The sequence below is a fragment of the Crassostrea angulata genome, unplaced genomic scaffold (assembly GCF_025612915.1).
Source record: "Crassostrea angulata isolate pt1a10 unplaced genomic scaffold, ASM2561291v2 HiC_scaffold_235, whole genome shotgun sequence".
In the NCBI taxonomy this organism is placed as follows: domain Eukaryota; kingdom Metazoa; phylum Mollusca; class Bivalvia; order Ostreida; family Ostreidae; genus Magallana; species Magallana angulata.
In genome coordinates this window covers 22,146-94,234 of record NW_026441788.1, presented here as the reverse complement: position 1 = coordinate 94,234, position 72,089 = coordinate 22,146, and the positions used below count along the sequence as shown (strand labels likewise).

General features: G+C 32.8%; 3 protein-coding genes, 1 long non-coding RNA gene and 4 pseudogenes across 5 annotated transcripts; 4 read left to right on the top strand and 4 right to left on the bottom strand.

Annotated features, from left to right (window-relative positions):
- The first annotated feature begins 5,959 nt into the window (after window positions 1-5,959).
- LOC128169857 (uncharacterized) lies at window positions 5,960-11,424 on the top strand (annotated as a pseudogene).
- A 5,116-nt stretch (window positions 11,425-16,540) lies between these two features.
- On the bottom strand, window positions 16,541-19,086 carry LOC128169848 (uncharacterized; annotated as a pseudogene).
- A 3,660-nt stretch (window positions 19,087-22,746) lies between these two features.
- LOC128169860 (uncharacterized) lies at window positions 22,747-32,295 on the bottom strand (annotated as a pseudogene).
- On the bottom strand, window positions 28,471-30,105 carry LOC128169861 (uncharacterized). 2 transcript variants are annotated; one of them, XR_008241614.1, is made up of 4 exons: window positions 29,848-30,105; window positions 29,528-29,602; window positions 29,114-29,248; window positions 28,471-28,993 (listed from the first exon to the last, which is right to left on the bottom strand). It is a non-coding gene; the product is annotated as an uncharacterized LOC128169861 (long non-coding RNA). The 2 variants fall into 2 exon arrangements; XR_008241613.1 differs by having other exon boundaries at window positions 29,528-30,105.
- A 2,914-nt stretch (window positions 32,296-35,209) lies between the features above and the next one.
- LOC128169847 (putative nuclease HARBI1) lies at window positions 35,210-37,131 on the top strand. Its single transcript, XM_052835899.1, has 3 exons — window positions 35,210-35,660; window positions 36,763-36,998; window positions 37,108-37,131. The coding sequence occupies exons 1-3, from the start codon at window positions 35,210-35,212 to the stop codon at window positions 37,129-37,131; spliced, it is 711 nt and encodes a 236-aa protein (XP_052691859.1).
- A 1,535-nt stretch (window positions 37,132-38,666) lies between these two features.
- Window positions 38,667-39,934, bottom strand: LOC128169855 (uncharacterized; annotated as a pseudogene).
- A 3,805-nt stretch (window positions 39,935-43,739) lies between these two features.
- LOC128169854 (uncharacterized) lies at window positions 43,740-46,679 on the top strand. The gene is made up of 4 exons (XM_052835905.1): window positions 43,740-44,089; window positions 44,238-44,354; window positions 46,363-46,447; window positions 46,601-46,679. Exons 1-4 carry the CDS (start codon window positions 43,948-43,950, stop codon window positions 46,662-46,664), a joined length of 408 nt encoding a protein of 135 aa, XP_052691865.1. The 5' UTR covers window positions 43,740-43,947; the 3' UTR covers window positions 46,665-46,679.
- Window positions 46,680-65,446: 18,767 nt separating this feature from the next.
- Window positions 65,447-67,978, top strand: LOC128169859 (uncharacterized). Its single transcript, XM_052835906.1, has 3 exons — window positions 65,447-65,678; window positions 65,861-65,977; window positions 67,742-67,978. The coding sequence occupies exons 1-3, from the start codon at window positions 65,522-65,524 to the stop codon at window positions 67,837-67,839; spliced, it is 372 nt and encodes a 123-aa protein (XP_052691866.1). The 5' UTR covers window positions 65,447-65,521; the 3' UTR covers window positions 67,840-67,978.
- The last annotated feature ends 4,111 nt before the right edge of the window (window positions 67,979-72,089 follow it).

The following is a 72,089-nucleotide window of genomic DNA, read 5'->3' as shown; positions in this document are numbered from 1 at the left end:
GGAAGGAAAGAAGTGAACAAATCACGTTTTTAAAAAATAAATAAATATATTACTTGAAAATAAGATTTTTCATTTCATGCAATATAAAAGAGTTACCTTTTTTTGCCGCATTTCAAACATGTGATCCATCCATTTCGCAAACATTCAGAAAGAAGGATCAATATAAAAATCATAGTATGCATACTGGGAAATGAAGTCTTTACGACTTACGTCATATACTGTACTTTTCCGTTCAAAAATAGATGTTGTTCCTTAATAACAACAAGGAAGTGGTTTGATGATTGGAATTGGATTTTATGCATTCCTATTTTCAACTCTTTTAATTTGTTTTAGGATTAGCATGTTGATTAGAAAATATTTAATACAATATCTAGGTGAAAAAGAAAGTTCCCCTGTTGTGTACTTTTGATAATATGATCTACGACTTCTGCATTTAGATGTTTTTAACGAATAAGTAAATAGAAATACTAAACACGTTCCCAGCTGTGAATTTATCGTTAAGGTTTTTTTTATGCACAAACAGTTATTTTTATATCTATTCGAGTGTGTTTTGCTGTTTGAACGGGAAGTAAATGTTTTACAAGTAAGAGCAAATTTGATCATATACATATGTAGTTCATATTCCATAACTCAATATTTTAACAAGTTTAATTGGTCAACATTAGCATTTTTTCTTTAAATACAATGATTTTATACATTTCATTGAGCTATTCTATTTTTATTTGTTTGGTCAAATGAAAAAATATTTCATTTTTTACACAATTTCTGAATGTTTTGAACACGCTCTACTGGCACTGTACCAGTTATCGGCTATAATTTTACGTTTTCACTTTCGTGTTTCCTTATTTCTTGATATATTGGAATAAAACTTTTCATACTTTAAATTGTGAACTCTGTATTTATCCATTGGTTAGATTATATCATCATTTAGAACCAAAAACATATTTTTCTGTGCTTTTTAGCACGCCCCGAATTTGCCGAGGTTTTATGATTTACTGTACCAGTTATCGGCTTCGTGATAATAACATAGTAAAATCCTTGTACATGTTAATTTTATATTCTGCAAAGTGTAAATTGAATTATGTCCCTTGCGGGGTCAGCCTATAGGTCGTAGGGGTTATTATACATAAACAAAACTCAAAAAAGTATTCGTTTAACTTTATTATCATACGGTAACACACAAAAGTTTACGCTAATCAATTACATAATTATACAATCAGGCGTTCAACTGCGCCATGAATCTCTCGGAATTTAGTGAGTTCCTATTGTTTATAAATGTTATATGTATTGATATTATATGCCAAATCAAAGAAGAGATATAATTACGTATCACAAAGAGGTCATATTCTATTTTTAACTTATTACATCACTTCCCCCACAGCTGAAAGTGCAAAGATGTAAATCAGCGGTAAACAATGATCGTTTCAGCTCATGTATAAAACATATTGAAGAAAGTTTTCAGGCAAACATACTTTTCTTTATTCGAAACAGACGACTGAATGAAAAAAATATCGGATATTCGCGTGCTATAAACCCGAACCCTCAGTTTAGCCGATAACTGGTCTTAGCCGATAACTGGTACAGTACCAGTATACAACTTTGAAAAAGAAGGTTGGATATTGTCAATATCATATTGAAAAAAGGTATTTAGACGATTATCACCCCAATGACGACATAATGCAAGAATGACCTCATAAAGATTTTCGTATTTTGAATTTAACGAGGCCGGGTCTAATTTGTTTGGCCCTAGATTTTTGGATGAAACTTTTTTCATGAATTTCTACTGATATAATTATTATTTTAAGATTAAAAAATAAGACATTTACCACGCAGTTTGTTTAGGGGGTCATCTCAAAGTGTGTTAATCTTTAACATAGGACCCTATGGGATTTTGCTTGAAATGTATCAATTTTGCATATTTTTTACATTTTTTCAAAACTTCTGCCCTAGGGATTTCTTTTTCTGTTCTACATATTAAAGTTATTGCTAAAAGGCATCTAATGGTCAAATAAAAAAAACCTTTTACCTCCTGGTTTGTTCCAGGGGTCTTATCAAAGTTGATTTTTGTATGCCCAATTTCCAAGATTCGTCAGATAATGGCTATTTTTTTATTTGACAAAAGCGTAAAAAGTAATCCAAATAGTATTATTAAAACATTCAGACATATTTAAGTAATAAAAAATATATAACATCACATATTAAGGGTCATTGATATAAAATACATTGTTACTGTCTGAAATATATGAATTTAGCTATATTTAGGCGGGTGAAGAAAACGTGACAGAAGGCTAGGCTTGCTGAACCCTCTTCACGCTTTCGACCGGAGCCCAAATATAGCTTATACTTCGAGACATTTATGTTTATTCCACAATATAACATTATTTTTACGCATCAAACGAGATATTTTTAACAATTTTCGCTGAATATCTGCAGTTGAAACTATCACGCCATGGGGTCAACCAAGCAAAAAGATGACGTCACAATACAAATGAAACGCTGCGCGAAAGCGTGCGTACTCGTTCTGTACTCGGCCTCGTTAAGTTTTGAATCAAACCATTGGTGTTTTCCAGCTGTTTTTGAATGGAAAATATCAATCACTTGTTTTCTCAAGTATCATTTTAATTTGTATGTGTGTATAATTTTTTTTTCTCTCGAACTGAACTGTCACACGCTTATTGATATAAAATGGTCGACGCTTCGCCTGCTCATTTTGACATTTTGAATCTATTACTGCAACATAATCCGCGTCCCGTAAGTTTTTAAATTATTTTGAGTAGTTGCCCTTTTAAATTACTTTTAAATTAGTAATTGCCCTTTGAATTGACGTCACTTTGTTGGATCTGGAGTAGAATAAAATGGCAGCATCAAGATACGCTTCGACCTCTGCAAAGGAAAGGGAGAAAGCGTTATATTAGAAAGGAACAAAACATTTATAAGTAAACAAGGATGCAGCGACTACTTGAAAAGTGAGGATGAAAACTTTGAAAAGTTTGATTGTGTTCATATTGAAATAATAACGGGGGTAATAACATAAACTGCCTAAAATTGTGTTATATCGTATAACATAGAAAGAAATTAAATTCATTCCTTAAATATCAAATGATTTATTAAAGTCGTAGAAAACAAGATTATACCACCTACGAGTAATGTTCTCCTTCTATTACATAACAATGAGTTATGAGGTTTTAAATAATGTCATCCGTAACATATGATATAGATATATTTAAACGTAATTTAGTGACAAAAAACGTGCTACTGGGTCTATTTAAGGCATCTATGAACTTATGAATAAAAATGTATAGTAAAGATAACAAATTATATCTTACATTGTTACCCGTGTTTACAGTGGAATAGTTGTATTTAGTCAGGCACGCTTCTTGGAATGTGTTTCTTGTTTAGATTTTGAAGATATTGTATAACGATAATGTCCTTAAAAGAGCCAAAAGGAATGACTAAGTTCGTAACACATACTTTTGATCCCTGCACGTCTCACTATCTAATCATTAAACATTTAAAGACTATCCCGAGTTATTGCTTCCGTCACTTTTGATGACTTGCAAGTTTAAAAAATACATGTAATGTGTATAAAGTTCAATTGAAATTGATAAAATGTGAAAAAATAAGATTTCTTCATTGATAATCATCTGTTTATACCCGAAGAATTTCACTTGAACAAAAAATTCAAACGGTCATTCAAACTAGGCAATGCTTACATGTTTATTCCATTCGAAAGTACTCGGGACACCTTGCAATTTATTAACGTTATCATTTGGGGTTCTAAATGTTGTTTGCAATGCAAACTACCTGTGAATTTCTATTTTGGGTTGTGTTTTGAAACCAAAAGCTGTAGAAGGGACGTTAAACATGTAGAACAGGTAATCTGAACTTTTTTTCCCATTCTAGTGAATGGATGTAGTTTGGTAACAAAGTTATATATCGAGACAATGAGCAAAAAGTGGTGGAAGCAGAAACATTGGACCAAGTATAAAATAAACAGGTTCCATTGCTTTTTATCTATGAACTAATATATGTATGTAATTTTTGGTTTTTTTCTGAAAGCCATAACTAATGTTAAATGAAAAAAATTGAATGATTACGTAAAGAACGAATGTATTTACTGGTACAGGTATGCATGTACATATGAGTTATGATGAGACAACTGTTGAACCTATAAAATGAGCCAATTCGTTTCTTGAATACGTGATTATAGTTTTGATGGATAGAACGCTCCCAAATCACGACCTCTGGTGAGAAAATGTGATAGAAATTTTTAGAACGGGGAAACAGAGAACGTGGGGGTGACTCGTGGCAAAAGGTGAGGACGAGTTCGTCATGCATCGCGGGTAGATTCCTTACGCGCGGATCGGACATCTCTGATTAAGAAAAAAAATTAAGAATCAAAATGTAATAATTTAAAGCGATTTTAGTTTGATGGAATTAAACTTTTAAGAACAGTGTGCCCGGGAGCGCGGGTTGACTAATGAGCATTATGGCGGATAATGAAAGGTGAGTTACATGTAACCATCGAGTAGATACTTTGAATCTGATAACTTAGCTTTAAGATATGCAAATTAATGTACATCCAAATTAGGAAAGTTTATTTCAAAATCATTTAGATAAAAATTAATAAAAAATTGAGATAAAAATTCATTTTGATTGTGATGGACATTGTTACAAAAATAATCACATATGCTTTCATTCACGACAATACATCATTATATAAACAATTACATTTACCCTGGATGCCCACTTTAAATAAAAATTCTAATAGTTTGAAGTAAATGGTTTAGCCATATTACAAAAACCTTCATATCTTTAACTGTCTGGATTCGTACAATCGGCCATTTTTTAAACTGGTACAATAATGGAAAATGACAAACTTTCCGGAAAAAAACGTATCCAATATACAATTGAAAAGAGTGTACAACACAGACAGCAAGTGCTCTTGGAATTCAATAAAGTTCAATAGAATGTAAATTCAAAAATATTATAAAATTTATACATTTACGTTAAGATATGTGTTAAGGTAGAGATTGATAGGTAACACCAAAAAACTACCCATTGAAATTTCTAGATTTTATATTTGTTTAAGTTGAAACATTGTTTGAAATTATACAAGAGTATTAGACAATGTCATCAAGCTAGTTTTAGAGAATTGGGTAATTTCAGTATGACCTCCTCCAGCCCCTAAAATAACTGAAAAAGTAAGATAAAATAAGTGTACATGACCATATAAGAATGGCCATAAAACATTTACTCAGCTATGTTAAGGGCGTCCATAAAAAATAGCTATATTTATCACCTAAAATGTTAGCCTTAGAACAATCTTGGTATTCTACTCCAAAAAATTGTTAAACAAAGTGATATTTTATCGATTATACAAATTAAATAATTTGTTATCGCATGAGCAATTTTTGAGTCTCTTGGGAATACCCTGTCAGGTGATACTGCTAAAAATAGATGAACCAGGAATAATACGAAAAAATGCAAAGTGCAAGGGCATAACATGAACAAATATAGTTATTTCTGTTTCTAACTTGTAAAATGAACCTTTAAAATTTCGAAAAGTGCTGGGAGCTTAAAATATTCAAGTAAGAACAATTATTAAATTCAATGTAAATAGTGTATGAACAGCAATTTACTGGGATTTCCCGCAATTAACGCTTATTTATATGAAATGCGTAGCGATTTTATACAGCTCCCAGCACTTTTTGATATAATGGGGACACAATGGTAAGACATGGAAATTTTCAATATATTTGATCAAGTGTATGCCCTTGCACTACTGCATTTTATCTGACCCATTTCACTTTCAGCGTCATTTGCGTGAAATTCAAACGCAACACTGACTAAGATCATGATTTCAATTTTCATTTTTAAAATAATTAAACGCTGTGAATTTCACTAAAATAATGTAAAAATGTTGTTTCTGTTCACACCAATCATCCTCAGTGACCCCTAGCGGAGAGATTCTGTAATTTGATCATTGCCTTTAGAGATACTGAAGATACCAGACGTGTTCTCTCGATTGATAAGAAAACGTCCCAGAGAAAGAAGAACGCCAAGGAAGGTAAATATAATAGTATGGAGATTTTGAACATGATGTGTTCAACTAATTATAGTTTTGGACGATGGATTTGAGAAATCCAAATTTTCATGAGTTGAAAAGTGAGAAAATACCCCATGAGGTGGGATTGGGCCATTATTGGAAGCGCATATTTATTCCAAGAAAAATGTGTATGCTATCTGTAGAGTATGTACATGTCTGTAATTATGGTTTTCTCCCGTGATTAGCGATTAAAAAGAATTTAATGAATAAGAACAAGTATATAGGTATGAGGGGTTCTTTCTTTGTTTTGGAGGGTAAAACAAATTTAGCAATGTAAAGTTACATGTAAGTGTAATTTTGAGTAGAATTTGAACAAGTGATTTTGAATATTTTAGATGCCACCTGCGGTTACGACGCTGAAAAGAAAACATTCTTTGAAGGGGAAAAGTATTCTCACAGTCATAAAGAGAACTAGGCAGAATGAGTTAACGGGTTCTGCAGCCAGGATGGCCACGCAAGTGAGGACAGAAGATTTGGATAATGAGGAATTAATTAGTCAGTTTCGACAAATTACAGGAGAGAGTGCCGCTGATTGCTTAGAGATGGCGGGGAAGGCGATCAACAAAAGAAATCTTGTCTGCTTATTGCATAATACCATTATTTATGCTAATGAAGTAGGCCAGCCTGGAGAGCAACTGACCGAAACGATGGTAGGCAATTTTTCCTACTAGGGGGTCAATTTATGATAACTTAATGTACTGTTACAGGTATTGTGGGTAATTATGCTTTCCGGAAAATGGCAGGTTACGCATTGGGTGTTTTCTTTTCTATTATTCCGGAAGTTATACCGGGTTTTTTCTTTTATATTTAAAGTTTTGTTTCCTGTGGCTATTTTTAGCAATCTGGTAGTGCTGCAATCGTAAATGATAACCAGACAAGGGGAGCCTCTACATCTGCACACGAAAGGGAGACAGAAAAGAACAATAAGAAAGACAAGAACATTCACGAAGACGAGATTCTTTCCAGGATAGCAGACTTGGAAAAAGCGACGGAAAGTGTGGAAAGCTTAAAGGACAAGGTACGAGGACTTGCCCTACAAAAGTCACCGAATGAGGCAATGATTTTGTTATTGTTAGAGGAATTAGCAAATGTAGCCAGAAAAAGACAACATGATGACTCAAGTGTATTTGAAGAGCTATCAAGACAAGCTCTCAAGCATCAAGGGTCAATAAATTTGGCTTCGTTGGTGTTAAATGTAGTTGGGGGGTCTTCAGATGTTGTTATTAAGGCTCTTAACAAATGTGTGAAAGAGAAAAAAGTAGAATCAAAGTTAACAGCTCCAGAGAAAGCAGAAAATGAGAACACCCATCAATCACCTTTGGCAAATGTTTATAATCCAATAAATCCATTTTTGATGCCACAACAGTCATACCAATATGCACCATATCAGAATTATTCAATGTTTAACAGTAGGCCTAGAGGTAGATTCAATCAGTGGAAACCTAGAGGAAATTGTTATTTTTGTGATATGCCTGGACATAGTATCCGATAATGTCAAAAAATGAAACTGGCTAAATAACAAAGAAAGTAAATGAGTATCTCGGGATATCAGTTTTATTCATGTTGGACAAGTTATTTCACCTTGTATCCAGGGACACTGATTCCCTAGTGAATTTTTTCACGTGGGTCTTGGTGGAATGCTGTCCTTTCCCAAATCCTATTGGATGTTTTCTATAGAATATATGAAGATTGTGTCTTAAAATGTAGATTATTCATTCCTTATAGTTTATATTCTTTTGTAGGCATTGCATGCACCTGACAATTGTGGAAACCTATTTGTTCCAGAATGGGAATTTGACTGTAATTTTAATCCAGTGCATGCAGAAAATAATAAGAGAAAACATCCAATATGGACAACTTTGGGAGGGGACAACATTCCATCACATGTTGACCCATACATTTTTAATGAAGAGTGTGCAGTAAAATCTTAATGCAGTTTATATTTAAGAAATCCAGATTTTTTCATTGCTGGAGAACTACATAATCAATTTTGTCATTGGGAAAAAATTTTGTTGGATAATGACACATCTAGTCTTGTTAAACAGTGGTTAAAAGATGGAGTTGATGTTACAGAATTTTTTACACATTTTAAAGGTAATTTTAAAGGTTGTAGTTACAACTCTTTATTTCCTCCACAAAGATTTTTTCAAAATGCACCAATCTGTAAACAGTTCAAAGAATTTATTTGCTCAGAATTGTACGAAAGAATACTTAATGGATCCTTGTCTGTTGTTTGTAAAGTGGGAGAATGTGAGCTTCCACATATTATTATGCCTTTAACTGTAGAACCAACAAAACCAAGACTTTGTCATGATGACAGGTATATTAATCTTTGGACAAAAGATACACCTTTTCAATTGGAAAATTTAAAACATGTACCCAGGATGGTTGAAAAAGATATGAAAATGATAACATGTGATGAAAAATCAGGGTATGGTCATGTTATTTTATGCAAAAATTCTAGAAAATACTTTGGAATACAGTTTGGAGGTTGGGTTTTCACATACAACACATTACCATTTGGCTGGAAATCATCCCCTTACATTTATCAAACCATAGGAATGCAAGTAACAAATTATTTAAGAAGTAGAAGTATTTATAACATACAGTACATTGACGATAGACTAGTAATTGAATCTGCTAAGTCTAGAATAACAGATGTTTCCTATTTTTTACTTGAATTACTTACAAGGCTAGGATATACCCTTTCCTGGAAGAAAAGTCAGTTTGTACCATCTCAGGTGGTTAAATATCTGGGTTATTTTATTGATTCTTCCAAGATGGCATTTTCTTTACCAGATGAGAAAAAAATGTCTTTTTCAAAACTGAGAGAATCTATATTGTTGTCAAATTTTGTTGATATTAGAACTTTGCAAAGGTTTGCTGGAAAATGCATTTCATTTTGTTTAGTTGTTCCTGCCGCAAAATTGTACTGTAGAGAAGTCAATAAAGCAATTTCTTATGGCATGAAGAATTCACAAATGATAAAAGTAGAAAACTCTCTCAAACAGGAGATAGAATATTGGAGATTTATTGATACTTGGGAGGGCTGTATGACTTGGAGATTAGAAACTCATAAACAGATAATGTTGGCGACTGATGCATCAGGTTTTAAATATGGTGGAAAAATTTTGTCTGGTGAATTCAAAGGTTTGATTTTAAGCGATTTTTGGAGTAATGATGACAGTAGACCAATTCATTTGAAGGAGGCTGAAGCAGTATATAATGTATTATATAGTTGCAAAGATAAAATTAAGAATTCAAGGGTAGATGTATTGAGTGATAACATGGCTGTTATCAAAACATGGGAAAATCAAGGAGGAAAAGATAAACAGCTCAATGACATTATAAAGCAGTTATTTTGCTTTGTTTATGAATTTAACATTTCATTGAATTTACAATATGTTCAGTCAAAACTCAATGTAGCAGATGAACCTTCTAGGTCAATTTCTTTGTCAGATTGCATGTTGAGTGAGACATCGTTGGCTTATGTTGAGCAATTGTTTGGCCCACATACTGTTGATCTTATGAGTTTAGATTCTAATTGTATGAAAGATAGATATGGTAAGATGCTGCGACATTTTACTCCATATCCAACAGTTTTATCTGATGGTGTGAATGTTTTTGTTCAATATGTGAATGAAGAAGAAAATCCTTATGTTTTTCCACCATTTCAAATGATATTTCCATTGTTGAAATTGTTTAAGGAACAAAATGTAAAATGTTGTACAATGGTTTTACCAATTTTTCAAGAAAAACCAATTTGGTGGCCTTTTTTGGCTTCACACTGTATTTCACACACAATATTGGGAAGAAAGGGTGATGTAAGAGAATTGAAGTTACCAACATCTAAAGGTTTTATAAATGATGTGAAAGGATTGAAAAATGACTTGGGTGTTTTTAGATTACAGTTTTAGATTAGATGATATGTAGATTTTTGTTATGATTATGTATTGTCAGTTTTGTGTGAAGGGGATTGTTCATTTTGAGGGTTTATTTACTTTTGCAATTTTTTATGTATTTTTCAGAATGTTCATATGGAGTTGGAAGACATTGATGAAAGAATACAATATTTGGATAACATTAAGAACTCTTCTGCTTATGTAAAAAAGAGAAAAAATGTAAAGATGATGTTAGAACAATTTCTTCAAAAAATTCCTGGCTCCCCCACCTTCTTGTCCATCACACCTCATGACATTAAACGATTTTTAGTGTGGAGGGATAGATTTGGAAAAACAACAGTACATTCATATAAATGCAAACAATTAGGGATAACTGGGGATAGTACTTGTAAGTGTCCAAAAAGGTTGGCAGCAGCATCAGTCAGAAATATTATCCAACACCTTGTAGATATATTAGAATTAGAGGGTAGAGGAAGAGCATATGATGAATATTGTGGGGTTGGGAACCCAGCTGCATCTGTTCAAATTAAGGGTTATTTGAAATGTGTTCAAGAGGAACAAGCAAAAGCACACATTCTACCAAAGCAGGCAAAACCATTCTTTTTAACAAAACTTGAAACAATTTCAAAGTTTATCAGTAGAGAATTGGGAAGGTCTGATTTAACACTTAAGGAAAGGTTTGTTTTGATAAGAGATCAAGCATTGTTTAAATTACAATTTTTTGCTGGTGACAGGGCTAGCGATATTGCAATAACTTTGTTACAAGAAGTGAAATACTTGAGAAAAAAAGATGGGTTTGCATTTAATCATACATTTGGGAAAACTCTCAGGGGTAATGGAAAGACAAATACATTTGTAATAAAATGTTGCCCGAATGAAACAATTTGTCCAGTTCGAGGCTTAGAAAGATATTTTGCAGAGGCAAAACGATTAGGGATAGACATGTCTTCAGGATATCTTTTTAGAATGGTGACTGAGTCAGGAAGAGTTATTAATGAGCCTCCTCTATATATGAAAGACTTAAATGTTATTTGATTACTCTTGGAATTGATGAGGGTGAGACACCACATAGTTTAAGAGCAGGGTGTGCTGTTCATATGTGTTTCTCAAATGCTGCACATGATGTTCATGATCTTATGAACCACGTTGGATGGGCAACAGAAAGTTCTGCAAAATATTATAGTAGATATGACACTGTGTTAGATGCATCGAACACTGCTGTTAGATTAGCACAATCAAGTGAGAGGGCAAAAGAAATTGAAATCATGTTCCATGAAAAGGCAAATTTTGGGGAATTGCCATCTATTACTACTGAATGATGTTTAGTGCATTGTATTGTTGTACAGTTTTTTGTAACATGTTTTAAAAGAATGCATTGCGTAATGTTTACAAAATTAAAAATAATTCAATTTGTTTTTTAGTTTGTTTTTTGTTTTTCACATGTATTTCATACATGTGTTGAGTATTGGGAAGAGTGTAATTATACAAGACATGTCATGAAATGGTTCAGAGGCACATGTAAATATAATGCGTAACAGGAAGAATGATTATTCACTTACTAATTTGTACCCAATACTTAAATCTAAGTGATTACAGAATATTGAAGATAGATTCAATGGGGATGTGGTATCATCCTCAGTGACCCCTAGCGGAGAGATTCTGTAATTTGATCATTGCCTTTAGAGATACTGAAGTTGAATATGTTGTTTGAAAGAGAGATTACACTAGTTGCTTTGAGGGTATGGGAAATGAAAATTACCCTCCCGCCCAACCCTTATTATGTGATAACTTTATTACATTCTGTATTTCACTTACTAATTTGTACCCAATACTTAAATCTAAGTGATTACAGAATATTGAAGATAGATTCAATGGGGATGTGGTATCATCATTACAAAATTGTTGAAATTGGAAAAAAATAATTTCATCAGTTGTCTTTATGGGGGGTGGGGGGGGGGGGTGTAAGTGTTGGGTTTGTAATTTACACATTTATGTTTCATAATAATTTACAAGTATGTTACTATGCTGGTGAATAAATTCTTTTAATGTATAATCAGGTTTACTTGTAATCACAATTGATATTTTAGTACTAATTAAAGAAAGCAATAAGAAACAATATATCAATATTATCAAGAATTTATCTTAATAATCAACTTTACAAATACTATAGATTTTACTTTACTGTGACAAACTGTTCAACAAGACTAGTGTTTTTTAAATTTTAGTATTTTTCAGTCATAATGTGGAATTTATGGAATTGACAATTCTTCTTGCACACTACATGTTCTTCTCTTCTGTCTTTTTGATATTAGGAGGTAGTCCAGTTGATAAGAAAACCAATACCTAAAATGATGAATATATATCAATATCAAATTTCATTTCAATAGATATCAATGCAAATCATTATAATAGGTTACATTAGTATCATTATCAATATGATATTAAAAAACAACAAACTATACATGAAGTTGAAGTTAGTGAGTAAAAGAAATATTTATATAGTACCTACTTTTTATCAACATCCCAATAAGTGTTTTCAGTGGACCATCTACTGCCTAAGTAACCCTGAAAATGAATTAAGAAATGAAGATAATAATTTTTCTATTGATCGACGTATCAAAGAAAAAATTGACCGGAAAACTTCATCAATGGGCGTAGCGCATTGATGAAAAAGTTTTCCGGTCAAAAGTTTTCCGGTCAATTTTTTCTTTGATACGTCGATCAATAGAAAAATTATTATCTTCATTTCTTATCATTTAATAAAACATTTTCAAATAAAAAAATGTGATGCGTCATTGATCAAAAATGTAAATAATGTAAATGAAGCGGCGCGTATGAATACAAAACAACAACAGCAACAATATTCAAAATGGATGCGCCTCAGCTGATGCAGAGCTATTGAGCTGAATTAAAGGATTAAACACAAATAGTGAGTTAAAATCTGAACCGGCTGAATTGAAAACGAAGGGAAAATACATGCGATAGCTTGTGATATTATTCACTGTGCAGAAAAACTCGTAATAAAACTAGTTTTCATGCGAGATCGCTGGAATATGCAACTGGACATAACCATCCAAGGAAAGGCGATCGTGGATGAAAATAGCTGATATGTCGACAGAGAATAGTATGTATAAGCGACTTTTGTAAACGTTGTGGTAACTAGATAGCCAGTGATGTACTAAAATGGTATATCAGCCGCTTGGAATGCGCAGAAGGAGTTGATGCATCACTCATAGCTTTTCTTTACGACGCTTATTCTGATGACCGATCATGTACGTGTGTAAATTTTAAAATTATCGTTACCAAATTTGAACAGCAGTGTTACCGTGAAAGTGTATAGGCCTATATGTTCGTTATAATATTCCTGGAAAAGGAAAAGCCAGCCTCGCTGTAAATGTTGATTGATCTCAAGCAGACGAAATCGTGAGAAAACGCTTAATTTTCTATTTCGTGAATCAAATAATGTGTTTTGTTTATTTTTGAAGGTTAAACTTTCAATTTTTTATATTCACAAGGTTGCATTTTGTTTGCTGACAATAAAACAGACACAACTTTACATTTTCTTGACAGTGTTTATCTTGGAAATTCCCGTTCTATAAATAGTGTTAGATCAGAACAGTTGAGAAAAGTAGATCCGGCAAAAATTTTATTGATGCAGGTATCAAAGAAATTTTTCGACCAATCAGAAGCGCTGATATCTCATCAAATGAATAAATATTAAATGATTAATGTGTCATACATGTAGTTAGCAAGCTATTGTGTTAAAGATAACATGAAAATGAAACATTACTCTATTATTGGGCATATTAATGGCGGTTTCAATTTCAGTGATATTACAACAGGCATAATCAAATGTTTATTCTTTAATTTAAAAATGTGTGGAAATTTAGTTTGAACACACTTTAATTTTGTCTTAAATAAAATTAATTAGATCTTCATAGAAGAAGGCTGAATAAAATAACACATTTTGATTTACTTAAACAACAACACTACAATCTTGTCTATCATTCCAGATCCTCACAGTAATCTTTGTAGTGCTAGCACATACAGTGTTTGGCCATGGACTTTTTATTGTGCACTTTGAACATGTAGGAAATGCGATCTATAATATTATCGCGATATGAGACCAGTTAAAAGCTACAATGAGCCTCAATGCTCTTTATGATCAAAACTAGCGAAACACAGAACAATTACTTTGCCTGACTGAGTCACCAAACTGATGTCTGAACTCAATAATACATAAAAAACAAATGTAAACAAGTAAACAAAATCAAAGCCGAGGAAATTCACTTCGCTTCCGTTCCATCCAACATTATTAAACAATATAAAACAATATTAAGGGGAAGTACAGATAAATCCTACCTTGTTCAGTTGAATCCTATGCCGATTTCTGTCCACACTGGTTGTAAACGAGTTAATTTCCGAGATATATCACCGAAGTCCACATGTTTATTCTGATCACAGCTGCAAGCGCCGATGTGACGTAGTCAGCCTCGACACGTCATCAGACGACTTAGGAATTTCATGATTTCGCGAGATATAAAAAATAGTTTATGATTTTATTTCAGTACACCTTTCTTGAACCATTCAAACCCAATAATTAATCATATTCATTTTGGTAGATGTTTGTTAATTATCGAAATACCCATATCTCGTAAAATCTCATGAATAAGGGGCGGGGCTTATGCAAATTTTTCTCAATCACACGTGGTAGAATTCTTAGACCTTCCTTAACATAGCTGAGTATTGGAACACATAAGATCATTTGTCAAATATATTTTCAAAGTCATTCAACACAAATTAAAAGAACTTGAGTCAAAATGTACTAAAAATGGCCCAGTTTAAAAACGTTTAAATGTGTATCTTATTAATATCTTGAGACTTTATATTTTCTAAAAATATACCTTTCTTTTTTAAATACCTTCAAAAATGAGCGTGTTACATGAGTTTGAACTACACATATCCATTTCTTATTGTCACCTGAAAGTAACGTCATTTCTAGGAAAAACGCAACGTCTTGAAAGTTTTCCTCCAAAATAAAGATATAAACTTGATCAATAAACAGAGGATTTTTTTTGTTCATAGAGTTTTGTTTTTGGGGTTTTGTTTATAATGAACAATGTTAAAAAAATATTTTGATAAAACATCCGGGTTCGAGTTACCCATGGTGCGATGCTATTTGGCACCGTTCAATTAAATGGTGTCACCACGGATTATGTGGATGACAGAAGTCGTGAGAAGACTAAAAGTTAAGTGTTTAAAATTCATTCAAATTATTTAATACATGTCTTAGCATTTATGTTAACTAATTCATGTATTTTAGTTATTAATATAGCCATAGAAATTAAAGATCTGATGCACCACTCGTAACCTACTTTCACTTTTGTCTTCTGTTAACATTACACAATAAAAACAAACAACTCAAATCAATCAATTGTCATTTATATAATAAATAATCAAATTATTTGAAGAATATTTATAATCCAGAATTGTTGTAAAGTTGTAAACACACACATTCACCACTTCTCTCTCTCTCTCTCTCTCTCTCTCTCTCTCTCTCTCTCTCTCTCTCTCTCTCTCTCTCTCTGCATTTTTCTTATAATCTTCACATTCAGTCCATGAAATTTTGAATCAAACAAACAAAACAACCATCAACAACAACAAATCTAAGATTTGAACTATCTTAACAAAAACTGAAATTAAGCTTAGCTTATTATGAATTATACATCTGTACTTAAATTATGCCCAAGCAAAATGCAGTGTGTGTACAGACTGTATATATGTGTATATCAGATTTTTTCCCAAAATGATAAGATTTCTTCAGCTTTATATCTATCTCTCTCTCTCTCTCTCTCTCTCTCTCTCTCTCTCTCTCTCTCTCTCACTCACTCACTCACTCACTCAGTGGTAGCATATTGCTAAATTTAGTAAAGCATTTAAACTGCAATCAAGTTTATCTTAATTAAAATGTAATTCATTAACATTTACAACAATTAAAATTATTATTTTTATGAACACCGCTAAAACAATTCAGTGTTTAAACTCCTTTAAACCAGACAATAATATTCTTAATGCAAAAAAAATTGCAATGCTATGGAATTCACTCTATAAAGTAGCAAATTAAAATATAAAATTCTTGTTAGAATTAAAAATGAGAGAGCAATTAACATAACATTTTTTTTCTAATCACATCATCATAAAAAAATGATTGTTAAAAAATCAAAATATACAATATATTCATAAATAATGAAACATCTAACACTAACAGTCTAGTTTAGGTCATTGGGAATAACATTGGAACACAAGGAAATATGAATGCTGACATACAAAAGTACATGTAATTGTTAATATGATTAAATGCTTGGTCAATGGTCATGCAAATAGAAGAAAACTCTTGTGATAAAATCATTCTTTGTCTCTACAGAATACAAAATACCAATATAATAATGTTATTAATGTTTTCCATACATATCAATTGATCATTTTTGTAGAAAACTGAACTAGAGTTCTTAAATACCTAAAACTTAGACTGAATAAGAAAAGGAAATTATTCCTCTACAGGACTTTCATCACCTGAACTGTCGCTTTCTTCAGACTCGTCCACTGCTGTGGCATCCTCCAAGAACTCTCCCCAGTCACGCACTCCAATTCTGCCTGGGTTACATCTGTGCCGCGCATACCCAAGGTACCATACAATGGATGCTGTGTGAGCGCACATGCCAACAACCCGCGCACCAGCTCTACACTTGCAATACCATGCAACAATATCACTATCCTTGTACCTAATCCAGAGTTGGTAGGTCTTTGAAGAAATGTGCCTGCTCTGAATACGTATCCTCAATAGTCCCTCCTCCTCCTTGTGCATTTGGATAATACAGCCCCCTTCTATGTGCTCTTGAGCATAGCTGGCGGATAGACGGAGCTGGTAACTTCCACACGTCAGTTCACGCAGCCTCTCCTCATCCAACTGTGGGAAGTCAACCACCTCGCTCACTTCTCTCCAACATACAGTCTGGCGGTCTAGATGTTGTTCCTCCACTTGCTCCTTCAGCTGGTTGACCTGTTTGGACAGAAACAGCATCTTATCTCCAAGAGCCTGGTCCTCTTCAACACTCCCACTAGCAAGGGGTTTCAAATACCTGCAAAAATTGCATTTTATTTAAACATTAATCCATAATAAAAGTGTAATTAAAATATTATAAATGTATTAGAACTGTTTCAAGTCTTCAATGAAAAAAAATAGGTTAAAAGTTTTTAATTACCTGTTGCAAATGCTGCATACAATTCTGACGTAATCCCCTAAAAAGGGGATCTGGCTGGATGGCAAAATGTAACTGAGGTATTTCCATTGTTTTATTCTTGCATTTGCGCTCTCAACAACCCATCTTATCTGTAAAGTAAATTGAGGTATGCAGAGATATCTATAATAATAGAAATATCTATAATTATAATTTTTATACCTTAACATTTATACATATTAATACATTTATACATCTATTTATCATTTTTTAAATTTATTCTTAATTGATGTTTTTTGTTTGGAATTGTTATTTTACTGACTTTTCGAGTGTGAATACACTGTAAAGTGTTTCAAGTTTGTTTTTGCCAATTTCTATGATCTTTTTAAAATTTCTATGATCTTTTTAAAATTTAAACATGTATTTTAGTTTGGAATTTTGATAATACTGGTATTTAACATATCTATTTTGCAGAATTAACTTTTTAATTACATTTTTATATATTTAACAATTGTTTTTTTACCTTTGTTACTAAACGACTTGTATTGGCTGCATCTGTAGACAACTGTTTCTCCCCTTTTTACATAAATGAGGGCATTTTGACTTGAATTCCAAGTTCCTCCAAGTACGTCAGAGAATCTCTGATCCCTCTATCCACAATGAAGATTCATCCTCTTCAACCCAATTGCGGATATCTTCAAAGTTGCTTCTCATTATGTGGGTCAAGATGCTTGCATCATTATACCCCCCGCAAACAAAGTTTGGGGGAGTATATAGGAATCACCATGTCCGTCCGTCCGTCCGTCCGTCCGTCCGTCTGTCTGTCCGTCTGTCTGTGCAATCGTGTCCAGTCCATATCTTTGTTACGGAGAAACATTGGAAGTTCTTACTTCACACAAAGATTGCTTATGACCTAAGGGTGTGTCATGACCTTGACCCAAGGTCATTCGGGCAAGGTCAAGGTCACTGGCAGAAAAAGTGCAAAATTCGTGTCCGGTCCATATCTTTCTTATGGAGAAACATTAGAAGTTCTTACTTCACGAAAATATTGCTTATGACCTAAGGGTGTGTCATGACCTTGACCCAAGGTCATTCGGGCAAGGTCAAGGTCACTGGCAGAAAAAGTGCAAAATTCGTGTCCGGTCCATATCTTTCTTATGGAGAAACATTGGAAGTTCTCTCTTCACACAAAGATTGCTTATGACCTAAGGGTGTGTCATGACCTTGACCCAAGGTCATTCGGGCAAGGTCAAGGTAACTGGCAGAAAAAGTGCAAAATTTGTGTCCGGTCCATATCTTTCTTATGGGGAAACATTGGAAGTTCTTACTTCACACAAAGATTGCTTATGACCTAAGGGTGTGTCATGACCTTGACCCAAGGTCATTTGGGCAAGGTAAAGGTCACTGGCAGAAAAAGTGCAAAATTTGTGTCCGGTCCATATCTTTCTTATGGGGAAACATTGAAAGTTCTTACTTCACACAAAGATTGCTTATGATTAAAGGGTGTGTCATGACCTTGACCCAAGGTCAATTGAGAAAGTTCAAGGTCATTGTTTCAAAAAAGCTAAATTCTGTCTGTGTCATGTCTTGTATTAATGGAAATATACGAAGCTAAAAATTAACAGTTTTCAAAAATAAAGCAGTTGTTATTTATAGAAAATGGACAGTGAAATAGATTCATCCAATTATTTCTATAATAGCAAAAATACACGCGTTATGATTTTTTTCTTAGCGGGGGGTATCAATTGTGAGCTTGCTCACAGTACCTCTAGTTGTCTTTGGCAAAATAGGGCCCAAAAACTGAAAGAAAGTACCCTGAAGTGGAAACAATGACCATGGGTTTGACAAGTTGTTGCCCTTTATGAAAGCTGAAGGATTGTCTTTGACATTTAAAATTGCTGCTTTTGTTGATATAGATATATGTGCCATCCAAGACGAGTATAACTTGTGGCTGTGTGTTGTCTCCGAAGAGGGTCTGTGCAAGTGGACGAGTGTGTTGATGTATGATCTCTTCTCTGGTGATGTGCTGGAACCCAAGGTTTTCTTTAACAAAGTTTCCATCAATGAGAGCAGAGCGAATGACCTTAATGATTCTTCGTATCCCAGACTTTGAAATGTTGAATAGAGTAGAAAAAACCCTGTTGGAATCTCCTCCTCTCAGCTTCATGAGAAAAATGGCCAGACTTGTCCTGACAGTTCTTGATGGTGTACTTTTCACTCTGCCGTCCACATATTTCAGGAGATCATCATAAGCAGCTTTCGGAATTCCTAGAAGATCAACATAGTCGCTGTCAATGAGGTGACTTGAATTGTCGAAGCTCAGTCTGGTTTTCTCAGTTTTCAGTACTTCTGTTCTTAGAAATCTTATGAGCTGAGATATGTAGGATCTGTTCACTGTAGTAGTTTCTGCTGAAGGGCTGATTTTCTCTATGTTTCTCTGTAGATGATTGGGACAACAACGGGCTCCAGCTGGTATGACAATTTCATGGGAAATGAAAATCCTGTGTCGAACGTCAACGGGCACCACTACTAGCTTTGGACCAGGTCTCTTGCATAGGCAACATGAAGAATGACCTCTGGTGGTACAGGGAAATGGAAGGGTAACCGAAGGCGGACTGAATGGAGCCTGTTGTGAGGGGTGAAGAACCTTTTCCTCAGGTTGCTGCAGTGATGTGCTGCTCTTTTTCTTTGCATCCTTCCTTTGCAGAATGGAGTCAGACATGTGGCGACATCTGTTGCATAAAGAGTCTGTTTCACATGGTGTCCTACCAGGTTTGTACAGAAGAGACTTGTACTTCTTGTGGATAGGGTATCTGTCTTTCTGGCGAGTTCTCCTCTGGCAGTTAAAACAACCGTATGATTAAGGTCCACAGCTTTTTGAACGAGGCATCTAAAATTTTAAGTAAAACACAAAATTAGGCCTTACTTTTAATGCTATATTTGAAATTTCATTAATTATTGTTCATTTAAAAAAATTATTCTATTACCAGTGAAGCATCTATGTCAATACAGATGTATATATATTTTAATTTCTTAAACAGGTTAATTTTCATGATTTTCATTTTCCATGTTCTTCCAGTGTGTTAACTTTTTGTTTTCTAAATCTGATTTTAAAATGTTTGCTTGTCTAGAGTTACATGTTTTGTATTTGAGTTGTTTCCCTTGTTGGATTAAAAAAAAATTGTTATATTATTTCTCTTAAAATCATAAAATATTGAATATTGTTTTGGTTTTTTTTAGACAATATATTATTTCTTTGTATATACACTTCATGAGTAAGTGTAGTAAATGATTCTTGAAAACAAATCAACTAAATCTTTAGAAGTTGTGACGTGGTTCAATACGACCTTCGCCTCACATGTTAGATCTAGTTTATCTGGAACATAGCGTATGTGTGAAACATCGGCGAAATACTTTCAACCAAGGCTTAAATGTAAAGTGAAGGAAATTGATTTCGACAAAACCATTTTATACTATCTGTACGGATAATTATTGTGTGTGGCTGTAAAGTTTTGGATAACGACTCGAGATAGAGCTACAAGTTGAGGAATTTTGGAAAGCACTGGTAAGGGTTAACCTTCGTTATATTTACTATTTAATTTATAAATCGGGAATGTTTACGATTACTGTTTCATGCGTAATGAAACACATTTTTTGTTGATCTAAAAGACGTCCTTCGTAAAAATAATTTAGAGAAAAAACAACGCATATGTGAAAGGCATGGGCATCGCCGACATGAATGTTGATTTCTGCAATAAAAACTCCACAAAACCGTCATGCAAGGAAACAATGCGTGAAAATTTAATGTGTGTCTGTGTTTATATAAGTTAAAAGAAGAAAATAGTAAATGTCTCCAATTTGTTTTTGTTTTTCTCGATTGACACGATTGTAACGCGCGGGTGCTACTTCATCAGTTCGATGTGCGAACACCGATACGATTTCTCTGCTTATTGATACTGTTGTGACCTTTAACCTGCCAATTAATTATTAAATGATTTATTTTAATTTGGTATGTTTATAAGGCAATGTATTACAAATGCAAACATAATTTCGAAAATGGGGATTTCCAGATCTGTCTTTATCTGCAGTTATCAATGAAATACATCGTGTCAGAATATGTTGCAGAAAGAATTTTTTTCTTCATGTATAAAAGTTTAGTCTAACGTGAATTGTTTTTATCATATCAGTTCCGATAGATAGAAAATAATTTTTCTTACCTTGAATAATGAGAAATTGTTATAGCACAACTTTCAAATCGATAACTATGACACAAGCGGATGTCAACACTGTCATCCTGGAAAGTTGCAAACGCCAGCTGCTCAGACGATAATTACGTTTTATTTTTTTTCACATGGGGCGCATTCATCGCGGAGAAAAAATTTGGTACAGAATTGTTTATTTCATATTGATGTTTTTTATTGTATTTTTATTTTTTTTTTCCCGCGAGGAATGCGCCCCATGATAAAATAAGAAAAATGTTCGTAAATATGAAGAAAATTCCGGAAAGCTCACAACCAAGATAGGTTTCAACAGTAGTTAAAACCATATCAACATCCGGTGTGACACAAAATGACACACAGGTAAACAGGCCACGTGGAGTAGATGGAATAAAAACAATAAAACTTTTATATATTGTACACTGTATTTTCATAAATTTAATAGGCCATAGATAGCACTTTGCAGACTCAAGTTCTTTGTTATCATTTTTATATTTGGCAAGATATGTATGATAAATTGGAAACACCTTACCAAAGTCATATGGTCAAACTTGCACAAAATATCAGATCTGCAATACACATAAAGTCATGCTTTTAATTTCACCGAGAAAAAAATTATCCATTAAATTTCTCATTTTATTCCACAACATAGTTAGTCAATAGATATCTTAAATTTCATGAAAAAATAATACCCCCAAATGGGGTTCAATCTAATGCTGCCATTACTTTTATGAACCCTAACCCTGTTCAACATTAGATGCATTATTGAAGAATTACTGTTATCAATCATAAATACAAAGAATTGATAATTAAATTTGCAACAAAATTGTCTAAATTCTGTGTAATAAGTCATTTAAAATACAATATTTGCTGTTAGTAAAACAAATAATTCTCATCCAACCCAAAAATTGCAATATTGACCCTTTTGCAGTTAAAAACGTCAAGCTAATCTTTACATTTATTCAGATAAGTACACTGTTTGTCCCCTAAAAAATGAAGGAAATGTCAAAATAGATTAAAATTGACTAATCTTATAAAATAAGACTTTAACATGCAATTTAAATTAATCTTATAAGTTATAAATATATAATTGTAATATAAAATTGAATCATCAAAAAACTCATGTCAATAAAAGATCATCAACAATTTTCAAAATAAGTACTTCATGATTCATCAAATATTGGAAACATTTGTTTTGTACATTAGAATTAAAGACTGAGTGTGCAGATTAGATTATACACGTTTTCTATAATCTTATAATCAATATCAATTAAACAATCTTATTCTTCAAAATGTGTGTCCTCAAAGAAAGTTTGGAAACAAAGTACGGTCTTCTCTTTAAAACCACGCTCTTGAAGAATGCTTTTAACACCAGCATTTTGATCTCTCTTGAATGAAAGATGTAAATGGTTTAACCCAAGTCCAGAGTTTGCTAGCCGTCTTGCTACAGCCTTTGAAATTTTCTTTTCCAAAACAAGTGATGCATAGCTGGCTTCCAATTTGGCCAAATGAAAGGGAAATATGTCCACATTTCTGCAATGACTGTGCAGTTTTTCTTCAAACAACTGGTATAAACTCTTCACGTCTTCTAAGGCATTGTAGTCCTTCCAATAAATGCTTTAACCAGAGTGAACTGTTTGTAGTTTGGAATTTCACTTTTGGAGAAGACTTTCCTTGCCAGTTTTAAAGTGTCTATGCACCCACTGATTAACTGCAGACATGCAGCCAAAATTCCAAACTCTTCAAGTAATCTAGACACAATTGTGATCCAATATTGTGTCGTATAAGGACAGGGCAACTGATATAAGGAAATCTAAAAAATTAAGCAAGGCTTGAAGGATGTGAACACTGTCTATTTCTTTTCAAATCGATATTTGATTTTTTTTTTGGAAACAGTAGGACAGCCTTGTGATATCAGTTGCTTTTGGCTTATTGACTGACGCGGATCAATGTAAACATTAAAGGAATCCTTGCCATTATTTGCAGAGAGCTGTGTAATATCAGAGGACCTTGACAACCATGTTGCTTCAATGTCAAAAGCAATGAATGTTGTCTCCTTGGAGAGAGTTGCAATGAATGGAATCGATTCAATGTCAGAAAACGTTGTAGCACTTGTATTGGTCTGATACGTCTGTCCCTCCTTTACAGTCTTCACTGTCTCTTGTTGGAAATATCTGAAAAGTAGTAAATAAATTCTGTTAGAAGGTACATTACTTACATGTACATAATACTTAAAATAGAAATTTTATAAACCTCAATATACCAAAAAATAGATTTCCATGACAAAATTCTAGTTTTGGCATGTGCACACAGTAAACATCACAATAGGATATCAATGATCAATCGCAACTGACCTGGTGAGAGAGTATATAAACCATGTATTGACCTTATCAAAAGGCTATAATATACAGCATAATACAAAACTATATTGTATATTATATGATAAAATATACAATATCCTATTGTATATGATACATTTAATACAATCTTTGATTACCTATGTTTTGATTTAATTCATATCCAGATTTTCATGTATGTACCTTTAACAGCAGGCGTCTGCATTTTTGAGTTATTCTTGAGTCTGTCTTTTATGCTACAGCTTTCTTTTGTCCATTACCATTCCTTTTATCTTTGTTACTTTTCCTGGTGATAGCATTGCATCTTCATTGATCTGTAAATTGTACATATACAATATGAGGTGTAATTCCATGGTAATGTAAATGAACTTACTTGCTGACTGAGAGAGAGAGAGAGATAGAGAGAGAGAGAGAGAGATATGTCTATACATAATAGAATCACGCACCCATGATGATTTGAACAAGCAATAATCTACCTACAAAGCAAAATGCACAAAATGCTTATCAGCACCTGTATCTATGCATTTCAAACAACTACCTTAAAGAAAATTAATGATATAGATACCTTACTGACATATGTAAATCCAATATTCTTTTGTAAAACTGCAGCTGATACTCGATTGGTCAAAGAGCATGTGTTTCCATAAGACCTGTAAAATCAAGAGATGTTTGTGAAACACTTATGCCCCCTCCTTTGGAAACATCCACAAAGAAAATGAACGTAAACTGCAAATAACTGGAATTTTCCTTAATCCAAGGGGTATAGCTCTATCATACCCAAAATCAAACTTGACCTAGCTATTATTTAGATAAACCTGTATACCAAATTTCATTTCAATATGTGCACCCTCTGCGAAGAAAATGAGCGGAAACTGCAAATAACTGGAATTTTTCTACGTCCAAGGTCCATAACTCTGTCGAAAATTGCTTGATCGTACCTAATATCAAACTTGACCTAGATATTATCATGATAAACCTGTATACCCAATTTCATTTCGATATGTTCATCCTCTGCAAAGAAAATGAGCGGAAACTGCTAATAAATAGAATTTTTCTATGTCCAAGGGCCCTGACTCTTTAAAAAAATTGCTCGATCGTACCCAATATTGAACTTGACCTAGATATTATCATGATTAACCTGTATATCAAATTTCATTTCAATATGTTCATCCTCTGCGAAGAACATGAACGGAATCTGTTAGTGGACCGACCGACCGACAGATCGACCGACCGACCGACAGACAGACAGACAGACAGACGGACCAACAGACCGACAGACAGCAGCAAAGCAATATGCCATCCCTTCTTCGAAGGGGGGCATGAAAATATGAATTAAGAAATTAACAGCAGTTTAAAAAGTTTACTGGGATATGAACTTTTTTGGTCACATGATCAAATCCTGTGAAGCCCAAAGGGCTTCTCCGAAGATTTGATCATATACCAAACAAGTTCATATCTCGATGAACTTTTTAACATTGCTCTTTATTACTTATATTTACATTTGAGAATGGCAAATCAATAAGAATCAATACTGGCGTGCGACTGTGAGTTCTCGCCAAGTACCATATCTTACCAGTACATTGTAACGTCCTTTTATCAACACGTAAAATTATATACGAAAAATGAGGTCACAATGTACTGGCGAGAAATGTTAATTGGCGACAACTGCTCGCATGCTCGTAATGTAACAGTGTTTTTACGTTTACAATATTACAACCCTCAAGCGATAAGCGTGTGCGGTTATCATTGTGACGTCATGAAAGTTGTCACACAGAATTGAACATTTTTGCTATTCTATTTTCATTCATTAAGTTCATTTTGACATACAGTTTGTTTATTTCAATAAAGTTTGAAATTCTTAAAACAGAGTAAAAAAATCACCGTGACAATGCTTCTGAAATGACATTAAGACTTTCCTAGATTGTGACATACCTATTCTTAGGTGCTTTACTCGCAACAATATTATTGAAGTTTTCGTTGGCTTCAGTTAAGCCGATGCATTTCAACTCTCATGCCTTTTTTCTGCAACCTGTTAGTTGTCTCATTCAACTCATCTCTTAAAGCTTCCCCTTAGAGAAAAGAACTGGCTTTTTCCATTGAAATTCCATTGAACTTTCATTGATTTTCCAGTTTCCATTGAAATACCATTGATTGTGCATTTATTTTTCTTGTGTCTTCATCTGACCAGTTTTATACCTACCAGTTAAAAAGCTCAGAATACTGCAGTTTCAATGGCCTGCAACTCTCAGTGAAACACCAGTTTTCCAATTCACTTAAACTTCAATATTACTGTTTCCAAGTAAAATACCATTTATTTTCAGGAACCGTTAAATTGAATTCCAATACACATTTCTAGATTTACATTGTATTTCAAGCTGCGTTGCCAATCTGGGTCACTGGCCTCTGCCAGATAAACTCACCACTAAGAATTAAGATCACTGCATAACAGGAAGTTGAGTTGCAAATTATGAATGTTCATCTTGGAGCCTAAATGTGATGTTCATTGTCAGGAAATTGTGTTATTGTTGGGCATCAAGCTTTTTTGTGGCATATTTATACAGTGAATTTAAGGAACTTTTTCTGGGGATATATTCTTGGTCACTTGAGGTATATTTTTAATATTAAATTCCTTCAATTTTATGATAAGATACGGATAGTTAATATATATGTGTAAAATGATTACAGTGTTGCAAGCAGCTATAGTGTATGGATGTATAAAAGAAAAGTTATGCAATATAGCTTCATGTATACCATTTAGACTGTATTTGGAAGTCAATAATTGATGCATGTTCGTATGCATGTGAATGCATGAGAATATTTAGATAATATTTACCTATTAACAAGCACAATTAAGTTTTCCTTATTTATTGTTCTTATGAATTATGTACAGTTACACGTATAACAAACATTATGTATACATATTGTATGGAGCGAATTGATTTGTCTGGGACAGTATTCTGCAAAATGTACTTATGATGCAACATACTTGATCTTGACCTATTTATTTTCTATAAAGCAATCAAATAATAATCAATGGAAAATCAATGGATTTTCAATGGGTTTTCAATGTGTTTGTGTAAACTATCCTTTTCCCATTATTTTAGCATTGAAAGATGACATCATTTAACTGGTGCAAACTAATTTGCATAAGTATTTATTTTCAATGGTGTTTCAATGGACTTTCACTGAGTTTTCACTGTGTTTTAACTGAAAACTCAATGTTTTTTCTTGGTAGGCAATATATAATGCCATTTTATGTGACATCTTGGTAACTGAAAAAGCAATAGGGTTTGAATGGTCAGAAATAAACTGCAGAAATAATGGAAATTCAATGGCATTCTTTTCTGTAAAGGTCATTGTGAAGTGGTTTGCCTTGAGGTAGGTGCTTGTACCTTAAATAAGAAAGATGTACACATTGATTAAATATTAATTGGTATGACATACACCACTGTCTGTATGTGTTTCTTTAGAATAATTTTAAGATCCCATACCAAAAAAAGCACTAAAAAGTTATACCTATGAGCCCTTAAAAAAGTGACAAAAAAGTCATAACTAAGTTAGCACAATTTGGAACCATCTGATCAATTATGGTTCCAAATTAGCATCAAAAAGTTATACCTATATTGTAACTTTTTGCTTAAGTACAAAAAAGTCATAACTAGAGTGTAACTATTGACAATTTATTTTTTTCATAAAAATAAATAGGTATAAAAAAGTTATAATAAAGTTATCATTTAGGTACAAAAAAGTTACAAATTAAAGTTACAGAAAAGTTATCATTTAGGTACAAAAAAGTTATACATATAGGTATAGAAAAGTTATCATTTAGGTACAGAAAAGTTATAGATGTAGGTACAGAAAAGTTATACATATAGTTACAGAAAAGTTATCATTTAGGTACAGAAAAGTTATAGACGTAGGTACAGAAAAGTTATACATATAGTTACAGAAAAGTTATACATATAGTTACAGAAAAGTTATCATTTAGGTACAGAAAAGTTATAGATGTAGGTACAGAAAAGTTATACATATAGTTACAGAAAAGTTATCATTTAGGTACAGAAAAGTTATAGATGTAGGTACAGAAAAGTTATACATAAAGTTACAGAAAAGTTATTGTTTAGGTACAGAAAAGTTATAGATGTAGGTACAAAAAAGTTATCATTTAGGTACAGAAAAGTTACACAGAAAAATTACAGATGTAGGCAAAAAATATCTATCTGTATCATAAACTTCAGATAAAAAAAAAAACCCAGGTACATGTACAGGTGTTATACTGATGAAAAAAAAGTCCCTAATGTTGACATGAACTTTTCATCAAATTGTTTTTGCTCTTGAATAGGAATTTAAAATCATATCTGTTCATGTGAGTAGAAGAACACAAGTCAATGTTTTTGTTAATCAATATGTTTACTGAATTATATTTACATCTAATGAGTATGCTTTCCTCCATTTCTTATGGAAACTTATAGTTAACGCCTTGTTAAACGATTGTTCGAAACCTACAATGACCTTAGAAAAATCACTGAAATAATCAGGATATCAATGCAGACTCACATTCCCATTGAAGACAATTTGGCTGTTTCTTTTAGCTAACGTACTGATGCACATTAAAAATAATATAGTAAATTTAACTTACTCTTTACAAACAATTTATTAATTTGTTAAAAGAAAGATGTAAATATAAACAATATAATGCTTTCTTTGACGATTCATGCAGGTAATGAAGGGAGCAATGATTGCAGAAAAAATTTACATAACTCGCTAATGCGGGTAATGTATTTTTTCTGCAATGTCGCTACATTCATATCCCGCATATGTCACCAAAGAAAGCATTTTATTGTTTACATAATAATCTCAAATCATTACAGACCCTATATGCAAGTTTTTTAAATAAAGCAATAATCTAACATAAAAGCATTTGGGATTACATGTGTGTCTAATGTTCTTGCTAAATTTGAATAGAAAGTTTGAAAAACATTATTTTGTAAACCAAAATTTGACCAAAACCTTCATAAAGCATGTTTTAGGTTAAATTCCTAACATATACTAGCATGATTTTGTTTCAAACATACTAGTATGATTTTTAAAACAGTCCTGGTTCTAGATGATACCAATGACCTGCAGTAATTTATCAGCAAACAACTGGATCTGTTTCTTGAATCTGTTCCTAAAATGTATAAAAAAGAATGTTTCATTATGGCAATTTCTTACTACATGTACTTTCATTGTAACTGTTAAAATCCTTGACAACTACCTTATACTTAAAACAGAAAATTTTATAGCATACCAAGTTGAATATATATGTGACCAGCACCTGGCAGGTGAAAACTGGTTTCTGTTTACATGGCTGCATGTATTTCTATGGGAACGGTTGCTCTTGCATCTGATCTCTTTCATAGTATTATCCTTGTCCTCCATTAATCTAAAAGAAGGCAATAATATTTAAAGCATGATACTGTTTGACAATTTTCAATATATGTAGCATAAATTATTATTAAATATCAGTAAAACTTTTCAATTCTCTGTTGACCTGGTACCCCCCCCCCCCCCCTCCCCTCTAAAAAAAAAAAAGTCAACATTGATACAGCAGTTGCCATTATATTCTCAGATTTTTAATAATTCATTTACTAAAAGATATACATAATATATGGTTAAAAATTTAAAATCTGTATATCTTTACTTGATAAACACACACACTTACTTTTTTCATCTTGTATTAATGATGTATCTTCAATCTGGTGTACAGTCTACTAGCTGGACTTGGTTGGGATTTTTTCTGCAATACAATGATACTCTTTTTAAAAGAGTCGGCCATAATTTGATTACATATAGAATGTACATCACTAGATATACATGGCTGCATAGGCTTTGATATAGATGGTAAAATCATGCACTTCTTATTAGAATTCTAGAAATATTCCAAATGTAATTCATTTCTAAGTGCAAAGCAATAATATAGAAATTGAGATAAGCAAACACAAATGAATTATTCAAAATGACTTGTTTGTATATCAGACTTACCCTGAATGGAAATGGTCATCCACAACTAAAGCCATATCATCCAGGTCTTAAGCATGTCTATCTTTATGAAACCACTGCTTGCAGTTTCATAACTACATACAACACGCTGTGATTCTGCATATTTCTTGAAAAAATCAGGAAAATCTTCACAACAACTCCTGTCTTCTTTGCCCATTTCAAAATTTGATGGCGGAATGGCAATTGTCCAATCAGAATTCACGGAAGTCAAAGTTTGAAATTTTGGCCAATCACGATACAGCCAAGATTATTACTGGGATAAATCTTTAAAATTTATTTTGGTTAAAAAACAATATTATTTACTTAATATTATCTAAAGAATTCTGCATTTAATTGAAACAAATTTTAGTAATATTTTCTTTCCTTACAACCTGTTAGTTTATTAACCGATCATCAAAACTGGGCATTTCCGGTCTCAAGAGCCGCCATTTTGAATAATATGAGGGAATTTTAAAAACTAAATCAATTTAAATACCAATGCATTTTTACAATTGATGAATATGTAAAACCAAAAATTATAACACCTTTTTTAAATAAAACATGTTTCCCAAAGTTATAACACAGTCCTTATAGCTATGTGCTGTTATAAATTACGATGAGAGATAGGCTAGTACTGGGAAAACATACAGATGGAAATAGCAGTACTGATCTTTGTTAACAGCATGTCTATTAATCAAATATGTGAATAAATATGATGAACCCATCTCATAATAACAAACAATGCTACCACCCCTCCCCAGCCCCCCCCCCCTTTTCTTCGCATGCATTCGATGTCGTGGGAAAATTCTGAATCAATTTCTAGAAATCTACTCTATTCCTTTATTCATGGGGTAGGCCATGAAAAGTTGGAAAAATTTTCAGTGATAATATAAAGTTGATGCTACCCCTTAGTATTTAACAGTGTTTAAACGAAATCGTAATATGTCTAATGATGTTCAAGAGACAGATATCAAAATAATGCTTGCAGGAGCAAAATAAAAAATGTCTGCTGGTCAAAACACACACATCAACTTTTTTTCTTAAACAAACATCAGTGTCATCACAGCACGGACTAATCATGACCTCTTTAGACACCCTTTACTGTTAACCTGGGATGTGTGTGCGTTCAGGCGGAAAGTGATTTCCTGTTTCTGCCTTATAAAAACAATAAAATTTTGGACAGGTGTTTGTGTTGCAATTGATGGACTGGATTCCCGTTATAATGGTTATGTCATTGTTTTCAAACAAATCTTAGTGATTTTACTACCCAGTGTGTGATCAACCTACATCTACCCCCCCCCCCCCCCCCCCCCACTTATCGTGATTTTATAAAAAAAATCAAAAAACAAAGTTATAACGATAGTTTATATTAGTTTTTAGATTTATTGTGATAAAAGTCTACTTTAGACTTGAACCTCTTGGATAAGATACACTTAAATTTTTAGTGTAAAAATGACAAAGTCCAAACACATTCACAAACTGACTAAGTTCAATGTAGGTACATTTTAGTTATACTGAAAAGTTTCAAAGTTCAATGTAGGTACATTTCAGATATACTGAACATTTTCTAAGTTCAATGTAGGTACATTTCAGTTATACTGAAAAGTTTCTAAGTTCAATGTAGGTACATTTTAGTTATACTGAAAAGTTTCTAAGTTCAATGTAGGTACATTTTAGTTATACTGAAAAGTTTCTAAGTTCAATGTAGGTACATTTTAGTTATACTAAGAAATTTCTAAGTTCCATGTAGGTACATTTTAGTTATAGGGCAAAAAGTTTAAGTCCAATCTAGGTACAAAAAAGTTATAACTTTTATGTGCCTAAATCTTAGGTACATAAAAGTTACACTTTAGTTACAGAAAAGTTATGACTAAGTGTAACTTTTTTTTGTATGGGATATCTTTACAAGGGCATTTATCAACCTTTAAGCTAATTTTGTTTTCTTAAGTGTCTTAATATTTAGATTCTTGTATTTAGATAAAGATACATCTTAGTAATATTTAATGTATGAAGCATACATTTTTTAAAATTTTGTTCATAAAATATGAATAAATAATCTGACCTGTACGTTGATGTTGATTTGTGATATGTACACCATTTTGCTGAATGGCAGTGACTATGGTCTCCAAACAGATGGGGCACAATAACTTCCAACTTATTGGCAAGTTCCTCTGCTGTAGCACACTTACTGGAGATAGGGTACATATAGCAACGAATCAAATATGGAATAACTCCTGCTGTCTTCAGTTGTTTATGAGTCTGAGAAATTTTATAAAATTCCTTTGAGAGGTTTTTCTTAAAGTGATTCTTGTCATTTCTCTTCTTTAAATCCTTAAATTCTGGTTTTAATCTAGCCATGGTTGTCGAGTCACTGTCTCCATGAAGTGCGTTTACCTCATATCCATTGGTCCAAAGATTCCTCAACATGGCTGAGGTCATGTCTGGTTCCATGGCCGTGCTGGATAGTTATATTTTTTAATGAAATATGATAGAGATATGCTACATATCTTGTATTGTTCACCGTGTTTGACAAATGAAATATATCCATAATTCCTATAGTCACCCTTTAAATTGAGTTCAAAATGTCCATGCCCTCCTGTTAAATACGAAATAAAATTAAACATAGATATATAAGTACTTTTTTATATGATTTTCCATGGAACTATAAAAAATGTTTCATCTGTTGAATTTATCTTATTGTCATAAAGTAAGGGAAAGAGAAATATCCAATCAATTATGTCATCACTATGGATATAGCTCTAAAAAGACACAATGGAATAATTTACTAAAAAAAGATCTTCACATTAAAATTACTGACATAAACACACGTTAATGATGGATCAATAAGAAATTAGAAATAATAATTCCAAAATCAGAAATTATTTATGGTTCTTGAATATTTCATAGCAATATTTCAAAATTTGATTAGAGAATCTGAAAATTTAGATTTTGCTACAAACATTATTTCTTTAAAATATTTTTTTTTTTATTTTTTAGAGTTATCTTTAAAAATTAAAAGCCGATCTGTTATCGGTTGATATTTTTAACCTATGAAGCTATCTACTGATATCCCTTACATGCATCTGTTGCCCGATTGTTCAAAACATTGTTACTGATCACGCAATGTGCAGTGCAGAGAAACTATAATAATCAATAGAACTACTAAATTATAAATCATCCAGCAAATCGTCCTGTAAAAAACCCAAATACTCGAGTTTATAGTTTTCAGTCACAGGAAATCAGACAGACGGGTAGATTTTGGATTACTCCAAAGGTTTTTATAAAGTAAGTTATAGTAACTGACTTATTTTGATAATATAAGGTAACGCACCAAAAAAATGGCATTTGAAACATTCAAACAGTTTGAGTCATCAAATCCTTCATGTTTGACGGTAGCTGCATGTCTGTAGCTCCCGGTCTGAAAATGTTGGATGGATGACCAGGGAGATACAATGCCTCCCATAGTAATAATCTGCAATTTACGGTGCACAAAAATTGGCGCTTGTTTTGGACTGATTAACAGAAAGTTTCACGCAAATTCTATCGAAAAAATTTGTACAATTAAATTCTTCAGTCAATTTACTACTGATATCAGTAGTTGCCTCAAACTCTCTCCTTAACATGCTAACCGACCTTTGAAATCGAAGTATGTTAAATTTTATTCGAGATTTAGAGTCGCCATTTTTACATGTAAACAAACTGCACCTCTTCACTTTACGGCGCTGGTGATGGTGTTTACAAGAATATCGAAGGCACGTAAAGTGTTCAAAATAGTAAAATGTCCGAGAATTTTATTTGCATACAATGTGTTCGGAAAAAAGGTTAACCAGTCCAAAACTAGCACAGTTTTTTGTGCGCCGTGAATTTCAGATTTTTACTATGGGAGGCACTGTAGCTCCCAGGTCGTCCAACCAATTTTTTTCTGACCGAGAGCTACAGACCTTCATCTAGTTTGACGCTTGATTTTATTGTTTAGATGGTTGGTAATTTTAGTATTTTATTATCTTATTTTTTCATTTTTCCGTGTCCTTTTTTTGTCCGGATGCGTGTTTTCCGATGTGCGTGGAAGTTGAAATGTTGCTATTGTGTCAACCGCAAAAGTGTTTACGTTGCTTTTATTTTTCAAAAACTCGTGTAATACAAAATTTCACTATTGCAGACGTTAATACTTTAACTCGAGAAAAAATGTCTTTTCATCTCATTTGCAGATATGGTGAGGAACACTCGAAAGATATGAAACGCATCCAAGTTTTACTGAACCTAATAGTGTTTAACAATGAGGTAATCTCTTTCTCTCTAGTACATATACCTACAAAATATATTGTTTAACTATCTCTTCAGTATTGTTATACATTATTGAACCAAGTACATTAAAACCCATTAAAATGATCTGTCTGATTGGGCTGTCCAAAGTAATTTCTATGTTAACGTAACAAGCTTAAGGGAAAATGTGGGTTTTTAAGTTATTTTTGTTTGGGATTATCTAGTTTGATTTTACTTAAATGCTGTAATCTGTAGAAAATTGAAATATTTAGAGGACATTATGAATATATATCAGGAACTATATTAATAATATTGAATGAATATGTATAGAGTGAATATATTTACTGTAAGCCTATTTAGAGAATATATAAAAGTTAAGATTTGACAAATGTTGAATCAATAAAAAAAAGTCGATTCGTTTCATTAGTGGGCGATTTTACTTTTGATGCTCATTAGCTTGCGAAGCACGACTTCTGGTGCGAGAATGGGATAGCACTTTCCAGAATGGGGTAACCAAGAACGCGGATTGACTAATTAACGATGAATTAAAATTCATCATGCATTGCGAGCAGATGCCTTTGATCGGACTTCGATTAATACGAAGAAAATATCATGTAACATTTATTGCCATTTTAATATTAATGGAAAGAACTCTCAAGAAACGGGTTGACTAATTGACATCATGGCGGAAGAGTAGGGTGAGTTAACCATCGGGCAGATACTTTGAATCTGAATATTTTGGTTTAAAATGTGCATGCAAATGGATAATAATGCGTAAACTAGCTTTTTTAAATTTCATACCTTTTTTATACCACGACAGATTGGCTGAAACCTTAGACATTAATTTGTAAACATTAATGATTATGAACATATTATTGTTTTCTACGTCTAACTGAATAAATAATGTATGCATACAGTGGGGAAGTTTGCAGAGTGAGTTATAAATCCCTATAAATTACTCATTTTTTTAAATTTCAAGAGGCAAAACTCTTTAAAAAATCATCGGACCAGGGCTGGGATTCATAAAGATACTTAAACAGTACTTAAGTGTAAGAAAATACTTAAACTCACCGGGAAAATGCAGTTGTGCAATGGAGACGACATGGGTGTCTCGCAGCCCACCGTTTCTATGGCAATTACTGCCACTCTTAGATGTCTCTCTTCTCCACAAATTTGTGCACAGTTTATAAAATCCCCACTTAATATTCACGAAATTCGCAAAAATCAAGAAGAGTTCTTCAAAATCGCCGGGTTTCCTGGAATTGTTGGGGCCATCGATGGCACACATGTACAAATTATCGCTCCTTCTGAATACGAAAACAGACATCATTACCACAGCATTAACACACAGGTCGTCTTTGATCCATTCCACAAGATAATTGATATCGTAGCGAAATGGCCAGGGTCAACACATGACTCAAGGATCTTGAATGAGAGTGGACTCAAGTCATTGTTTGACAAGAACAGAATCCCTCTTCACACGCATTTGCTAGGAGACAGCGGGTATCCTTCAAAGAAATGGCTCCTAACTCCATTTTTGCCACCAAACCAAGGTTGTCAAACAAACTATAACAGGTACGTTTCCCATTTCACATAATTCTCTGTCAGGTACAAGCTAAGTTATGTCTTATATACATCCACCCTGTCCATACACGATACAACCAACACTGAAAAAAGGAGCGAATAAATGGCCATGACCGTTCTACTTTCATATTCATGATAAGCGCCCTCTAGAGGCAGCAGTGCTAAATATATACATAACATGGGGCGGATCAATGAATTTCATTCCACCAAAATTTTATTTCATTCAAAACTGTCGCTGTACAGAATATAACAGGATGATATGGCATTTTGGTGGTTGATCTAGATCACTGTTTCACCCCTCCTTCTCTCTCTCTCTCTCTCTCTCTCTCTCTCTCTCTCTCTCTCTCTCTCTCTCTCTCTCTCTGGTGGGAGTGGGGGGGGGGGGGGGTAATATTGTTTGGTTAATTTGGTTTTTAAATCATAAAAAAATTATTTTTCTTGTGTAATTTCAATATAAATATATAAAAATATGTTTATGCTATCATCAAATATTCTGTCTTTATTAGTAGTCATATATAGCCTACTTATAAATTGAAAAGTGCATGTACATAATTGCAACATGCATATAAAAGTTATAATATCTTTATTGGGGAACGTATCTAAATTTGAAAAAAAAATTCAGAGGAGAATCCTTGAATCCATGTGAGACCATTCATTTAATGCGGCATGGGTTTATATGAATTTTTTTTATATTTTTGAATCTCCAAAACCTTTATAGGCTGAGACAAATTAGAAATATAGTACATCATCATGTTCTGAATTTCAAATGCATGCACCCTGCTGCTGATACTATATAGTTTAATTAATGGGCATGCTCAGTAGTATTTAATGCAAGTATGACAGTACCGGTACATGTAATTAGAAGGCCGGTGGCTTACAGTAATTCTAGGCATTTAGCATCTGTTGGGTAGTATAATTAAGCTGCTTAATTGGTATAATTTCTGTTAGTGTTCTTACATGTACATGTATGTATATTGAACTTGATAATTTTTATAAGTCAAAAATTTCCATTACTTCTTCATCTTTTAAATTTCTTTGTGATGTAAAATAACTGATTACTGATTTTTTAAGGGTATTTTATAGGGCTCATAAGAAAACAAGAAGCAATCGTGGAGAGAGGCATAGGTCAGCTGAAGAGACGGTTCCATGTTCTGCATGGAGAGATTAGACTGTCTCCAGACAAGGCATGTCAAGTTATTGTTGCTTGCTGCATCTTGCATAACATTTGCAAGGACAGGCAGATCCCATGCCCCCTGGATGATGGTGACCTGGATGACAATCAGCAGGATGATGGTGATGGGCTGAATGTACAGTTAGGCCAGGGCTGCGTTTTACAAAAAAACTTACGACTTACGACCAAATTAATGAATGCTAATTAATCACAAACTAATCAATGTTTTATTCTCATGTCTGTAGAATATATTATGGACATCAGAGTAGTTGTATAAATAAAGTTATCTCTAAGTTTTTTTTTTATATATCATTCCACGAGACTGAAAATATTTATGACTTTGTCGTAAGTTCTTTTGTAAAACGCAGCCCAGAATGTCAATGACGGAATTCGGTACAGACAATTGTTTGCTGAAACTCACTTTTGACAGGTAAGCATACAATAATTACTGGTAATTGAAAACAAATATACATGTTTGAAATATATTTCATTTGTTCAACAACAACAACAACAAAAACAATAAAAGCAATATGAATGAACGTTCATAGAATATCACATGAAATAACTTGATGTAGATTATCTCTTCAAGAATATTTAAAATTCTTATTACTAAATTCATTGATTCAAGAATTTCATTATGTCTGTTATATAAATTTTAAACATTTTAGATCTGTACATACATGTACTATACCAACTTCAAAGAATTAATATCTAACATATTATTAAAGGTTTACTAAGAAGTTCATAAACATACTGGCTAAACCCTGAACATATTCAGTTTGGTTACATATATTGACAAAGAATTGGTACAAAAATGTATTCTAACTTTCAAAACTGTCATAACAAAGTAATTTTTAAGCCCAGTCTGATAGATATACAACCATACAATACCAGACAGGTGACAAAAAGAAACATACTCATGTATTTTCTTTTACCGACATATTCACTTATTTATCCCAAATAATAATAATATTAAAACCAAATTGAAATAAATCTTCTATGAATTTATATAATACTAGCTCAAAATACATTAATTTAGTATAAACATGTAGGGTGATTTCACCATGCATCGGACACCTTTGGATTTTTCCCTTTGTTCACGCATCAAATATCGTCCAAATATAAATAAAACTTGTTTTAAAAAATACAGGTTTTCCCCTTGCTTAATTATTGGAGAAAAAATTGTGAAATTGTTAAAAATGTAGAAAATAAAGTAAATTATTGAAGTGTTGAACTATTTCACCATTGATCGGACAATATTTACCAAGCATCGGACAGCTATAGCAGTACAGTAGAGATTAAAAATAACATCATTTTCTGGTTTTAATGCAAAAAAACAAAGGTTCAGAAAAATTAATTTATTCAAATGCTAATCAGATTTCTTTTAATGTAAATCCTAAAATCTACATATAGGAATTTAGACTAGTGCTTCTGTTTAAAGGAATATTTATCATTAGGGGTTCTTTATCGTGCCAGCTCCTACAGGAATTTTGGACTAAAAAGGCTGTGTCCGTAAAACTCGATTTTTAAGTGGTCCTATCCATTATTTTGTAAATTTTTATTTTACTTCACATTTAAAGTATATCACAAGGAATGGGCACATAATCTCCGTATTATTAGAAGAAATCATGCAGTGAAAACTCTCCGATGCATGGTTAATTGTTGTCCGATCCATAATGAAATGAATATATGGTGCAAAAATGATCTTGACATTAATTGTTCAAATTTCTTGGACTTATTTTAATCAAATTTTGTTTCAAAATGTACTTCTTTCTAATTTATTTTACGCAGAAAGTGCATTTTCACTAATTCACAACATTCAAATAATGCTTTAGTGTAAAATCTTCGTAACTAAATTTTCAATAATGGCGTATTTGACGTCATTTTACGATGCCTATATTGCTATTTCTTTGACAATGTGACTGTCAAATTGATAAAGTTCATTTGTTCTATTTCAGGAATATACGAAACAACAAATGAGCGCATGCACATTTATTTGTATATTTATAAACAAAGCTGTCCGATCCAAGGTATGTGTCCGATGCATGGTTCATTCACCCTACAGTGTATACGCATCTTTCTGTCTTATGTACATGCATTCTCATAATGTTATTAAATAAATGACACATAATATATCTATATTACATAATTCACTTCAACTTAATATACAGAACTATTATCCTTAGATTTGTACTGGTAATATTTCTGAACATCTTGTATAATTTGATATGATAGTTTCATTTAAGATGTAGGTTACATACATTATTTATCTGAAATATGTGTTTATAATGGCAATTATAATTTTATTCGTAAAGGATTACTATGTTACCAGGTATACTTGTCAAATAATATCATTCCTATTAAATTGAATGAACAATTTTATTTATGGATGACAGATGGACAGTGAATGATTCAATTTATTCCTCTCCCTTTAACGTTCTTATTTTCAATTGCAAGTAATCAACTTCAAGTTCAAGTTTTTTTTACAGTTAGTTCTTCAATTCTTCTTTTCAGACTAGTGCTACTGCTGTATTCAGCATGAGTGGCTGGCGTTTGCTGGGACGCTGCTGTTCTAGCAGGGGACGGGGAAGTCATTGTGGCTGCAGTGTCTTGTTTCGTGCCTGTGGAAATGATGTGTGGCTCTATGTCTGGTGGTCCTTCAATGACATGTATTCCCCTGGAAATAGAATATTTAATTTAAATTATGACTGTTAACAAAAATATTAATTGTACATGTAATTTTCACTGGAAAATAAAACTTTGTTGATGTTACATTGAAAAAAAAATAATCCATTCACTTGATATGCAGCTTGGCTGATATTGTGGTTCTGCTTCAGTTTGAGAACAAAATTTAAGATACTTATACTAAGTGTTTCAGTGCAACAATTACATAAGCTACTTACAGTCCAAATTGTTCACTATCGCCCAGAATCTGTAGCATGGAAGAGTGTATATCGCCATCAATGCCACTTAAACAGGCATTATGTTGACCTCTACAACATTCGATACCGTTTCTGCAATGGCACTCAAAGGCCTTGGAGGGGGGCCGTCACCTGTAAATTTGTTGTTCATAAATTAGGCAAAATATTTCATATCTGGAAGTTTTTTTTAGAACTCAACTACACTGTACATGTACATGTAGTATAACAGAAAAACCTTGATCTTAAAAGTTTAATGAGATACAACTGACATTCAGATCTATAAGAATGTTTGCTCTGTTTGTCATTAAGATATAAGGTATTAATTTTGGATGTACATCAGGATATAAATACGGGTTGGTTACGTGATCAAATCTCATAGCGCCATTTACACCTGTTTCTAATTATGACAATAATATTGCTCCATACTTTCTTTTTTGTGATGACCTAGAAAGCCGCTTTGATTAACATGACGTAACAAAAAATAGTTCAACAATGTTGCAAGTGTTTGATTATCATAATAGTAAATAAGACACTATTTTTGATAAGACAACGATTATTTTATTATAATAAAACGAAACAGTATAGAAAATTCACTTGTAGAATGAGAGAAAATGATTGAAGCTTGGCGGAAATATACCGCTTCTGTTAAAGTCGCATAGCGGTCAGAAATTTGAAAACAAAGCGATAGAAGGTCGCGTTAGAGTCTACTTAGGCATTTTCAGAGGATATTCTATCGCAGAATCAGATCCAAGAGCATAGAGTCTAATGATTTCCCTCCGACATTATAGATCTAGGGGCAAGCTATTTTTGTTTCGGAACAAACCCGACAGAGAAGCAGGAGTTAATTTTACTGTGAATGGACTAAACACGAAAGGTCTGATAAGTTGTTTTTTTAATTCGTGCCTAAATTATGTTTTCATTACGATATTAGGTGTGTTTTTGCTAAGTCGGATAGTGTGAGTACATGGATTTAGTAGTGCCCTAGATTATTAATGTTATGCAGAAATAACAGATACTTACACAAACCGTGTTATATATGGGAAAATATTTGCAAATGTAACTATCGAAATTAAACATTTTGGAATACATTTGTGATTATTTATCATTCTTACAAATATAGAGCTTAGTGGATAAAAGAAGAAGTTTGGAACGTATGTTAAATCTACTGTAAGCTTTATGTAACCGATCAAATTTATAGCACTGTGTAGAATAATGACTGACTGGCCTGTGCCAGAAACTGTCCTCCTATAACTCGAAATCTCGCTCTTGGAGTTTGAAAAAATGTTGTGCCATTTTTTCTCAACTTCAGCGGGTGTCCTGCTGGGGCCAACTCCCATCGCGCACAACTTCTGCGATACCTCGCCCCATGCTCTTGTCTTCATGTCAGAAGTTAAGGAAGGACTAAGCTTTCCCCGTAGAATATGCTTGTAGTCATCGACAAGTGATGCTAATGCTAACGATTCGTCAGAGGTCCAGTTTGGCTTCCTTTTCTGTTTCCCTTCCATTTTGTCTCTAACAGACGACTTTGTTTACATTCGTCTGCAGTGTTACGTAACACAACAAAATTAACCTCCTTTCCAAGAGAGCGCTCTTTGTTACTAAGTACGAAGATTTTCTTAGATCTGTACTTAGTTAAGAACGATGCTTAGTATTTTTATGAATTTGTTCTTAAGTTTTTTTCTTAAATAAGAATTTATTTAGCACTTAAGTGCATTTTTTAAGAAAAATCTTAGAATCTTTATGAATCCCGGCCCAGAACTATATTCAAACTTGATTTTTTTTTAAAGCGTACTTATGAAAAATCAGATATATATATAGATTCAGTCAAGAAAATAGAGAGCAAAAACTGAGATTTTCTAATTTTTTTTTTCAAATTTTAAGAGGCACAACTCAAAAATCATTGGACTGGAACCAGTTTCAAACTGAACCTGTATATTTGTAAGATAAGTTCATATATTAAATTTAAGTTAAATGTGTGCAACAGTCGTTGCGATAATGATCGGAAAGTCATAAAGATCAAGAGGAATAACTCTGTCAAACATCATCCAACCAGAACCAACACTTCGAACTAAGCCTGTATAATTTGAGTTGAATGGGTGCAACGGTTGTTGAGATAATGATCGGAAAGTGAATGATGATGGAATGACAGAAGGGCCGAATGACTGAAAGGGGTAACACTATCCGCTCCAGCAATTTCATGACGGGGACCTAAAACAGTATCATGAAATTCAACCATCATGTAAAGTGTACATAATATGCAATGTGTTTTCCGAGCTAGGGCAATATCGTTCCCTATATTAGACCAAGATGAAAATATATTTTGGCAGTTTATTTATCCAGCTAATTACATGTAACAAGCAGGATCCGGTTGCACGAACGTTAGTTAAATTTAACTAGCCGTTAACTTGACGTTAACGTGACGTTAAAATTAACGGCGAGTTAAATGAGTTGCACGTACGTTAACTGATAGTTAAAGCTTAGTTTATTATCTAATTTAACTTGCATATTTAACTGAGGTTACCCAGGTACATTAAATATTTAATTGAACATTAAAATCAAAATGGCGGATCTATTGTTATTTGGGAACGTGTTTGTGGAGAAGAAAAAAAGAAACTACAGAGAGAGAATAGAAATGACAGTCTTGAGTGACACGCAAATCCGATCCCGATTTCGATTTCGACGAGATTCGATTACGTTTATTTCGGACATGGTGCGTAATGATCTGCAAAGAGCAACAAAACGAAGCCAGTCCATATCGGTGGAAATGCAGGTACTTGTTATCAGAATACACATTCATAAAATTAAAACAACATTATCACATAATAATCATTACACTGTCATATATATATATATATATATATATATATATATATATATATATATATATATATATATATATATATATATATATATATATATATATATATATAAAAACACATAGCGTATGTGATTTGATTTGTAAGTGATGAATCATTGCATTGCAAGTGATAAAACAGTATGTAAGGACGGAGAAAATCACATCATTGGATCTGGAACAGCCTGAATCTCTGTTGAGTGTTTATAATATGACGTCATCAACCAGTTCGCATTGTCAGCCGACAATGTAAACAATCAAACAAGCGTTGATTAATGGGAAATTTTTTTAATTACTACACTATAAGAATTTGAGTACACATATAATTTTATTAGTTCAAGTTGATTCTAAACTAAGAACAAGTTTCCTGTCCATTTAATATTTCAAAATTAAATACACTGTACCTGATGTGGTTGGCATTGATGACTCGAACCCCCCCCCCCCCCCCCCCCCCCCCCCCCAGCGATTCCGCTGAAATTAGGTCTATCCTTCATAAGGTCAATAATCTTCTCCTCAGCGGCAGTTGGGGGTTTTAGCGGAGGACCTCCGCCCGTTTTTCTCGCATGTTTGCGGGCCTCAGTGAAGGTCTTTTTCGCCCCCTGCTGCAGGTTCCCCCACTTGAACTTAAGCTGCTCTACTGATCTGCGTCGAACGCCCACCGCATTCACTAAATCAGTAACCTCTGCCCATTTGCTGTTCTTTTTTGCATTGGTAATTAAATTACTTTGCTTCGCCTTGAGTATTTCCTCACTTTTTTCAACGAAATCGGTTAGAATTGTGATTTCGGCCAAGGACCAGTTACTGCTTCGTTCTCGTTTGATTGCGACAGCCATTTTCATTACCGTAGATAAAGTAACACGCGCGTGCAGACGATTTTAACACAGAGGTAACTAATAATCATCAATTAAATCTGAGTTAGCTAATTTATTTTTAATTTATTTTCGAACAACAAAAATTTAACTGACAGTTAGCTAACTAGCCGTTAAGTATTTAACGGCAAGTTACGGAACTAACTAGCCGTTAATTTAACTAACGTTCGTGCAACCGGATCCAGGTTATTAAGTGTTTTTTTGTTTTTTTTTTGGTAACTTTGTTATTAATTTCAGGGACAAAGAAAACAGCTGCTAAAACTAGGAATATTTGTTTACAAATATACCAAAAAAAAATACCCCTTTAAAAATCTTAATTTCTGAATTATAATCAATGTGCAGGTTTTAGCGTTTACGGAGTGTCAAAAATCAATCCTTACTGTAAGGTATGGAAATCCTTGTCCCAAAGATGCTGCGTCCTGGCATGCGGCGGCAAGCAGAATGAATTGTGGATCCATACAACAGGAGTGTTCAAAGGCTTTGGGCTTAGATCCTAAGAGATACCTTTTCCAGTACCACTGTCTAATGAATTCCTGGATGAATGCCACAGTAGAAGTGTGTGCACTGAATCGTTCTATTTTAGGTAAAATAGACACTATTTGATTTTAATTATTTCTTATGAACAACAATATCAAGTCAAACAAAATGTGTAACAATAATATCAGATAAATTTATATGCACATTTAATTCATTGATTGAAAAATCTAATCATTGCTTTCATATTTGCTCAGGTTACTGTGCTGAGTTTAACACCGATGGGGCATTAATACAGGAAAACTATAATGCAGACTGTAGAAAATATGATCCGCCATGTCCAAAAATCTATAATTCAGCAGAGGCTTACAAATGTGATTTATTTTCTGAACCTTTTCCTATATCTAAGATATAAATCTTTACCACCTTCTCTCCATTTCTTTTGTAAATAATAATGGTTAATTTCTGAATTACAGATACATTAAATATATGGTTTCAAATCTATTTTTAACATCACACATTTTTTCACAACCATTTTGCTGACGCCATTAAAGAATTGAGCTTGTTTATTTAGAGCAGCGCTAACTTACATGCACATTTATAACGTTTATGCATGTACCAACAATTCTATCTTATCATATTCATTTTGAAGCGTTTTTACATTTCTACTTCTTATTGATTTCTTAAAAGAATCAATAGTTATAAACTTTGACGAATACCACTAACGATTAGTTAATATGCGTTTTCTACCAAAAAATAATCTTATTGTGTTGCTAAAGGCCCTGTCACACCAAGTTGCGTCCCCACGGCGTGTTCACGGCGTTGTAAAATTCATGGAATCGCCGTAGGATCGCAAGGAAAATTAAGGAAAAATGTACCGTTTTATTTGAAAATTTTACAAGTGGAGTCGTCACGGCGTCCTTATACGGCGACCGAGGCGTTCTTACGGAGCTCCCACGGCGTGTAACTGCGTTTCCACGGAGTTCTACTTGGCGATTAACTGCGCTCTCGCTGAGTCACCGCCGCGCGCTCATGGCGTGCTAGGTGATTCTACCGCGCGTCCACGGCGTGCTCTGCGCGCTGACTGCGTGCACAAGACGTTCTCTTCTTCTTGGTAGGTTAATATTAATTTGTACAATTGTATGGGAAACAAACAAGAATTTACAACTAGTAAACAAATGATTAAAAATTTGTTTTGATTTTATGAAAAGGTACATTGTAATATTGAAACATAGTTACTTCTTAACAATTTGTGAAGGACTAGGAGTCAGGTCTACAAAAAAATCCGTTATTAGTTGTTACAAAACATAGAAAAGATTTGAAAACATCAGAACCAAATGGCATGAATTCCATCTACGTCCATTGATAGGTCTTGGAATATTAGCAAATTCTACTTTTTACATAGTCATCTTCATCCAGTTTGATAATTATTACATCGCTTGCTATTGTACAACAGCCATTTTTCGAGTTTTCGTGGTCTTGATGACAACGCAGTAGAAACGCCGTGGGAGCGCGATATAAATGCAGAAGAAACGTCACGAGAGCGCGATGAACGCAGCAACAGCTCTTTGGGGTCGCTGTGTGAACGCAGCCAAATGGAAAGCAACTTGTTCAAACGCTGTGGATGCGCAGTGAGAGCGCAGTGAGAGCGCGATAGAGACGCAGTGGGATCCCAAAGGACTCCGTGAGGTCTTCGTGCAAGCGCAATTGACTTATCACTGCGTCTACACTGCGATTAGCTGCGTTCCTTGAGCGCGCCGACGGAGCTCTCGTGGCGCTGTTGGAGATCTTACGGCGCTGCCACGGCGACCTCACTACGCTTCTACGGCGTGTTTATCAGAACGCCGAGCCACGGCGCGTACTTTGTGCATGTTCAAAGTGCGCGCCGTCGCATGGCGTTCTTCAATGTTCAAGGCGATCCCACCGCGATGGACGAAGATGCCGTTGCGTTCTTACGGCGCTCTAGGAGACTCTACTGCGTTTACCTTGGCGTTTTACATTATTTAAGGACGCAGCGGGATCGCTGTGAGGACGCAGCTCCGGTGTGACAGGGGTTTTAAGTACACGTCATATGCAATCAACATATATGGATAATAAGTGTTTGTATTCGAGAAAATGTATCATGAAATGCTTTTATATGATTTAAATAACTAAAATACATGTATATCATATGAAATGATATCTATTTATAATATTTAAAAATAAATATAGTTGTTTGAAATATCTCTGAAAAAGATTGGTTTAGCGAAAAAAAAACCACATTATTATTTGATCAATGAGCTAGGAAGCCTACTTTCTCACTAGTTTTAAAACCAAAATGGTGATTATAATCATTTAATATAAAGTATATGCATGACAGTTATTGAATGTTTTTTTTTTTAGATCAATCCTGCTACGAATCGGTGCACAATCATCAACAGAAACCATTTTTTTTTGCCCCGGAAAATTACATTTCCTCTCATCCACGGTAATTGTAACGTTTGAGTCGACAAACACATTTAAAACATTAACATTCTATAATCATACATAACTATGCTGTAGGTTCATGCAATTATGATATAACAATTTAGGCTGAGCATTAAACTAAGCCAATAACTGTATTTATTTCTTTATTTTTCAGTTATTCGAGCATTTGTCTACCTATTTTCCTTCTATTACATCTAATACATCATTTTGATGAATAAATCTTTACATATTAATCATAGTCTTAGTGTCATTAACAGATGGGAATTGAGCCAAGAGGTCTACATTAATGATACCTCTCAATAGCTGTCAAAAAAAACCAAAACAGTTTTTTTTAACCGAAAAACTGGTTGGTTGAATTTGATTTGTGTGTATACGAGTTAAACATCGGTAATAAATATATATGAATCTTTTTCATATACTTTAAAATGATTTATATATAGCCAACGCAGTAGAAAATAAGAAACAAGTGAAAGTGACAAATTAAAAGTAGATTTAGAATCAACACAAATTAACGGAAACATTATCATCAACGAAAATTTACCATTTAAGTGTTTAATTTATTAAGTGCAGTGAAGCTTTAGAAAGTATATTTTTATCTTTTAAACATTTTTTGCTAAATCTGTCAAAAAAATACAAATTGTATCAAAGGTAAATACATCTATTATTTAGTATCATAAACTGGATTTAAAAAATACACCTTTGATATGTATAAAATTTAATGGAACTTATCATCCAAAACTTCGAATGTTTTTTTTTTGTTTTTTTTTTTATTTCGTTTCCATGTCGAAAATTGGAAAAAATATTCTATTTACGATTCATCATTTCATAGAATAAAAGGACGTTTTACATACACCGGTGATTGTTTTTTAACATGCAATATTTAGATATTTAAAGAGTCATGAAGCAGCATATCCATAGCATTTAAAATGGAAATTCACAAAGCCAAAAACAATTGATTCGCAATGAAAACAAAATATCAAAACCGAAATCTGCAATAATAAGTATACTAAAAAGATTCAACCTTTTTTACTCTTACTCAGAGGAAGACCATTTACTTAGTGAGTTATCATTTTGTTATTTGTTACATTTCAGACCACTCGATTACGGTGTTAATATCAGCGTTTCTGATCAAAACATGTCCGTTATTTATTATCTACATTTTGCTGACTTTGTCTTTAAATTGTTCCTAAAATATTATTTAAAACGACTCAGCAAGTTCAATTAAATTTACATGTACCACAAATAATTTAATAGAATATCAACGAAATAGAATGCAGGTAAAGCAGCTTGAAAAATATTGTTTACGGGTACATGGAACCAATGTTAACATAAACAGAACACGAGCCTTGTTTACAAGACAAGGAATTCTGAGCTCTGTATGTTGCTTATTACTCTACTGACTGACACTCAATTTTTGGTTGATCATTAGAAATGCTTTTCATAAGCTTTGTAAACAATAAGATGGAACACGATATATGTGAGTCGATTCTCACTAGTGATACCCCCGCTCTGATGTGAATATGCAAAAAAAAAAAGCAAAATCAACATTCAACAGGAAGTATATAGGCATCCGATTGGTACAAAAATATATTCCATGATATGGCATGCTTAAGCAAATGGTGTGTTAAAATTTCAAGTATCTACATTTTATTGTTGCTGCAGGTCTGTAGCTCCCGGTCTGAAAAAATTCGGATGGACGACCTGGGAGCTACAGTGCCTCCCATAGTAAAAAACTGCAATTTACGGCGCACAAAAAATTGCGCTAGTTTTGGACTGATTAACCTTATTTTCACACAAATTCTGTGAAAACAATTAGTACCATTAAATTCTTCAGTCAATTTACTACTGATATTGTTACTTTATTTGCGTCAGACTTTCTTTGAAACATGCTAACCGACCTCGGAAATAAAGTATATTAATTCACGTCGAGATCGAGAGTCGCCATTTTTTACATGTAAACAAACTGCACCACTTCGCTTTACAGGGCTGGTGATCGTGTCTAAAAGAATATCAGGGGCAAGTAAAGTGACGATATCTGTAGTAAATTGTCCGACGAATTTTTTGGAATCAAATATTTGTACAGAATATGTTCGGAAATGATATTAATCAGTCCAAAACTAGCGCAATTTTTTGTGCGCCGTAAATTGCAGTTTTTTACTATGGGAGGCACTGTAGCTCCCAGGTCGTCCATCCGAATTTTTTCAGACCGGGAGCTACAGACCTGCAGCTACATTTTATTGTAGCTGAGAAATCTTGAAAATTTGAACATTTAGGCTAAAAATCAACAAAGTCATCATTTAACAGGAAGTTGACGTCCGATTAATAAAAAAATATATCCCACAATATGTCTTGTCTTAAAAATAGTGTGTTAAAATTTCAATCATCTGCAATGAATAGTTGCTATAAAAATGCGACATAACTTTTTGTTACAGATGGGCAGACACAAATAAGGGTAAAACAGTGTACCCCCTTCTCCTTCGGAGCTAGAGTACAAAAATTAAATTTGACCAAAATCGTAGCGCTCCTCTAAGCAACTTTTTTATATATTAGATATATGTAATATATTCAAACCATTACGAGGATTAGCAACAGGTTAAATGGTTATTACAGAATTAAAATGACATTGCATGGATCAGAGGGCGATGAGCGATATTGGAAGGAGGTCTCTCTTTCATTGTATATAACACTAACTCAATACATTTAGCAACAAAACAAATCCTGCGGGGAAGGAAAAGGTCAACACTTAAAGTTAACTTGAACAAGGTGCAGCCCTGTGGGAGACGGTTCATGGTTTATTTATTCATGTCATTACCGGTGTTCCTGTGTAATTACTAGTAAGTGGGAGAGGGGGTAGGAAATATATTTTCAATCAATTTTTTACAAGTATATCTGAAATATGTATCAAAACAAGATATTTCACGTTTAACTCGGAATTACAGACCCGTATATAATGTTATACACTTAATGTATCATGCTATAAAAACGTCTTTTGTTTATTGTATTTACTTAGCTTTTTATCTGAAATTTCCACCCACAAACACACATGCTCATCGACCACTATTATCGAATAATTCACTTAACAAAATATCACCAAAAAGTTTCAATTCAAATCTGTGATTACAGTAAGTATGTTGATTTTCATTTTTAGACGGAGGCTCTATATGAGCCTCCTCTATTGCTACCGGTCAGCTTGCATGTGACGTCGATAATGAACGTAGTGGATTCGGCGGACACTACCTAGCGGCAAAATTTGCAATATTCGTTTAGGATTCATATTTCAAAATTATTTTTGAAATAAATATCTTATTTGCAATCATTAATATACAATAAATAGAACTATACATTTGGCAATTAATAAACATAATTTCTCTCGTAAATGTTGGTCCATACGTAAAATACCCAGTAAGTATGAATATGCATGAGTTTGGGAATGTTTGGGGCTCACAAGCAATAGTGTGTAATCGTATAGTGGCTATTTATACATTTTGTACAGCCTCCTTTCCTTGACGTCAAATAATGAGGATTCCTCAAGAACCATCTAGTGTTGACCTAAATATTGAATAATTATGAAATTCATTGGATATACGTGGCCTGGTTTTTTTCTGTAATGTATATTACTTGCGGATTATCAATCAATCTCCTGCGGAGACGTATCTTTCTATGTATACATGTAGCTACCCCCCCCCCCCCCCCGGCATCGATCCAATTAACATGAATATTCAACACGTTGAACCACTGCTATGTGAAGCTTGAATATTCCCAAATTAATTACTGTAAATCGTGATCGTTATGTGGTATATTTTTGCTTAGTTTTATTTTACTTAATTTTCACGATAACTTTCGTTAATTTTGACTATAATCAGCAAAGCGTTTGGCTCGCATACTAACCCTACTTTATTAAGGATAATGATACAATTAAATTTAAAATCCAGATTTCACCCTTAAACGCAAGACCCCCCCCTCCCCCCGTCAATGGGTGCATACATGTAGGTAGAATACCCGGGCCATTTGCAGTGAGGCTTAATTAATCATGCATGTCTGGCCGGTTTATTACCACTTAGTCAACATTCTTAAATTCTCAATACCCACCTGGCCAACATTTTGATTTTCACACCTGAGTGATCAGGAAGCTATAGTCTGTTTTCACATGTTATGTATTTGTAATCAACAAATTAAAAAAAAAATAGCATTAATTTTTGCCTATTAGATGATAATCAGAATTAATAAATAAAAATAACTATTTTTTTTTTTTGAAATATAGATCAGCAATTCTCTGCAAGATCATTGCCCTAAACATTTTAGATGTTGAGACCAATACGTGCACTTGCATGTTTAAAACGTTTATGTAATTTTAAACTGTTTAAATTGGATGTATATAATATATATACATAAATAAGATTGATCAGCAGTTTTTTAAGAATATACTTGAAACACGTAATACTATGTTGTGATATAATATCAAATTAAATAAGACTCTTGACATTACGATTTAACGCAAATAACACAATTTTGTATCTCTGGTTCATATGTATTATAATGGTTTGATGGAATAAACAAATTGAAATTGAGAAGCATTATTATGGCTATCAATTTACAGAAATTATGAATTCTTAATTGTTTATGGAGTGTTAGTTGAAAGACATAAAATAATTAAAATGCCATTTCTTCGGGTGCAGGTCAGCTTTATAGAAAATGACAAAGGAAGATTTTATCTTCGAACTTCGAACTTCGCACTTTACTCTAGCGTTTTTTGTGTTTTGTTAATTTCATATTCTGTCGATTGGAATTAATCAAAATGATCATAGAATCATTTAATATTTAATCGTTTGATGAGATATCGGCGCTTCTGATTGGTCGAAAAATTTCTTTGATACCTGCATCAATAAAATTTTTGCCGGATCTACTTTTCTCAAATGTTCTCATCTAACACTATTTATAGAACGGGAATTTCCAAGATAAACACTGTCAACAAAATGTTAAGTTGTGTCTGTTTTATTGTCAGCAAACAAAATACAACTTTATAAACATAAAAACTTGAAAGTTTAACCTTCAAAAATAAACAAAACACATTATTTGATTCACGAAATAGAAAATTAAGCGTCTTCTCACGATTTCGTCTGCTTGAGATCAATCAACATTTACAGCAAGGCTGGCTGTTTCTTTTCCAGGAATATTATAACGAACATATAGGCCTATAAACTTTCACGGTAACACTGCTGTTCAAATTTGGTAACAATAATTTTTAAATTTACACACGTGCATGATCGGTCATCAGAATAAGCGTCGTAAAGAAAAGCTATGAGTAATGCATCAACTCCTTTGGCGCATTCAAGGCGGCTGATATATACCATTTAAGTACATCACTGGCTATCTTATTACTACAACGTTTACAAAAGTCGCTTATACATACTATTCTCTAGGTAACACAATTACGCAATGAACTCAGTGATCTTTATTTACGAATTGACCAAATGGAACAATATTCTAGAAGAAACTGTCTCAAAATAACAGGCATACCTGAAGAGAAAAACGAAAACACTGACACCCTTGCACTTAATGTATTCAACAATCTTGTTCTTAAAGAAAATACAGAGAAAATCTCAGTTAAGGATATCTCCAGGTCCCACAGGGTAGGGAAATATGACCCTCGCAGGAAAACACGCGACATCATAGTCAAATTCACCAGCTACAGAGATAGGGCCAAAGTGTACGGCAATAAAAAAAACCTGAAATCATACAACAACAACCCTTCAAAGCAAACTGGCCGCATATTCATTAATGAAGCCCTCACTACCAGGCGTTCCGAACTCTATGGGAAAACTCGAGACCTTGTAAAGAAGAAAAAGATCGACAGTACCCGGACTTACGATGGCCGCATTTACGTTAAACTCAGCGGTCCAAGAGGTAAGAAGGTCATCATTAACTCCTTGGAGGATCTGGAGTGCTTCCATGAGGATAACGCGGACAGCAACCACGAAGAGGGATAGATCTTAGCGTCAACACCCATGTCGTAAACTTACAAAACTCTTCGTTGTGTTTATAAACACTCACACGTGCCCGAGTTTTACAGACGCTTGAATCGTGGTCGTGTCAACGTTTCCTTACTTTCTTTTTCGTTTAAAAACATCAGTGCAGTGTTTCTACCAACTTTATTGTCACTTTAAGGATGCCCCGTGTTCACGCAAAGTATGTTCACGTTTAGTTTTATCTTCACATTACTGTTATTGTCACACCGTCTTCACGATCTACATATTATAGTTGGATGTTATTTTGTTCTTTCATGCATTGCATGCACTTTATACATCCAGATATGTGTATGTAAATATTACAACAGTTCTAGATACAGCGGTAGTTTACAACCCGCTTTCCATACTATTTCTACAATTTATCTCCCAGTTCCACCATGTAAATTGTGGGAGTTAATGCACTTTTCTTTATATTTTTTATGCACTTTGTCTAGTGCATTAACTTATGTTTATTTGTTTTTTTGCTACTTTGAATTGACACACTTTGTATATTGCCAAATACTTGTAAAATCTTCATACCCTCTACGCTGACGGTACAGATGTAAATTAAGCTATGGACTCTACTTAATTTACATATTAGACAATGGGTAACTCTCTTGAACAATACCGTGCCGCTGTGGGGTTTTTTTATACTCAATGTCATAATATACTCTCGAAGTCTGTGCTCAGATTTTCCAAATCTGTCAACATGTTAGACTTTCTGCTGTTTATATGTAATATCTTTAAACAACAATGCAAAATATTGTCTTCTTGGTCTCTTAGAATTATTTTTTTTGCACAGCTGTTCATGTTTTTTATTCTTCTACTATCTGGTGACATTGAGACAAACCCAGGTCCTTCTGTTGAAAAATCCCTTGATATATTACATCTTAATATTCGAAGCATTAGGAACAAGATTGACTCTCTAATGTATTTAGTGCATGATTTTGATATTTTATGTTTTACAGAAACTCATTTAGACTCAAATGTTTTAAATGAAAATCTGTTCATTGAGGGTTTTAATAATATGTTTAGAAAAGATCGCAACTGCTATGGTGGTGGAATAATGATTTTTGCTTCAAACTTTTTGAAGGCGAACCGTAGAGAAGATTTAGAACCTTCTGATACTGAAATTATTTGGATAGAAATACCACAAGTGAAAGGGATTCTTCTAGTATGCTGTATTTATCGTCCACCACACTCTAGTAGTGCTTTTTGGCAAAAATTGTCTTGGTCTTTTGAAAAGGCTACTGATATTTCTAATAATATTGTAATACTTGGTGATCTAAATACTGATTTTTTAAAGGTAAACAACTCACATGAGATACATACAATAATGAACAACTATAGACTGACAAATATTATACATGAACCCACAAGAAGTACACACAACACAAATACCCTCATAGATCCCATTATAATTAGTGAAAATATATGTGTACATGATTCTGGTACTTTAAGTGTATGTAATGCTCTCAGTGATCATCGGGCAACTTATATCTATATTCATCAGAAAACAAATACAAACATTGCATATAAACGCAAAATTTGGGATTACAAGCATGCAGATATGGAACTTTTAAACAAACTCATACTTGAATGTGATTGGTGTAAAATCATTGATGACACAGATAACATAGATAAGGCCACAACAAATTTTTACTAACAAACTCCTTTCTTTTATTCATCACTGCATACCTGAAAAAACTGTAACTATAAGGCCGAATGATAAACCATGGATGGATTCTCTTCTTAGAAAAACCTTGCGAGTTCGTAATAGGTTAAGAAAAAAGGCACAAAAAACAAGAAGAGAATCTGATTGGGTTATTTTTCGGAGAATAAGGAACAAGGTTAATAACATGAAGAAACATGCAATTGCAAACTATTATGACAATATAGACTCTCATCTTAAGGATGCTAGCTTAAACAATCAAAAATTATACTGGAAATTATTGAAAGATTGTTTCCACACTAAACTAACACACGACATCCCACCTATAAGGTATACCATGGACAATGGCAAGGAGGGTTATGCATTTTCAGACACTGATAAGATTGAATTACTTAACAATTACTTTACATCTATTACTTTCTTAGATGACAGCAATCATGACCTTCCAACTATAGGGGGGTGTAGATTTAATAACTCTTTTTCAGAAATAAGAGTACAAGAGCAAGAGATTACAGATATCATATCTATCATTCCAGTTAACAAGGCAATTGGTCCTGATTGTATCAGTCACAAAATGTTAAAATCATGTAAAGATACCATCTCAAAACCACTTTGCATATTATTTAACAAATCATTATCTCTCAAAATTTTTCCAGAATGTTGGAAATTAGCACATGTTCTTCCATTATTTAAGAAGGATGACCCTTCTATCACTTCAAACTATAGGCCAGTTTCTCTTTTGTCTTGTATAAGCAAAATTTTTGAAAGAATTATTTTCAAACATGTATACAATCATTTACATTCGCAGAATCTCTTTTACAAATATCAAGCAGGTTTTTTACCAGGTCATTCTACAATGTATCAACTATTAGAAATATACCACTCGATTGTTAAAAGTATTGATGAAGGCAAATTTTGTTGTATGGTGTTTTGTGATCTTTCAAAAGCGTTTGATCGAGTATGGCACAAAGGTCTAATTTACAAATTAAATATGTATGGAATTAGTGGAAACATGCTGGATTGGTTTGAGAGTTATTTAAGCAACAGAACACAAAAAGTTATGTATAGAAATATTTTTTCTTCCGTAGGCCATGTTAAAGCTGGTGTTCCTCAGGGCTCAGTACTTGGGCCATTATTATTTTTATTGTATGTAAATGATGTAGCTGAAAATATGATATCTGTATGTAGATTATATGCTGATGACAACTCTTTACAACAATGTTCAGATAATATTAATGTTATTGAACAAAATCTTAATCATGACCTCAGAACATTAGATGAATGGTCAAAAAAATGGTTGTTGAAATTCAATCCACAGAAAACCAAAGCTGTATTTTTCCATTTGAAAAATGTACATCATTTTCCTAATTTATTTTTTGAAAATTGTCAATTGGAATATGTTACTGAACACAAACATCTTGGTATACAGTTATCTTCAAACTTAAGTTGGTCAGAACATATTGATAACATTGTTAAAAAAGCTTACAAAAAACTGGGGTTACTTAAAAAGCTAAAATTTTCTGTTTCAAGGGATATTCTATCACAAATGTATGTATCTTTTATTAGACCACAATTGGAATATGCTGCCGAAGTTTGGGCTGGTTGCACACAGATGGACATAGAAAAATTGGAAAAGGTTCAATTAAATGCCGCAAGAATAGTAACTGGGCTTACAAGTTTTGCTTCAAGAAACTCAATTTATTTTGAAACAGGTTGGGAACCTTTGGAACACAGAAGAAATAGAGCTAAATTAATAACTATGTACAAAATGCACAATAACTTAGTACCTACTTACATACAAAACATTGTACCATATACAAGAGGCAGTGTTTCAAGGTACACAACTAGAAACTCTCTTGATTATTCTGTTCCAAAATTTAGATTAGAACTATTTAATAAATCATTTATTCCTGATACTGTCAGAAGATGGAATGCCCTAAGTCTTAATACAAAGGAGGCAACCTCTATTAATATATTCAAAAAATGTTTATACAATGATACGGTAAAGCCACAGAAACATCTTTCATTTGGAAAAAGATTTTTAAACATAACACATACACGTTTGAGACACAACTGTATTTTAAATTCTGACTTATTCCGCTGTAACTTAATAGCCAGTCCAAACTGTTCGTGTGGTTTATCAGAAGATGCATACCATTTGTTTTTTGTCTGTAAAAAGTATACAAGAGCTCGGAATTCTCTAATGAATAAGCTATTGACATTAAGTTACGTACACATTATAGATGCACATTTATTATTATGGGGGGATGATTCGTTGACAAATATACAAAACACTGAAATTTTCAAGACAGTACAAATTTTTTTGAGTGAATGTGGTCGTTTTTCAAAAAATGTTTGAATTTATAAGGTGATATTATATATGCAGTAGATTGTTTATTCATGTATATTATGTTTATCCATGTATATTTATGTGTATTCAATATTTCAATATATTTAATGTATGGCAATATTTATAAAATTTCATTACTAGGAGAGGACTATCTAAGTTTTAGAACTTGTGTCTTATCCTTTTGATTTATTCAATAAAATATGTTCAATTCAATTCATACTATTCTCTGTCGGCATATCAGCTATTTTCGTCCAAGATCGCTTTTCCTTGGATGGTTATGTCCAGTTGCATATTCCAGCGATCTCACATGAAAACTAGTTTTAATACGAGTTTTTCTGCACAGTGAATGATATCACAAGCTATCGCATGTATTTTCCTTTCGTTTTCAATTCAGCTGGTTCAGATTTTAACTCACTATTTGTGTTTAATCCATTAAATTCAGCCCAGTAGCTCTGCATCAGCTGAAGGCGAATCCATTTTGAATATTGTTGCTGTTGTTGTTTTGTATTCATACGCGCCGCTTCATTTACATTATTTACATTTTTGATCAATGACACTTCACATTTTTTTATTTGAAAATGTTTTATTAAATGATAAGAAATGAAGATAATATTTTTTCTATTGATCGACGTATCAAAGAAAAAATTGATCGGAAAACTTTTTCATCAATGCGCTACGCGCATTGATGAAGTTTTCCGGTCAATTTTTTCTTTGATACGTCGATCAATAGAAAAATTATTATCTTCATTTCTTAAAACCAAGGAAAATTGAAAAAATTAAAATATGACCCATATCATGTGTAATTAAAATTTCAAACGTGATTCTTATAATTAAAAAAATTTTTACAATGCAAAGTTTAAGTTAATTCAACTTATATAATTATATCATATTATGATGAAAATAGACAAACCATGATATTTGTACCGTAACTAAGGGCATGAACTATAAGGAAATATGTAACAATTCATTTTTAAAAACTAACATTTTCATCTGAATTTACTAAATAAAATAAAGTACTGGGAAAGAAGCTCAATTCATATGTATTCGTCTGTAGGCTAAAAAATATATATTATTTCTCCTACTTTCATCTGAAAACAGACTATAGCTTACCTGTAATTTATTTCTTTTGTTCTCCACCTGCACCCCATTCCCACTTAGCCAACACAAATATACCTGTATTTTACCTGTATTTATTCAAAATGTTGGCTAAGTGCGAAAACACCGATAAGAGTATTGCACGTGAAAAAGTGCAAAAGCAAAAAAAAAATTTTGACAGAATGTACATATTTTCTTTTAAAAGTGGATTACGGCATTCCATGATCTACCGGTATATTATTTTTAAAATGAGCTTCAAAGAGACATTGCAGCTTTTTTTCTCCTCATCTTTGGTATTTCCCTTTTTAAACACAGTTAGATATAAGAATAGAAGTCGTGCATGTACTGAAAGATTGAATCTTTTTACTGCAATAATAAGCTGGCAATTTGCGTGCTAGAGATTTTCTGGAATTCAAAATTCATATCTTTAAAGTTTTGTTTACACCACATGTAAAACCTATAGAAATTCGTAATCTTTTCATCCCCTTGCAGAAAGTCATTACATCAATTACATTCGATGCGCTAAGCTGTTGATCAAAAGGCTGAGCTAGCAATAAGTACTGTTTGGACCGACCATCTAAATGATTAATTTAACGGTAATTTTACAAAGTTATTGGTAAACTGTCATGTTGAAAGTATTAAATTTACTAGGTGGGTGTAGATACAAAATTTACAACATGACAACTGTTGTCATCTTTTAAATTTTTATTTACACCTACTCAACAAAACTGTCATTTCACGGTATTTGTGCAAAATGATCTGTGGCGTATCTTTAGCATAAATATTTCATCTCCATTATTTTAGAAACGCTTAGAAATGTATTTGATAACTCTCTACAATCAAATAATACAAACATAAAAAAGAACGACAACTTTGCGAGACTGAGATCATGCATGTATTACCTAACATTAGAGGTTTATCTAACATAAGGGGTTTTCAAGCAGGAACGAAAAAGTTCGCTATTTAAGAGTTTTCATTGATTATTTATAAATTTAAGTACATATTGTGAATCATTAATTATGATCGTAACTAACAAAATATTTTTCTGTTTTGTAAAAAAAAATAATTTTGCATGCATAATCCATAAAAGAGCACAAATATGTAAGTAAAATAGTTTATATCGTGTAGTATTTAGTATTGCAAACTCTTATTTAAGACTACAAACATTCTATATCTTAAAATTTGAGAAAAAAAGACAACATATATTTTTGGGCGTTGATTTTAATAAACTCTCCTATGCAGTTACTAGTTGGAGATTAACGGAGTTAACCGTTCGTCTGATTAGACTAGACGAGACTAGACTGAGTTAAATATTGTTTGGATCCGTACAATTTTCAAGAAATATTTACATTACTGATACATAGTTTGATGGCATTAATTCAGTCTTTAAATATTGAGCAACATGATTCATGTGGTGTTTGCCGGAATTCTTACAACTGTCGGAAAAGCCCGAACATTCTTATCATAAAAATGTGCGTAATTCAAATACGGAAGAATTATTTTTCATGCGAAATTACATGTCGCTATTTTTAAGTTAAATAATAATCGATAAAATTAATCACCGTTAGTATTTCAATATTTTGATTAGATTAATCTCCTCCGAAATGATGCCTCCATCTATCAGTACTTTCAGTACTTTGATTATAACTCTTACTGTGATCTCTACAAAGCTCAAGAGTTTTCCTGTGGCATGATTGTTTATAAAAAAGTATTGAGTTATAATAATAATTTGAACATTATTATATCTGGGTTTTTTTAATCAACGCCCTATCTTTTTAAATTCAAGGTCAAAAAGGTAAATCAATAGTTACAAGATCATATACATGTACAACAATTAAAGTGGCATGATCATGGTTTGGGCTGCTGATTAAAAAAAAAAAAACTTTAGACAAACAGTTGCATTAATACATGTAGTATTTTCAACGAACGTAAACAAAACGTGACAGAAACATTATCACATAACAATGATATGTGAACGGTTGTTAGCTGTTTCATTTAAAAAAATATGAAGCTTGTATATCGATTGTCATAAATAGGACATTTTCATTAATAATTCAAGATTTCATATAGGTTTCCTTTTACCCCTTGTTTAAATTAATCTGCGGATCGACATTTTTCCTTTATTTTTTTTTTTTTTTTAGATTTAGAGAGGATGTCATATATGTTTACATGTATATGTGAAATAGTAATTATAAATAGACAAAAATTTACAATCACTTAGTATGACTCCCTTTATTTTTTACCGAAATTCTACACGATCCAGTTTTAAACACGCCATCGATTGATCGAAACCTTCAGCAAGTTAGGAAAATACACGGACTGCCCGAAATAATCATAATGAAGTCAGACTGAATTTCTCAGATAAGACGACTTGGACAATTGTATTTGTTTTATCCAACGTACCGATGTAAATTAACATTATTTAGTTTTACTTCCTCTAAACGATCGATTTATTAATTACACTCTGTCCAAAGTGTTTGCTTCCACCACTTTTTGCTTGATATTTCGATAATTATAAATACCCTAGTGCTCAAACTACATCCATCCACTAATATGAAAAATGTCCAGATTATCTGTTTTGAAATGCCCCCATCTTCCACTTCAGGTTTCAATACACATCCAAAAATAAAAATTTCTACGTGGATTTTGCATTGCATCAGCCATTAATAAGCCCGGATGATAACGTTGAAAAATTGCGCGAGGTATCCCGAGTATTTCCGAATGGAGAAAGGATGTAAACATTTGCAATTATAAATCTCCGTAAGAAATTATGTTTTTGTTCGTGTGAACTTTTATTAGTGAAAAATGATAATTGTTCAATGAAGATATCTTGGATATATTCATTTTCATCGATTTCAACTGAATTTCTTTCACATGTATGTGTATATTTATTAAAAATCATGAAAAAGTGATGAAGGCAATAACTTGGGACAGACTATAGTTAAAAGAAAGCGGTAAACATAATCAAAGACGTTTTCTTTGATGATTTCATGGGTCTTATTAAGGTATCAATCATTGCAGTTAAAAAGTCACTTTTTATATCTACATTTTATATTCACAAGAATAACAAAAAATCAATTTATTGTTTAAACAAATACTAATAAAAATAAGACAACTGGTAGATAGACGACGGACCAAATATAATCAGAAGTGTTTTAAGTATATTAACGCATGTAAACATGTACAACACTGAACTATATTTATATAACTTTCGATTTTCCATAGATTATTATTATTATTTTTTTATTTATTTCACACATTCTGCAGACATACAATGATGATTATGATGCTTTAAATATAATAATTCAGAAGTGCAAAATTTTATTTGAGAGAGAGAGAGAGAGAGAAAGAGAGAGAGAAAGAGAGAGAGAGAGAAAGATGTAAAATTCAAGTAAAAATTGGATTCCAGCTGTTCCAATGAGTATCAAAAATCTCATTTTCACCATTTCTATAAGAAATAAATCTCTGTGTTTCATAGAAGAGCTTTAAAGACGACATTGTATAAGAATTTTCCATAGATTATACTTAGGCCTAGCTCAGAGGGGGAAAAAAAAGACTAGCACATCACTTTCACAAATTATGTAACCTTTCGACAAAATGTGGGGCGCTTCGCTTCGATAAACGACGATAGACGATTCGTAACTACTTGTTTTCGGCCGGGGTAACACACTGAAACACTTTCTTATCAGTGAGAATTCACTCTGACAAATGTTTATATAAAAAGTATCTTTCTATTGAGGCTTTATTTTTTATTTATCTTATAAATCGATGATACAATTTTTCTAAATGCCACTATCTATTTTTTTTTTTTACAAAACTTACAAAATATACAGAAAATTAATACAAGTGCATATGCCTACCAGAAAGAAGGGATTGATGGTATTCATTTCTTAATTAAATTCACAATTTTAAATGAATTTTTTAATAATATTTTTTCAAAATACCATCACACAAATTGATTGATCCATTTATATGTTGATCGTTAAAATAAAAAAAAGTTTAATTTGTAGTATAATAATAACATAAGGTATTTTATCTATATTCCGTGCACCCCCCCCCCCCCCTTACGTTCTCGTTTTTAATGGAATACGATAATTTACCTACACAATTTAAAATGTGACATGTTACCATTTATTGACTTCTATCTGTACAAATATGTCCAAATATTGACCAAAGAATGGAAAAATCTTTATGAAAGAAGAACACAATTTTGTTCAACAGGTATCAATGAAAAGGAAATCATTATTTCCAATCGAGGGGAGGATTGGTGCTGTTGGTTTTTGAACATGAATAAATCTCTCTTGTAATCCGTTTAAAAAAAAATAAGTGTATATAATAAAATTACGAGAGCAAACCTATCTCCAGATCTTAAGGTATCTGTAATTTTGTTTGTTTGGTTGGTTTTTTTTATTGTAATGAGATACATGTATATGTATAAGAAAATGTAATTTAGTTTATACATACTGCACACCCCCGTATAACTTGACAATGCTACACATTACATACTCTAACTACACTTCCACTGACAACCTGTGCACAATAAATGACCAAAATTCAAAATGGCAGCTTCTCAGAAAAAAAAGCGAAATTTGAAATTCCTGAAAATTTGCTTATCTACACAATGAACGAGTGACGGGCAGCTAAAACTGTTTGCTTCCATCACCCTGTTCAACCTGTTTTATGAGATATAATGGTTATTTATTTTAAGACGAATGGGAATTAAAAAAAAACACTGGGCTTTCAATTCAGTTTTAAATGGAGGATGACCCTCATAATACCAATATCTTAGTGGAAATGATTTTTGTTGGAGGGGGGGGGGGGGGTTATAAAAAAAATCAGCAAAGTCCACACACACACCAAACGGTTTGAAATGATAAAATTTTGAAGAGTGAAATTTATCAAGTAGTTACAATCATGTACATATGAATTGTGAGTATGTCAGAAAACGATTAGTTGATGGGGATAGGGGGATTAGCTTTTGCTTTGACTATATGTTGTGCATTAAATCTACAGCATGTTAACGCTTTTACACTATAATATATTATATTATTTCAAGTGTTCTCAATGTTATTTACAAATGTATTTTGTTACTTAATAAAATGGCAAGTGAATTAATGAAATATGTTTTCGACCATATGTTTGAAGTTTGTATTATGTATAGTGATATAATGGTTAGACACCGCTCACAATATATCATAGTCCGTCTCAAGTTATTTATGCAACATTTGCTCGATTTTTTCATAAAAATTCAAGTGCAAGAAAATACATATACCTGGGCAAGAAATCACACATAACTGTGAAAAAATTGCAATTGAAATCGATCTAAGGGACATTCACCGAGTATTTGCATTGACAGATTATCATTTTTCTCATCTGTTAAAATTTACATGATCAAAACAGATTTCTTTTTTATATTTGAAAAAAAATTGACATTTTTGTTCTCCACTCGAAAGCCACTCAGAGTACCTCGCACATGTTTTAGCGTTATTAACCGCGTACTTTTATATCTTTTGCAAACTCCCCGTAGACTTTTTTTTTGGGGGGGGGGGGGGTTCAACGAAGAAGTCTTTGGATGTTTCATACATTCTGATGAATACCGTTTGAACACTGTGGTATTCATAGATATCAATTTGAATTAAGAAAATGTGCTACATAAATATCTGTGGACAGAGGATAGGTAAGTGTTTATTATTACTTACGACATTTATGGCGTTCCATACATAGTGTAACGGGACCGTCTAGAGGTTAAGTCCCGTACATATGTATGTGATCCGGATTCAAAAGGATAACGAGTATATATTCAGTGTTTAGAAATTATATTCTGTAATAAATAACAGACATAAACAAATATAAACGTAACAGGTATGAAACAGTATCATATAAAAATCCAAGGAGGTGTGATATTTACCGTAATTACTAGATGCATATGAAATTTAGCCCCAATCCCCAAAAGTGCGTCTGTATCTGATATATAACAAAGTTAAAGACTAACTAGGGGAATTTAGACTTTCCAAAAATCTTCTAAATCCTAATCCTTTTGGGGGGGCTGGGGGGGGGGGGGGGGCTGGTGTAGTATATAACTTCAATTTCAATACTAAAACACCCCGACCGGTCGGGCTCTACAGTCCCGGCACGCTCATACCACGCCCGGTCGGGTTAAAGGGAAATAACTCTAAAATAAAAATAAGGAAAACCCACCACAATAGCAATACTTTGTTTTGATTGGCCTGGCCAGCTACACCGTTTCCCTCGACAAATTTGAGCGGGGTTCTAAAAATGGCACGAATACAATTTTGTGTTCTTTTGAATATGGTGTTATACCACAAACAGGTAACCTTTTTTTTCTCTAGAAATTTTCCCTAGAATTTCTCTAGAATTAGTATTTTTTGCATAATGAGGGCACAGTATCCGCTCTACATTCGATGACATATATATAGATAATACACAAGGGAAGAATCGAAAGTAGGACACGATTTGTAAACAATGTCAAAAAACAATTTACTTGACAAAAGTTACACAAATCCTCCTACACAATGTTGCAAATGTTGTCAAAAACAAAACACCAACGTAGTTTTTCATTAACATTTTAGAGAAGAAAAAAAATATTTAAAATTTCCCCAGACATTTTACAGTTTACCGCCGAAATTTCTACTATCATTACTGAACATATAGAGAGAGAAAGTACAGAGTTATCTTTTCTTGGGCGAAGAGATTGAATGTCTGCAGCAGACAGGTTTTATTGGGATAAAAACGTATTTTACCGAGTTTATTAGGAATATTTCAATGTGAACGTGTTTTTTGACAACATTTGCAACATTGTGTAGGAGGATTTATGTAACCTTTGTCAAGTAAGTTGTTTTTTGACATTGTTTACAAATCGTGTCCTACTTTCGATTCTTCCCTTGTGTGTTATTTATATGAAGAGCGGATACCTTGCCCCTGTGATTTGGGTATTGAAAATCTCGAGAGAATGTGTATGTCACAACACAGAAAAGTACCTTAATTACAACAGTACAATAATGTTTTACATACCTGAAAGTTATTGCATCTAACTTTTCTCAATCTAACTCTCGTATTTGGTTGGTTCACTAAACCAATCACATTGTCCTAGTTGCATCAAGGTTAAGGTCATCAAAATGTAAACAAAGTCAAGAGTGACATACCTTGGATTTGCATTTTAATTTTTGGCGCGGATCTTTTTGGGGTGATGCATTTCGCATGCATTGACAGTTGTAGGAAAATAAAGCTTCGTAAATAGCTGAAACAGCCTCTGACATAAATACAACATTTTATTAGGAAAAAAAAACGCTCTTTAATTGGAAGAGATTTAAATTGACTTGAGATCCATGTAAACGGCGGCTGCGCTTTTATACATGTTTTTAAACAGCTCGTTGTGAATATTCAAAACACGTTTCTTCCCAAAACACAAAATTTTAAAAAATCAAAATCCGTAGTGCCCCCCCCCCTTCCAAAATGATTTAATAAATATAAACGATAGGACTTAAAAGGACTTGGACACGATTTGAGATCAAAAATTTTATTTTAATTTTTTATGTATAAAATGGTTAACTGGTGCATTTTAAATGAATTACCAAATTATTGGATGTTAAAGTCAAGTTACAAGCGAGATACAAGGGTAAGAATTGGTTTTTATGTAAACAAAGCTCGAGTCTTATAGTTGTTTACAAAATATGTAATGTAAAGAATTACCATTTCTTAGACAAAAAAAAAAAAAACATTTGCCTACTAGGATATATAAAAAGTGGGTATACTGGCCACATTCGGACCTTGTCATAAAAGACGCTCTATTATCAGAAACATATAATCAGTTGACTTAAGGTTTAATTATAATTGTGACTTTTTGTTAAGGTGTTAGCCTTCACGGAATGTCAAAAATCAATCCTTAATGTGAAGCATGGCACTCGTTGTCCCAAAGATGCTGCGTCCTGGCATATGGCGGCGAGCAAAATGAATTGTGATTCCATGCAACAAGAGTGTTCAAAGTCTTTGGGTTTAGACCCTCAGAGATTCATTTTCCAGTACCACTGTCTGATAAATTCCTGGATGAATGCCACGGTAGAAGTGTGTGCACTGAACCGTTCTATTCTAGGTAAACGATGCACATTCATGTTTTTCATTGTTTCAAGTGACTAATATCATAATGACTTTTTTAAAAAGTATTTGTTGATATGCATATTAAGTAACTATATATATTTATATAAGCTTTATATTTATTTTAAAACTAAAAAAATATAAATGATATAGCCATGTTTTGTATTATTTGCAAAAAAGGCTACTGTGCGGAGTTCAACGCAGACGGAGCCTTAATTCAAGAAAACTATAATGCAGATTGTAGAAAATACGACCCACCGTGTCCAAAAATATACAATTCAGCGGAGGCTTACAAATGTGAGTAAACTTACCCTTATATAAGAAAACAGTCAATTATTAATTCCATTTGATTTTCAATTTAATCTAATTAACATGTACATGTAACAGGATGATTTTATGCACGGCATGTTTAATTATGGACATATCACGAAAAGAAATAGTAGCGTAATTCATTATTCTGTATAAAGTATAATGTTCTATTTACTACCGCAATGTAGTACATGTACATGTAAATAGAAATACATGTACAAGAAAAAAAACCAAAAAAACAATTGTAACTCAATATGTAATATTTGCCTTTTCTATTTCATTAAAGATTTTTAATTTTAGCATGTACTTCAAAATCATTTATGCAGTTGTTTTTGTTTGTTTAGTTTTTTTTAAATTTAGCTAATGTTCATGAAAAACAGTAAATTATACAGCGGAGTGTGTACAGTAGTTTGACAAAATTATCAACTTCTTCAGCTTATGACTTCTTACAGTAGTAGCAACGTTATTGTTGACAAACGACACGCACGGTTCTGATACACGCACGATACACGAACGATCACGCACGATACACGGACGATCACTAACTTACTGAATTTTCACGATACACGAACAAAAACGATAAAACACGCAACCGAACGATTCTACACCATTAAACACGCAAAATCAAAATTAATTTTTAAGATTAGAATTAAGGAAACGTATTGCTTTAATTTACATTGCTTTATGTTTGTGTTATATTGAAAAGCGGCATGTACTTTAGTCATGCACTGTTTCATTTTTAACTAGTAAACAATTTTACACATTCATACACAATATAGGATTCACACACAACTTAATTTTTGTGTCTCTATAACGAATATTAACTTCAATAAGTAAAAAAAAAATAGGTGTAAAAGAAATGAAGATAATGCATAAAATGCTCAAAATTATTTACATACGAGTTGACTGTTTATGTAATCCAATTCCCTTACGTACGAATTAATTATGTGGGATACAGGTAAAATTGTTACCTTGTTCCATAGAATTTCGATTTTTCACATCCAATATTTTCATAATTTACTGTACATAATTGATTTATTTCTATATATTCTAAATTTTAAAGCGTCTAAATAATTTTTATTTCAAACAAATAATTATACAATGTATCAGATAGGAATACGTATCGTATTCTCATTTGAAAGAAAAACGTTTAGTTTAAAACGGGGCATGTTTAAGCTTGACCGCTTTCATTCAACGTGTCGCTCTTGCTAATATGATTAAAATTATGTGTCAGCACACAATAAATGCTTGATATAAAATTGATTATAATCAATAATGCAAAACTAACTCGACCGATTGAATGAGCTATGGAAATACTTACTGATGTGTTTAACGACGAAAGAGATAATGAATGTTCTTCTATAAAGAAAAAAAAAAGAGAGAATCAATGTTCTTTTATTAAAAAGGTTTAAATTCACAATGTTTTACAAAGCCTATTTGTCATTGTTTTCAGAATAAATCCTGACATTCCGTAAAAAAGGTTACAAAACGAAAAAACCGCACGATCACGCACGAACACGCACGGTAAAAAACGCAAACCAATTTTCCTGATACACGCACGATCCCGCACGTTACACGAACGATCACCCACGTTACACGAACTATTTAACACGATTGGCTTGTCAATAATAACGTTGTTACCACTGTATACAAGTGTGATATAGTACTAAGTATCTCATACATATATCGATAGGTGTATTTATATATTACTACACTATCAAGTATTCCAAAACTGTACTTATTTTCTTGCAGATCAAACCTGCTATGCGTTGGTGTACAGACATCACAAAAAAACAGTGCAGGCATATTATGGGCGATCCAACTCCTCTCAAAAAAGGTTGTGTATTTGATATTTTAAGCTTGGTTTGTCATTCGATGCATAATATGTTTAGAATGTACATTAATTTCACAATGAATTTTAGTCAGAATAAACTGTGAGCATCAATTATTAAATAATGTCAATGTTTGTTTTAATTTATTTTTCAGTATTTCGACATCTTGCATGCTGATACTTCATTCTCACTTGATTGCATTTCATTTATTCTTTTTTACGTGATAAAGTATACTCAATGAAATATCGACAGTGAAAAATACAAAATGATATACAGATTCATATTCTTAGATGTACGGACTTATGGAAGTTTTTTTAAAATGTTTGACAGGTACAACATTGTTATTGTCAATTCTGTGTAGATTGTTGAATACTATTTCAAAAGTGAAATGGTATTCCGGTTAAGTATACAACGGAAAAAGGATGATCAGAGACAACAATGTTATAAATGTGTTTCAAATATATTAATTTCATACTGTCCTTGAATTGCATATTTTGATTAATGTACATATAGTCACAGTGAGTGTTGTTTTGCAATAAAAATTATCGATGGCATCAATTATCATTTTTCACCTTTTTATTCGCCTAATCATTTATATAGGCATTTTGCATGTTTGACCTATTTCATATCATTTTTTTCTACCTAAGTACAATGCCTTTTTCATGTAACTAATGTAATTTTAAAGATCTAAGTGAATAGGCTAAGTTATGATAAATTGAGAACATGCAAGTTCATTGTCATTTTCAACCTATGAATTCAAATTGCAGTATAGATAATGAAAACATTTGCTGTTGATTTTAATTCTCATAAACTTTGGCAATTACCCCATTTCACGTATTTCGCATAATCGATGTAGTACAGGCACGAAGCATCGTTATTTAAAGTGGGGGGCCAGACTCATCCAAATTTAAAGCTTACCAAAATCTTCAAAATCCTAATCCGGGGGGTGGGGGCGTATTTTATAACTTCAATTTCACTCCTCATTTCTTATTTTCATGTCAATTTTTTACATACTTCCAAAAAGTGTGTGTGGGGGGGGGGCAACTCCATGTTAATTCAATTTTTTATATGTAAAGTTTAAAAAATTGGTTGCTGCGAGAAAAAGTAGGGGCGGGGGCAGGCCTCACCCTGCCCCCCCCCCCCTTATGCTACGTGCCTGTAGAAGGCAGCTTTTGGTAAAATGATACATGCAACTGGTCCATATTACATTTGAACATATGTAATCGCAGACTGTAACCGAATCACTATCCAATCAGCTGACGTATAAATATAAATTAGACTTATTGCAGATCCGTATTTCTCAGAAATATGGCCTAAAAAGCATTTCGATTTTGAATCATGGTTATATCTAATATTCGGTTTTACTAAGTTCTAGTATATTAATTTAAAAACAAGCATTCCCTTTAAAGGAATAATCAGCGTCTATGTTATTGGTTAGATTCATGGTACATGTAATGTCAAAGTGCAAAAGCTTAAGATGCAATAAAATGATAAATAGTATATATAGCAGTGTAACAACCTCTAATGATACAACGTCCACTTATGATATAATGTTGCATTAGTGGTCAGGATGTTGACCATAATTGTAATTGATATATTGATATATAATTGATATATAGTGGCAAGTGTTGATGTATATTTGTGGGGTTTTTTTAATGTGTTACTTTAAAAATGCATAACAGTTTAATACAATACTAACATGTATCAGTTTTATAATGAATCCTATATTTTATTTATGTATTTTAAAACTTGTTCACAGTTAGGTTAGTTTGCACAGGCTTATCTATGTGCAAGACTTTGAATCGTTGAGTATACAAAGTACAACAAGACTTGTTCAAAATAGTTCCGTACAGCCACAGTACCTCAAACGATAGAAACTGTCAGATTTTCCCATTAAAGATTCTCACAATTTCGTTTCATTAATTTATCAAGGTAAAAAGAGGGAACTTGTGAAAGAAGTGTATTGATCTATGAAATAATTAAATGTAGATGAAACTGTTTGCGGAGGAATATAATATTTACATAATTATCATTAAATTTAAAGTAGTCCTTTTTATTTCCGGGTTCCTATTTACGTTAAAACTGCATTAGGATTGTCATCCTGAATGTAACTGTTATAAGTATATGTATTTCAGGTGAGTAATTATTCTAATTAATGTTGGTTAGTATAATATTTTTAATTAGCTATAATCTATTCAAATGTAAAAATGTTGATATGCTTAGCTGCATGTCTGTTGTCTGGGAAAGATATTTTGGCCTTCTCTATGTCTGTTCTTTGTTTTCAGAAAAAAGGAAGTTTCTTTCTTTTTTTCTAAATTAAAAGTAGACGACTATCTTATTTTTATAAATGAAAACTTTTGCCATTATACTACAAAATATTTGTAACAGTGTAACTTGCTTGTACCTTTGATTTTTCTACACGCGTGTGATGATGTATGTAAATTATAATTAAATTACACATAATATAAACAAACCTACTTTCATTTTCGATAAACTACATGTAGCCTGATATAGTGATGGACACGCTTTTGTGGATCTAAGTTAAAAAATTTGTATCAAAATAACTAAATGATTGACTAATTACGTAAAGAGTGAATATATTTAAGAATATATTTAAGCGGAATTTATTTAGAATATGCATAGGAATTAACTTAAAGATTTGACATATGAAGTTATATTAAATTGAACAATTTTGTTTCTTAAATGCGCATGATGTGCGTTTAAAACAGGTACGGAACCCCTCCACAATTCATTTTCAAAACAACTTTTATCTGAAATTTACATAAATATAAGAAACGTTTTAGACGGTGTAATAATTACAATTACGATTTGAATTGGACCTAAATGATAGACACGACGCACCACATCTCTTTTCTAGTTTTAAAGAAGAATCCTTGAGCATTCCTAATGATTGAGGGCTGACATTTAATAAATTACAAATAATGCAACAAAAAAAAAAATAGAAGAGTTTTATAAAACGATTTGAAAAAAATGGGACATAGTCTATACAAAAATGTGTACAAAAATATAAAGCTTATTAATGTGTAAATTGGAATTTCCCGTGCTTGCGCGAAATATCATATAATGCAAAAAACCTTTCAACTGATTTAAAACAATGCACGTGAAACTCTTTTTTTCACTACAACTAATTGGGGGTTTGGCCGATGGATCAGACCGGTATATCCGTTGTGTGACTTTCGTTTTGATCGATCAAGAAATAACCCATGCAAAGATCAAAACACCTTAACTTAGAATATTTAATTTGACTATACTGAAAATTGAAATGTATTCATATACTTGCAGTTGTAGATTAGAGGAAGAAAATGCATCAAACAGGCCTATATGCTGTACTGAATATGGTGCTGTTTTACAAGACGGTACTGTAACGTTTGAATAATCCACACCAATTTCTCAGAGTAAAACAAATTTATCTATATCTGAAATTGAATTGTTAGCTTAAAGCTGACATGAATTCATAAAAGCATTTGGTCGCCATATTAGTTTCGATCGCTCCTCTACTGCCACTGGGGGGTATATATATACCGGTTGAGAAAGTTACGGTCGGTTGCTTTCCGATCGAGGCATTCGCGTTGCACGGACTTCTAAATGCATGAACTAAACATTGTAGTAATAAAGAATAAAGAAAACAACAATCAATGAAATACAAAATATATTTATTCTTTGAAAGGATGTCCAAGGTATCCGTATTATTTTGCACAGACAGTGCTGCCTTACTTCGCATGCACATCGAACACGTGTGTCGTTCATACAGAGTGAATAACGTCTGCATCTTCTTGAAAACCCCGGTGACACTACATCCAACACAGTAGCTAAATGATAGTAAATCCAAGAAAGTAGCAACGTTTCCATCCGTTCCTACAAAAACGCCCCATTGCTAAAATCCATGCGATAATTAACATTGCTCGTGTGGTTCGCGCATGTGCGATGTTATAACATACACAGGAAAACTGTCTACAATTATCGAGGAATTTTCGAAGTATCTGCGCCTGGATATCAGTCTGTCTTTTTGTGGTTGTCATATTTTTGTTCAAAGCGCGTTTTTACAAGTCTTTTCGTCCACGGTAACGTGTTCGGGTGTATGAAATTCCTGAATGCGGTGAAGCATTGATAGTGCTCTCGGCCTTATATAGGGGGTGTGTAGCGATGAGCAGAACAATAGAAATCGACAACTAATATGGCGGTAGTCGGAGATAAAAGGGAAATAATGCGTATTTAAGAATTCATGTCAGCTTTAAATTGTAATTGAA

Coding starts and splice junctions, on each gene's coding strand:
- LOC128169847 (XM_052835899.1), top strand. CDS start 35,210: ATGGGTGTCTCGCAGCCCACCGTTTCTATGGCAATTACTGCCACTCTT. Junction 35,661..36,762: donor ATTTTTGCCACCAAACCAAG/GTTGTCAAACAA, acceptor TGATTTTTTAAG/GGTATTTTATAGGGCTCATA. Junction 36,999..37,107: donor ATGATGGTGATGGGCTGAAT/GTACAGTTAGGC, acceptor TCATGTCTGTAG/AATATATTATGGACATCAGA.
- LOC128169854 (XM_052835905.1), top strand. CDS start 43,948: ATGAATTGTGGATCCATACAACAGGAGTGTTCAAAGGCTTTGGGCTTA. Junction 44,090..44,237: donor ACTGAATCGTTCTATTTTAG/GTAAAATAGACA, acceptor ATATTTGCTCAG/GTTACTGTGCTGAGTTTAAC. Junction 46,448..46,600: donor TACATTTCCTCTCATCCACG/GTAATTGTAACG, acceptor TTTATTTTTCAG/TTATTCGAGCATTTGTCTAC.
- LOC128169859 (XM_052835906.1), top strand. CDS start 65,522: ATGGCGGCGAGCAAAATGAATTGTGATTCCATGCAACAAGAGTGTTCA. Junction 65,679..65,860: donor ACTGAACCGTTCTATTCTAG/GTAAACGATGCA, acceptor TTTGCAAAAAAG/GCTACTGTGCGGAGTTCAAC. Junction 65,978..67,741: donor TTCAGCGGAGGCTTACAAAT/GTGAGTAAACTT, acceptor ATTTTCTTGCAG/ATCAAACCTGCTATGCGTTG.